The sequence below is a fragment of the Solanum verrucosum genome, unplaced genomic scaffold, assembly GCF_900185275.1.
Source record: "Solanum verrucosum unplaced genomic scaffold, falcon-dt-bn FXZP01000253.1, whole genome shotgun sequence".
Lineage (NCBI taxonomy): Eukaryota > Viridiplantae > Streptophyta > Magnoliopsida > Solanales > Solanaceae > Solanum > Solanum verrucosum.
Genome location: NW_026019984.1, coordinates 4,644,044 through 4,704,584, shown reverse-complemented (window position 1 = coordinate 4,704,584; position 60,541 = coordinate 4,644,044). Strand labels below are relative to the sequence as shown.

Here is a 60,541-nt window from a genome sequence, read left to right as displayed (position 1 = left end):
GCAGAGATATCTCAGAAAGTTATCCCCATACCTAGACCTCCACCACCGTTTCCACAGAGATTAGTGAAGAAGACTGAAGATGGTAAATATCACAGGTTTATTACTATGTTGAAGCAGCTTTCCATCAACGTCCATTGATAGAAACTTTGGAGCAAATTCCTGGGTATGCAAAGTTTATGAAAGATGTGGTGACAAAGAAGAGTCTGTGAGTTTTGAAGATGATAATAGATTGGAGCTTTGTAGCGCTATTACTACAAGGTCTCTTGTGCAAAAGAAGGAGGATCCTGGTGCCTTCACGATTCCATGTACTATCAGGTTGTTACACTTTGCTAAGGCATTGTGTGATCTTGGTACTAGCATCAACCTCATGCCATTATTTATTTACAAAAAGTTAGGTCTAGGGGATCCAAAGCCTACTACAATGCGGTTACTTATGGCCGATCGAACTGTGAAAAGACCGATTGGTGTACTCTAAGATGTGCTAGTGAAAGTGGAGTCTTTTATCTTTCCTGTAGATTTCGTGATTCTTGATTGTGAGGTTGATTTTAAGGTTCCCATCATCCTTGGGAGACCATTCCTTGCCAGAGGGCGTGCGTTGGTTGATATGGAGAAGGGGCAGATGAAGTTCAGACTGAACAATGAAGAAACAACTGTCAATATTTGTAGATCCATGTAGCAGAGTGGTGAGCTCCAAACAGTAGCTGCTATAACTTACAGAGTTTAGAGTGGAACAGAAGTGCAAATTGAAGAGCGACTAGGTGTTGAGGCACTAGCAACAATTATGATGAATTTTGAAAGTGATGGTATTGAAGAGCACGATGAATTGGTAGATGCACTAGATAGATGTGAATATCAGCCAAAACCAAAGAAGTATGAGCTAGACATGAAGAATCATGAGTCCCCACCCGCGAGACCATCTATTGTGGAGGCACCGAAATTGGAGCTTAAGGCTCTACCACCGCATTTGAGGTATGTATTCTTGGGTAGAGATAATACTTTGCCGGTCATCATTGGGGCAGATTTAAATGCGAGACAAGTAGAATGCTTAGTGATTGTGTTAAATAGGTTCAAGCGAGCTATTGGGTGGACTATTACGGATATTTTTGGGATTCGTTTCGATATTTGTTCTCACAAAATCTAATTCATGCCAGATCACAAGCCAGTATCGAGCACCAGAGAATATTAAATCCACCTATGCAAGAGGTAGTTAAAAAGGAGATCATCAAGTGGTTGGATGCCAAAGTTATTTATCACATTGCAGATAATAGTTGGGTGTGTCCTGTTCAGTGTGTGCCCAAGAAAGGTAGGATTAATGTGGTTCCTAATAAAAGAAACAAGCTTGTTTCGATGCGTCTCGTGACTGGATGGAGAGTCTGCATGGACTACCGAAAGTTAAATGCTTGAATAGAAAAGGACCATTTCTCGATGTCATTCATGGATCAGATGTTGGATAGACTTGCTGGTAAGGGTTGAAATTGTTTTCTTAATGGTTAATCAGGCTATAATTATATTTCTATAGCTCTAGAGGACCAAGAGAATACCACCTTCACTTGCCCTTATGGGACTTTCACCTTCAAATGGATGCCATTTGGGTTGTGCAATGCTCCAACGACCTTCTAGCGTTGTATGATGTCGATATTCTCTGATATGGTGGAGGACACTATTGAAGTGTTCATGGATGATTTCTCTGTGGTAGGGTGACTCTTTTGATCGTTGTATGGATCATTTGGCTGAGTTAATGCAAAGGTGTGAAGATTGCAAGCTGATGCTAAATTGGGAGAAGTGTCACTTTATGGTGAAAGAATGAATAGTTTTGGGTCATCGAATTTCTGATAAAGGTATTGAGGTTGATCGAGCAAAAGTAGAGGTAATAGAAAAGTTTCCACCACTTATCTCTGTAAAAGGTGTTAGAAGTTTTCTTGGGCATGCAGGTTTCTATAGGAGGTTCATCAAGAACTTCTCAAAAATTGCACATCCATTGTGTAAACTGCTCGAAAATGAGTCTAAGTTTGATTTTGATGATGCATGACTGAGAGCATTTGGAGAGTTGAAGGAGAAGTTGATTACTGCACCTATCATTATCTCACCAGATTGGGGACAACCGTTTGAGGTGATGTGTGATGCAAGTGGAGTGGCGCTTGGTGTGGTATTGGGACATTGGTGAGAGAAAATACTTCATCCTATTTACTATGCTAGCAAAGCTCTAAATGTGGCCCAGAAGAATTATACTGTAACTAAACAAGAGCTTCTTGCGGTGGTTTTCGCATTCGAAAAATTTCGATCCTACTTGCTTGGTACTAAGGTCATAGTGTATACTGACCATTCTGCATTGAGGTATCTGATGGCGAAGAAGTATGCAAAACCAAGGTTGATTAGATGGGTATTGTTGCTGCAAGAGTTTGATTTTGTGGTAAAAGATAAAAAGGGGACCGAAAATCAAGTTGTCGATCGCTTGTCCAGATTAGAGGAAGAGGCTATGCTAAAGCTTGGTGATGGGGCTGAAATTAATGATAATTTTCCAGATGAGCAGGTATTGGCTGCTTCTCGTGATCTGATTCCTTGGTTTGTAGACTTTGCTAATTACTTGACAAGCGATTTGGTGCCTCCGGACTTGTCTTTTCACCAAAGGAAGAGATTTATGCATGATGTGAAGAAATTATTTTGGAATGAGCCTTACTTGTATTGCAGTTGTGCTGATGAGATTATTCGTCGTTATTAGCCCGAACTTGAGATGTTGAGTGTACTCGAAGCATGCCATTCATCGCCTGTTGGTGGGCATCATAGTGGTATTTGGACTGCGCATAAAATTTTGCAGTGTGGACACTACTAGCCTACCATCCACCAAGATGCTCACGATTTCGCAAAGTCTTGTGATCGTTGCCAAAGAGAATGAAGGATTTCAAAGAGGCAAGAGCTTCCTATGAATCCTATATTGGTTATAAAGTTGTTTGATGTATGGGGCATTGATTTTATGGGTCCATTTGTGAGTTCACAAGGGATGAAGTACATTCTTGTTGCGGTTGATTATGCATCAAAGTTGGTGGAAGCAGTTGTGCTCCCCAACAATGAAGGTAAAAGTGTCACCGCATTTTTAAAAAATAATATCTTCTCCAGATTTGGTACCCCAAGCCGTAAGACTGGGCACCGGACCGGAACGGAATCACCGGACCGGAATGAACCGGTACCAGACCGGAACGGGATGGGTTGACCGGTACCGGGATGAACCGGACCGGAATTACCGGTACGGATACACGGTTCCGTCCCGTCCCACTATAAACCGGGATGGAACTGGAACAGACCGGAATGGAACGGGATGGGATAAACGGAACGACATTTCAAAAAATGATTAAAAAAAATTTAGTTATTTTAATTTTTTGAAGTACAAAAATATTAATGTTTTTTTATTTTTCTAAGTTTAAATTAATAGTTTTGAAATTTATAATGTAGTTTTACTTAAGTTTATTTTAAATTTTTTTTTTTTAATTTTTACTTATTAAGTTTAATAAAGTTTTTTAAAAAAAAAATGTTTTTGAGCTTAGTTTTAAATATTTGAATCTTTTGAAGTATGCAAGTTAAGTTTAATAAAAAAAAAAATTAAAAAAATGTTTTTGAGCTTAAGTTTTCAAGATTTGAATCTTTTGAAGTTTATAAGTTATTACTTATTAATATGTTATAACTTATAAGTTATATTTATAACTTGTAATTTAAATAACTTAAGTTTGTAATTTTAAAAAATTAAATAAAAATAAGGATAAAACAATGACACAAAGTCACAAAGTCACAAATTAAAAAATATCAATCCAATATTCCAATTTATTTAAATTTGTATTACGAATTACAATTACAACTATTAGTAGAGTGCATAGTTTACGCAACCACCTTCTAGGAAGGGTTCTGTTTCAACTAAGCCTCAAATGTAATACTAATAGTTGTATAGTCCCGTAAATCCTTTCTCTAACTCAGCTATAGATTGACCGTAATCAACTACTGGTCTTGGTAAAGCTCGTTGACGATCTTGAAGTTCCATGCCATCGTCACTACCACATCCAATGGCTGAATCTATGAAAAGTTCAAATTGACTATCCAACTTTGGAATTCCTTGATTTCTCCGCTCAACATTTATCCAATCTCTAAACAACACCAATATCTCCAAACTGTCTTCTGCTAACGAATATTGTGGTCTCCAATTTGAAATCTTGCCGCGCTGAAAGCTGCCTCCGAAGCAACTGATGATCCTTGAATTGCAAGCACGTCCTTCACCATCCTACTAAGTTTTGGAAATTGAGTTCCACGAGCCCTCCACCAGTTCAATAATTGTGGTATACCTTCATCGTTTGTAATATTATCTTAACCCTATTCAAGATATTTAATAAATTCACATTTATTAGAAGAGTCAAGACCAAGTTTATGTTTCACTCTACCATGGGCACTTACTTGAGGCATAGACGTTTGAGGATTTTCAACAATATCTAAGGAACAATATTTATCATACATTTCTTTAGCAAGTAATTTTATACTATTTTGACATGTTACCAAATCAGGTGTTTCTTCTGGTTTAATATCTAAATTTTGATAATGCATTCAACTAAAGCTTTTGCACCATATTCTTTATATTCGGGGTTGAAAAGAATTGCAGTTAAATAAATTTGAGGGATAGGAAAAAAATATTTCTTAAATTTTGTAATCATAACGTCAATAGCAATGGTAAATAATTTATTTGTTTTATATTCAGCAAAGATATATGAAATCTCACATATATGTATTAAAATTTCAGAAATAGTAGGATAATACATTCCAGAAAAAATTTTAGTAGCATCTAAAACGATTTCAAAAATATTCTAAGTTCATATACTTCATCCCAATCACTATCATTAAGTTTAAATTCATGATAAACATTATGACTATTAAATTGCATAGTAATAGGCTCTTTATATGTATACGCAACTTCAAGCATTTCATAAAAGGAATTCCATCTAGTTTTTACATGCTTCGAAACTTTTCTAAACGGAAGTTTACATGCATTACAAAGCTCTTTAAATTGATTAATTCTACTACTACTATTCATATAAAAAATATAAAACCAGGCATTATCAACTTTATCACAACTATTTTCAAATAATTTCACACCGTCACTAACAACCAAATTTAATATGTGCGCAGCACATCTAACATGAAAAACATATTAACTAATAGGACAAAGTCTAGGTTCTAGCATATTAATAGCATTTAAATTAGCACAAGCATTATCTAAAGTAATACTAATGACTTTATCACAAAGACCGAAAAAATCTAAAATTTCCAACACAGTAGTAGCAATATACATTCCAGTTTTTTTCTTTTGACAAATTTTATAACCAATAATTCTTTTTTGTAAATTCCAATTATAATCAGTCCAATGTGCAGTAATAGTTAAATAATTAAAACCATTAGGACTACGACCCATATCAGTGGTAATAGCAACTCTACAATCCATTATTTCAAAATAAGCACGCAAATATTGACAATGTTTTTCTTGAAATTCAAAAATATCTCTTTTTACCATACTTCTTGATAAACCTTTAAAACTAGGATTATATGTATCACGAATATATGCAATAAAACTCGGATGTTCTCCAAAACTAAAAGGTAAACCACAAACAACAACCATTTTACCAAAATTTTCACGATCACGATCCTTATTATAGGTTCGATGTGTAAGAGGACCACTTGGGTTCGAAGTATTTAATTCACCTTGAACCATATTTGACCCTCTAACCGATGTTTCAATGTTAGAATTTTCACAAACATCAAGAGAAGATATATATGCAAACCACTCTTTACTAAGCTTATTAATCAAATGTTTTTTTAATCCCCCCGTTGAACCTCCACTCCCACGAGATGTATATTTAAAATGTTGTTTACAAATATTACATATACTAAAAGATTTTTCTTCATTCAAATAACAAAATTTCCACACATGTGATTTTAAAACACGTTGTACCTTGGTCTTACCTCTAGTTGGAACAATAGGGGGACGACTAGTTCCAACCGAAGGATTGTCCTCCTGAGGTGAAACTTCAGTACTATTGAGGTCGGGACTAGTCGGTGTATCATCTAAATCTTCTTCATCAATTTCTACTTCTTCATTTTCTTGATAATTACCATAATGTCTTTCATAAACCTCTTCGGGAATTATAGGAGTATCCGAATTAATTTCTATAGGACGGGGACGAGAAAAACTAGTTTCATTCACATGAGTAAATTCATCAGTATTCATTCTAACAAGAGGAAAATTAGATTTAGAAGAACTAGAACCCTTCTTACTTTTTGTAAGCATATTTTTTACTCCGTGTACAATACCTTTTATACCTCCACTTTTTTTAGAAGACTCCATGATAAAAAATTATAAATTATGAAATACAAAATTTAACAAGAACAAATAAAATATAACAAGAACTTACAAATAATAAATACAAAAAATAAATATAAGATTAGAGAATGGAACGAAGTTACCAAACGCTTGTGTAAAGAACAAATGATTATAATCGAAAATTGAAAAATTGATGTCGAAACTTGAAGTTTGAAGAAGATTCCAACTCCAAATTCACCAAATGATTGTTGAAATCTTCACAATTACAAAATAATATGATTGAAATTTGAAACTTGAAACTTGAATATTGAAAGTATGAAACTTTGAGAAAGATTGAGAGTTGAGAGAAATTGATTCTTAATTGTTAAATACTGTAAATATATAAATTGTAAGTAAAAGTATAAAAATAGGGAGTATATATAGTTTTTAGAATTTGTGATTATGATTTATGTGTTGGAAACTTGGAATTGGAAAATATAGAATTATAGTCGTTGCTTGTTGGAGTTTGGAAATAAATCCGTTGGGAGTGGGGGGCTAGGAATTAGGATAGTGCTTGGCTTAGCTGGCTGCTTGCTATTGGTTAGTGGGGAGTGGGGACCAGGGATGGGACTAATCTGCAGGGGGCAAGGGGCAGGGGCAGGGACAGGGGGCAGCAGGCTTTTCAGCCTTTGTTGACCCCTAAGAGGACTTTCAGAATTCAGCCTTTGCCTATATTATATATATAATATATATAAAAAAAATTAATCGGAACCAGAATAAACCAGGATATACCGATACCGGTACACCGGTATCAAATCGTGATACCGTTCCGTCCCGTGTACCGGTTCACGGTGTCCCGTTCCGTCCTGAATACTTTCAGACCGAAACGAACCGGAATGGTACCGAAACGGTACCGGTACAACCCGGTCCAGCGCCCAGTCTTATCCCAAGGGCTATCATCAGTGATGGCGGCTCCCACTTTTGTAATAAGTTGTTCAAGGCACTACTTGAGAAGTATGGTGTTCGCCACAATGTAGCCACTCCTTACCATCCACAGACTAGCGGGCAAGTCGAAATGTCCAACAGAGAGATCAAACAGATTTTGGCGAAGACTGTGAATGCTAATAGAACGAATTGGTCAAGGAAGCTTGATGATGCTCTATGGGGCTATCTCACTGCATACAAGACCCCCATAAGTATGTCTCCTTACCAACTCGTATATGGGAAGTCTTGTCATTTACCGGTAGAGCTAGAGCATAAGGCGATGTGGGCAATGAAGAAGCTAAATTTGGATTGGGGCACCGCATCTAATCAAAGAATGAATGACTTGAATATGCTTGATGAGTTTCGCCTAAAAGCTTATGAACGTTCAGCCTTATACAAAGAGAAGATGAAGAGGTATCATGATCAAAGAATCGAAAAGCGAGAATTTGTGGTGAGTGATCTTATGCCTCTATTCAACTCTAGGTTGCACTGGTTTCCAGGCAAACTCAAGTCCAAATGGACTGGGCCATTTTCGCTCACAAAAATGCTCCCCCATGGAGCGGTTGAGCTTGAGAATAGGGAAGGAACAAGGTTCATGGTAAACGGGGAAAGGATAAAAATCTATTTGGGAAATGCTGAGAGTGTGCAGGAAGTGGTTGAGGCCTACCATCTTGATGAAGTCTGAGTAATCAAGAGACCTAAGTCGTGCCGTGACATTAAATCAAGCGCTGCTTGGGAGGCAACCCAAGATGTACAATCTATCCAATGATAGTTTTTTGCTTTCCATCTAGTAGTTTTTTGTGTTTGATTATGTCTCTGTATCAATTTAGATAGGTGTTTTAAGTTTCGTACTAGTGTTGGCTAAAAATAGCATAGGGTCCGTGTCTAAATAGTGTCCAAAAAATATAAAAGAATGGCTTAATGGTTGCTACATGTGCAGGGGCTAAATGAAAAATCTGCAGAAAATGGTCTGGTGCAGAGGTCTACTAACCCCATCGACGGTCTGTGGTTCAATCCACGGACCGCAAATGGAGTCCTTAGATCCCAGGTATGTTATAATATTTTCCAAGTTAAAGTGTCATCTACGGTCCCAATCTACGGACCATAGATCGACCCACGGACCATAGACGGGGTCTCGTGGGTCCAAATCCTAATTTTGTCTGACCTGACCCGGACCCCTCTCTTTAAAAACCCCCAAATTTTAAAAACATTTCCACTTCCCTCCATTCATTCCCTAACCGTTTTAAACACCTTAACTCCCTTATATCACTCCATAACTCCCTCATAAAATCATCCCTTCCATTCCTCTTAAATTTCGACGATTCCTTTCCATCCCACACATCACTCATCCCATATTCAAGAAAAAGGTTCGGTGTCAGGGTCAGTAACGAAAATGTGATTCTTTGGTCTTGCAAATCTTAGTGTCGTCACGCAATCACCCCACTCCTGTTGCTTATAAGGTAATCGACTTTCCCCTCACTTTGAATTTTTGTTCATAAATTGAATATAGAAAGTCGGGAGTCGGGTCTTGACCTTGGGTAATTAAGTATATGTAATTGCATGCAAAAGTTTAAGTACTAACACCATTGGGACGATAGATTGTGATTGTGTTGCCTTGTTATTATGAAACCTGTCTAAATGTTAGTCTATATGTAAGTTTCGACTTAGGTTTCCGAATCTTGTATGAAAATTTTATTAAATTGAGTAATTGGAACCCTTAGAATGAAGAACTAGCATGATTCAATGTTTAAATGCATGATGAGACTAGGATATTGTTGAAAACGGTCAAATATATGTGATCGGAAATAAAGAATGTCTGTAATCTGGCTCAAATCATTTCCACGAGACCCCGTCTATGAACCGTAGATGAGGTCCATGGATAGGATGTACGTGAACATTTCACTAAGTGTGAAACCACAAATGTGGACTATGGTCCGTAGTTCAATCTAAGGACCGTTCTGTACATCTGTGGCCAATAGTGTTAGTCCTCTGATCCACGGAAGGGATCCACGGACTGTAGATCTCCACCGTAGATGACCACTGTAGCAACTGACTGAAATATTTTTGGGTCTTTGTTGGTGTTCGTTTTTAGTTCAAAAATTATTTCAAGTGTGTCTTGGTACTAATAACTCTTCCACAGGTACGATGGCACCAAAGAAGTTAGTAACCTATACAAAATAGGGCAAGTCAAAATCTGTTGCCCCTAGCTTCCGATTAATCGACGAAGATTTCGATAAAAAGAAGGGTTCGACATATGTTCTTCCCAACACAAGGACCTTTCCCACTGCACCCCGAGTCACCAGAGGCACGCCCCAGAAAGTGATTCCCGACGTAGTCACTGACTCCCAGTCTGATGAGGAGCACACACTGATCGGGTCACCAGCTGGGGCTACTTCTAGTTCAGAGAATGGGTCTCCGTTTGGCTCCGGGTCTGCCCAGGCTTCGGGCTCTGAGTCTAGCCATGTTTCAGGCTCTGAGTCTGCTCATGCTTCAAGCTCCGAGTCTACCCATGCTTCAGGGTCCAGTGCTAAATCAGCCACAGGGTCTGACCAAAATGATCAAACAGCCTCGTCTGATGAGGCCTCGGAGTCAGCACCAGTACCACAGAATGATAACCCTAATCCAGTGGCCAGCGAGTTGAGGGCCAATGGCAAATTTTTTGGGATGCTAAGATGAAGAATGACAAAGAGAAAATGGCCCGTCTTATTACAGAGGAACGCAACGTCCTCACTGGGAGCTTGCACACTGTCCCCGACATCCTCTAGCTTTTAAACTTCACAAGTGTAACTAGATGGCTCGAGACCATGGTACTTATAGCGAGGAGATTGTGCGGGAGTTATATGCCTCCTATGCTGCCACTCTCCGAGGTTCGATTGACAAGAGGTCCAAGCCCACAGCCTAGGACCCTCTCACTTTTATCGATCGAGTCAAACTACAAGCAGCCTGATTCCCTAAGTTGAGGGATATATAGGCGGGATCAGTATTGAAAACTCGATTGTATTCCAACAATCTCTCTCAAATCTTATTCCCGAGCATTCTGATTTCTTCATAATTTGATATCGGGATAACTTTTGAATTCTTTAAGAATCGTGCGTGAAATCAAGCGTATCAAACTACAAGTTGCCTGAATTCTCATATAGCCTGAGATATGTAGAAACCCGACACCGGGATTCAGCCATAATTCCTAAAGTCCGTATCAAAGTCCAATTTCTGAAAGATGAAGATGTGGTCAGTCAAAATTGGATTAGTCAATTTCATTTTCCTCGAATTTCTTACATCAATCCAAGTAAAATGAGGGACGGTTGTTGACACTCAATTTTGACCCTCCCCGATAAGAATTAATACACGAGCTTCTTAATTCCCAAACGATTTAGAATAATTAGTTTTATAAAATTCAAATACTTTTCAAAGTCATTTTAAGTGATCTTAGTCGATCTTCATAAGTTATAAATAGTAAGTATATTTCATTTGAGTTTGGTTAGCTATTTTAGCTCAATTGGCTATTGCTTGTGTGATGTTAAGCGGCAACTCTCAAGTTTAAATAATTTTGGGTATCTTACAGTAATGTGTTGGCTTGCCGTGTTATTTGTTCATCCTAAAACTCCAGTTTAGCTTGTCATAAATAAAATCTGAAAATTGTTATCTTGTTGTTTAAATTTTTTCCTTGTTATCCTAGAAATCTAACATTGTGTTTGCAGTTTAGCTCGAGACAGTAATATTGGAACTTTTAGTACAATCCTCCTTGTAATTTGTCACTAGTTTATGTGTGTTTCTTCATCTTACTAAATCGTTGTTCCCTCAATCTAGTAGCCGCTCATCTTATTTTAGATTATACGTATTCTAGTCTAGGAAAATTTGGCATTTTGTGATGATTTTCCTTTATTTAATACGGCTTTAGTTTAATTTTGGATAATGTCTTAATTTAATTGGAATTCATTCTCTATGCTGAGTATGGTGTACTGATTAACTATTGTCAATTCATTGTTAAATGTGTTTATTAAAACTTAGCTAATATGTGATATTTCCTAATCCTTCATGTCTCTAATAGTTAATGATGCAATTAGTCATAAATTGTTAAGAATATATATGAATGTGGTTGGAAATTAATTTAATAATGCTTGTATCTACTCCTCTGTTTGTTTGATTAGCTTGTTAAATTTTCCTTGTGAGTGACACCTCCTATGAGTACCAAAGTTAAGATTTTTCTCATCATTATTTTAAGTCCTGCCTAATATATTTTGCTAGAATGACTTATGGTTTGTAGCAGTAGTACATAAATTTTGTTTTGATATTCTAATGCCATTTTTCCTATGTTTCTTGTATCGATTTAATGTATCGGCTCTCATATGTAATTTTATTATTGATGCATGTGACTCCAATTCGAGTCCTTTTGGACTCCCCTCTTAGCATATCTTCGAGTTGAATCTCTTCGAGTCAAGCCTTGACTATCATTGGGAAGTTGGAAGCTGAAATACATGTTAAAGGAAGATGAGACAAGCCTCAGAAAGTTGTATACAACTGATATACAGGTCTAAATGTCGGTATACAGGTCTAAAATGCAACAAAGTATAGGTTGAAGGCAAATATGCAGTTTCAAAGACGAAATACGGGTCAAAAGCTGATATATAGAAAAAGTGCAAAAAATACGACCCGTATACAACGGTATACATAGAATGTATAAACAAAATTCAAGTGTAAAAAGGGGGAAAAAATGGGCTGAAACCCATCAGCAGGCCCACTCTTAGAGTTTAGGACAGGTTTGGGCCAAGCCCAAGAATTTGAATTTGGGCAAAGGGCCCAAATTTGATATTTCCTTCTCTCTTGTATTTATTTATCATTGTGTTGACTAACCTTTACTTGTTTTTTTTATGGTTTAATTTAATTAAGTTTCGCAAGATAGCCTTTCTTATTTTTGAAATATCTATTATTTACTTATTTATATATTTAGTTACATATGATTATTTTTTCCTAATAGGAATTATGCTGATTCTCTCCTTTAAAAGTAGCAACTTAAAATTATCTTTCTTTTTAAACTTAGTTAAATTTTAAAAGTTAGTCAAATGTTTTAGTCAAATCGTTGATCAACCGCAAGTTAGAGGACATTCCGAGGGCCTAACACCTTCTCGGAATGTAAATAGAACCCTAAACCCCTTTATTTTCAATTGACTTTAGTCTGTTTAAATCTTTTTGAAAAATTATTAGTTTTCTTAATTTCTTTCAAAAAAATTAAGTGGCGACTCTATTTTGGAAAATCGATTTCTCTTCAAAACATAAGTTAAGTCGATTTTTCAAAAATTAAAGTCTTTTATTTCTTTTTTCGAGTAAAACACATGGCTTAGGAGGAATTTTGACAATCTATCATACCATGCCCTTGGAGCTTGTTTCAACCCATAAAAAGCCTTTTCAAGTTTGTAGACATGGTCTGATAGTCAATCTTCTCAACGCCAGGGGGTTGTTTAACGAACACTTCTTATTTTTGTAATCCATTGAGGAATGCACTTTATACGTCCATTTGATACGAGATGAATTACATGTGTGTTGCAAATGCTATGAGTAATCTGATTACTCCAACCTTGCCACCGGTGCGAAAGTTTCATCATAATCTATCTCTTCTTCTTGATTGTACCCTTGAACTACCAACCGAGCTTTGTTTCTAGTTATTGTACCATGTTCATCTAACTTGTTCCTGAACACCCACTTTATACTAATTAAAGTTCTGTTTGATGGTTTAGGTACAAGGTTCCAAACTTTACTTATTTCGAATTGGTTCATTTCCTCTTCCATGGCTATTATCCAGTGTGCGTCTTGAAGGGCTTCACTGATCTTCTTTGGTTCTATCATAGACAAGAGTGCATTGAAGGCACAATGATTTTTCATCCCTGATCTGGTGGTTATTCCAGAAGTGAGATCAGTGAGTATGTTGTCCAAAGGATGTGCCCCTTGATATTTGTAATCTTTGAGGACCAAATTTGGTGTTTATGTATCTTGACCATTATTTAGCTTAGTTCATCTTCAGGCACCCTTTCTAAGTTCCCTTCTTGGTCGTTAAAAGTATGGATGCTGATTTCATCATTTTCGTGGGGGAGACCTGGTCTTTTTTCCTGTTCCTTTACATTATCAGTGAGCGCCTCTGAAATTTCATCATCTTCCCGCAGGTTCTGGTTAGACATAGTATTGTACTCATCAAATACAACATAAATAGTCTCGTCCACACACATGGTTCGTTTGTTCAGTACCCTATAGGCCTTGCTATGTGTGGAGTAGCCTAGAAAAATTCCCTCATCGTTTTTTGCATCAAATTTTCCTAACCGGTTTTTTCCATTATTTTGAACGAAACAGTTACATCCAAATATTCTTAGATGTGAGATGTTGGGTTTTCTGCCTTTTAATAGCTCATACGGGGTTTTATCTAGCAAGGGTTGCAACATACATCTATTTATGGTGTAGCATGCAACATTGATAGCTTCAGTCCTGAATTGGTTGGTGATTTTGCTAGCGATCATCATTGTTCTACCCATTTCTTGGAGGGTTCTATTTTTTCTTTCAACTACACCATTCTGTTGTGGGGATCTATGAGCAGAGAAATTATGATCAACTCCATGAAAGTCACAGTACTGAGCAAATTTTGAGTTTTCAAATTCAGTACCATGATCAAACCTAATTGAGATCAATTGTTTTTCAAACTTATTTTGGAGTTTTCTTATAAGGGAGCAAAAAGCTTCAAATGCATCATCTTTAGAAGCTAAAAAGAGTGTCCAAGTATACCTGGAGTAATCATCAACCAGAACAAACACATATATTTTCCCTCCCCTACTTTTGACTCTCATGGGACCACATAAATTCATGTGTATCTGTTTAAGAGATCTGGTTGAACTTATGGCATGTTTGGGTTTAAAGGATGATTTTACTTGCTTTCCTAGAGTACATGCTTCACAAACTTTTGCCTCTTTGAATTTTGTTTTAGGCAGTCCTATAACTAGTTCATTAGAGATGAGTTTATTTAGTTGTACATGTCTAGAGTGACCTAGACGTTTGTGCCATAGCAAAGGATCCTTGTTGATCACACTTAAGTAGACTAAGTTTTCATCAGATATCTTTGAGGTATCTATTGTATATACATGTTTATCTCAATTTCCTGTCAGAACAACCTTCTGTGTTTTGAGATTAATAACTTTAACATCAGTTGATGAGAATATTACCATGTTTCGTTTATCACACAGTTCAGATATACTTAGCAAGTTCTGTTTCAAACCTTCTACATGATATACTTTGTCTATTGAGTATTCATCTAATCTGCCTATCTTTTCGATGCCTTTAATCTGACCCTTTTTCCTCCACTAAAAGCTACCATTCCACATTTTCCTTCTTTAAGTGAGAGAAATTGTGATGTATCTCCATTCATGTGTCTTGAACAAGCACTATCCATGTACCAATGTTGCTTGCTTTCTCTCACTCTTTCCTGAAAAAATTTAAAAGGTTAGTTTTAGGCACCCAGATTAAATTGGGTCATTTACTAAAATCAAAAGGATGAATAAGATATCTATGTATCCATTTAGGTAGATTAGATTTCTTTTGAGTATACATGTTTCATTGAGGTGTCTTATATGTGCCTTTTGTTTTATTGTTAATGGTGACTCTGTATTTCGGGCAATCGATCTTACAGTGACCTGAGTTACCACACATGATGCATAACAAAGGATTATCAATTTTGGGCTGATCAAAGCCTATTCCAGTTTTTTGATTTATGTGATTATTTCCTAGATGTGATACAATCATAGAAGACTTAGTCCATTTATTTGCTTGTTCAAGCTCATATTTAGTCCTAGTTAGTTAAAGTCTCATTTTTGTTGATTTTTCTCTTTCAGAACATAATTCATTTTTGAGCCATTTCATTTCAAGTTCATTTTTTGACTTATCAAATATTTTGTCCTTACATGTTTCTTTAAGTTTTAAGATTTCATTTTTATTGGACATGTTCCAAAACTCTAGTTGCTGAACTTTCTGTGATAAAAGCTTATTTTCCTCTTTTAGGTCAGCATTGAGTTTTTCAAGATCTATATACTCAAATTTTAAACTTGTTAGGGCGGCAAGTATCCAATTCTTGGTTTTAATTAGTTCCTGAATTGTGTCTATATATGTGAGCATTAGAAACTATATATTTTTTCTTAGAGAATTTTATTAGCTTATCCTTGAGATCAAGAAGGTTTACCTCATTTTCTTCAGAGTCTGAGTCAGGTTCAGGTTTCGATTCTTCTATGGCCATCAGAGCAATATCATCAGCATCTTCTTCATACATCTCTGAACCTCTTCCCCAGGCTGCATACATAACTTGCTCCTTCTCTTTGTTTTTCCGTTTGTTTAAAAATTCCTTCTTCTCCTTTTCAGCCCTTTCCTTTTTCCATTCTACTTCCACATAGGACAATCCTTTATTTGATGATCAGTTTTTCCACACTTGAAGCATCCTTCACTTTGTGGTTTCTCTGTACTCTTCTCTTTGGTGGTTGGTGCCTTTTTTCCAGAATTTATGCCCCTTTAGAAGAGTTTTTTGAAGTTTCTGTTGATCAGTGCTAAGATTTCATCATCTATATCTGATTCATCACTTTCAGTTGCTTTGAGTCCAAGATTTTTTTTCCTTGCTTCCCTCACTTATTTTATCAACATTTATCTCATATGTTTTGAGATTACCTACCAGTTCATCCAAAGTCATATTGGTTAAATCCTTGGCTTCTCTGATTGCAGTGACTTTTATTTTCCATGATCTAGGCAAGGTCCTAAGCACTTTGTCTACCTGTTCCTCAGTGGTGTATACTTTTTCCAAGGAAATTAACTTGTTTACTACAGTAGTAAATCTGGTGATCATGTCTTGAAGTGATTCTCTAGATTTCATCTTGAAGGCTTCGTATTCGGAGCATAGCCTAGCAATTCTTAATTTTCGAACTTGAGTTGTACCTTCATGAGCATTTTGTAGAGTATCTCATATTTGTTTCATGGAGGTACAACTTGAGATGCGATTAAACTAATCAGGTCCTAGTCCACATGCAAGAATGCATTTAGCTTTTGCAAACCTATTTCAACTAGAACTCCTACTTGTGCTCTGCTTCCTTTTCCTCTTGAAACTTAGAAGCTCACGTGTAGTATTCCTGCTTCGTGTAGGAACTCCTAACAAATTATAAAGCGCTACTTTATTTCCAAAACCTTTTCCGAGTCAGATTTGGATTAGCTTGGAACATGTTGATACAACCTGTTCTATGCAACTTTGACACTTTGACATTCTTCAAAATATCTAGACCTTTTTCATCTTACATATAGTGATTTCTTAATTCCAACTCCACATAGGATGTTTAAGAATCAAGACCAAAAGATTAAAGGACATTTAGTACATTTGACATAACTTTAATTTAAAACTACAAGATTCAAAAATCTTCTTTAATTTCTTCAACTTCGTGTCTGTAACACCTTGGAAATTTCTAATCTAAGTCCCAGACCATTCTTCATTGCGTATAAGGTCATATCGGGTGCTTCTTAAATTATTTTTAGGTGTTAAGGTCAATTCTTTAGTGTGGGAATGAATTTGGATATGAATTAAGGTCACTAGAATCCCCTGGCACAAGGTTGAGTTGAAACCTTCCTTACCAATTAAGTTTTGATATAAGATTCTACTTAGGTCAACTTCAAACAATGATATCTCTCAAAACATAATGAATTAGGTGGATCATGACCTATCAAATCAAATTTCTATGAGTCCTCTTTCCAACTCCATCAAGTTTGCCTCATTTTGAGTTCGGGGTAAAATGTTATGACTATTTTACTAGAGACTACCATAACAGAGTTTTCTGAGTCAGTGACCTACAAATCACTTCTACGGGCCGTAGAAGTTTCTACGACCCATACTGTTCATATGTGGAAAAATTATCGGGAGTCAAAATTTTGGGTTTAATTCTTACGGATTGGATCTACGGTCCGTAGAAACTTCTACGTGTTGTAGTTTGGACATGTAAAATGAGCTTCTGAGCCTTAAATTTTCAATAGGAATTCCACGGATGGAATATGTGGTCTGTAGATCAAACTACGAGCCGTAGATGGCCTTGTGGAAGGTTTTTGACAGGTTTTTAAGAGAGGTAGTTTAGGTCTTTCCTCGTGAAGTTATAACCATGATTGATTGACACCATAAATATACTTTTTCTTTGAAATATTTATAGATATTTAAATTTGTACAAAGTTTAACAACTGAACACATATGTCTTACGTGTCATAATACATATGACAAAAATTGTCACGCAACACGCATATGTCTATTTGTTCAATTTTATACAAGTTTAAAATTTGTTTGTGCATGTACATCCCAAAGTTAAAAGACATAAATGTCATTTGAAGCTAAGTTAAAAGACATGTTTACGCATTATGTCTTTAATATATATGAAACTTTGTGCAATTCATATATCCTACGGAAAAAAGTATATTGAAAAGAATGTTACATAAAATCAAGTTTAAATGAACATTTAAATATTTATGACTTTAATATTTATGAATCTTTGTGCAATTCATATATCCTACGGAAAAAAAATATTGAAAAGAATGAATAAAAATTTCATCGGAAGGAAAGAGGAAGTGAAAACGTAAAAATGAAAATATTAAGTTTACTTTTTATTTGCATTACTTTTTAAAAAAGGAACAAAATTTAAATAATAGTTTTAAATTAAAACATAATGTGAAATTAAAAGCAGGACAATTAGGTACTTCACGTGTTTAGGTATTTGAAATATGAGTTTATTTTTACCTTTTTTCCTTTTTATACTCCATTTAATCTGAATTCTTCCATTGTGAGAAAAGCTGTTTTAGATTATAGATTTGTGAATGAAAATAATAATTTCTTTATCCATCTTTATTTGTTCACTATATTATTTTGGGAATGTCCAATAATACTTATCATAAATCAATGAATAATATAATGTCGTGTCTATTTAACCCTTGCTATTATTCATTTTTCAATGTTTAGATGACTCATATATAATAAGGGTGATTTGGTAAAATTACTCCTATATTTAATTTCTATGTCAAGTCAATAATTGACAATTATTATTACTCCCTCTGTCCAACACTATTTGTGCACTGTTGACTAATTGTACATTTCTTAAGAAACTATAAATAAAAGAGTAATTTTACTATATCATCATATGAATATAATATATACAATGTCTTAAAAAATGTAACAGAGAAATGACTATAATTAATGATAAACGTAAATTAGGAACTAAATGTAAAATTATCTATTGATTTAATAAAGTGGATAAGTATTGTTGGACAATCCAAAATAGTAATATGGACAACTATTGTTAGACGGAGGGAGCGGAAGAGAAAGTAATTAGTAATTAGTACTTCGAAATGCAGAATTATTGGTACATTAAATTTATGGCGGCACAAGTGGTGATATTAATTTCTTAGTACCTGACTTATTATTGTGTAGGTCACAAGTCAAGTGGATTTAGGAGTTCCCTTCTATTTCTTGGTCTAGATTATTAGATTAATGAAGAGTTTTTTTATTTGTTCGGGCTAGTACTTATGTATCTCGATTAATTTTACGAGATATTTGTCATATTTCACTAATAACAGGTATCAGGTAATTATGTCCACTAAGCTAGGAAAAATGAGAAGAACTATCTAAGTATTTTTGTCTCCATTAAATTTTGAATTTGAGATGTCAGAGTTCTCAACTACTTCATTAACCATTAGGTCATACCTTTAATTTCAAATTAATGAAGAGTTTGATTGTTGAAAATATGATGCATGTGAGAAGATTTGTAAGTTTAAATGTCAAATATCAAGATATCACAGGATGGATCATAGAGTAATTATATTTTTGATAATTACATTACAATTATTAATAGAGATTGATATTTCGACAGGTAGTCAATACCACTATGCAGTGTACATATCTAGATTTTAATAGGTGCTTAAGCCAGCTACTATGATCTCTTCGTGGACTAGACAGATCCCCTTTGTTTGTTATATGGACGGTTCAAGTTAAATTTAAATGAGTTAAAATGGGTTGAGTTAACAAATAGGCAAGTCATTGACCTATTAAAAGTTACTTGAATTGAAATTGATTGGGCTGAAATGGGTCATAATTCTATCAATGGCGTAGTCATAAATTTCATAAAGGATGTCCAAACTTTGGATAATAATTTTAAAAAAAAATAACCCTAAAGGGATTCATCTTACATGCCCTACCTACTGCTACACTCAATTGTCATCAAGCTACTACTCACTTCTGACTTCACACAAAGTTGTGCATTGTTAATATCTTACAAATTTTAAGCAGACTACAATAAAGAAAAAAAAATGCGTTGAGAGAAGGGTTTGATTCTCGGAATCATATGTTTTGTGCAACACATGATTACCATTGTGCTACTGGAATCGCTAGGTTAAAATGATGTCCAAAATAATCTATATATATTAATATAAAGTAAAATTTGATCTATATATATAGTGTAATTTTTCGACGCAGGGTGTCCAGTTGGACATCCTGAAACCACCGTAGCTCCACCCCTGAACCCTATCTATCTTATTCTTACTAAGTTGTAATTGTTAAATTTGTTTTTTAATAGTTTTTTTGGGTACCTAATAAAATTATTATTTTTCTTTATGATTTTGTATAACATATCAAACAAAGTGGTAAGAGTGGGTTGCTTGGATAGTAAGCACCCTCTACCCCTCATTTCTCAATAAGATTGAAGGCCTAAAACCCATCTTTATAAAGAGGATTTAATTTTTTTCATAAATTGGATGACACTATAACAATAATAACACAGGCATTTTAATTCTACAAGTGAGGTATGTGGTGGATAGGATGTACAAACCTTATTAAGTAAGAATATAACAATGCATATTTTAAATGAAAAATATAATATAAAATTAGAATAATAAAATTTGGCTCATGAATTTGATATTTTCAAATTGCGATACCGAAATAATATTGCATTAAATCTGATAAGTTGATATAATGATATTGAAATAGTGTTATGTTGCTTCAATATAATGATAACTTGTTCCAATGCCTGATATATGAAGAAAACATCAAAAAACAGATGTGATCTTTTTTAAAACAAATAACAATAGATTCTACATAATGCAAAAGGTTTGACCATTGGAAGACTAAAGAATATTCAATAATAAGAGAATGCTAGAATGGTAAACACCCCTCACTTCCAATCTTAAAAATTCTATTGAGTCACCAAGGGATCAAAAAGGGTGACCGCTCCCGGGGAGGGTTAAAAAAGAAAAAAAAAACAAAGGGATCGGAAGAATAACAAAGGAAATATAGGGAAAATAATATGGGTTCATGTTAGTAATCAGAATATAAATATTGAGACCGCAAAATAGGTGATTTGGTAAGAAAGAATACTACAATTAACTAAACTATTCAATTTCTCAATATTACAACGATCCCACGTTAAATAAGGTAAAAAAAATTATTAAATTTTTATCCAAAAAGTTCTTTACAAATATAATAGTACATGATACTTTTAATAATAATAATAATAATATTTATATATATAAATTGGGGGTCCCAACAAGCTATTGTTTTGATGGCCTTATAGTCGAGACGACCCTGCTCCATCACCAACCCTAAATTTTTGGATCCATATCACCAAGGGAGAAAAAGATAGGAGCTCTGGGAACTGTAGAAAAAAAATCTTTTTAACATATTTCTCATTTGTCATTTCAGCTACATATCAATCGAATTTTTTATGAGGCTAAAAAGGATTGACTAATAAATAGGCTATCTTCTCTTTCACTCATGCAAATCCTAACCTATAGATTGTCTTTGATTGAAACTTGTTAATGACCACTTCGACCAAAATTCAGTAATTAGCTAGAATGGCTGACCAGACCCTGATACCCACCACATTAAAAACACTTACTCCTTCACAAATTAACAATCAATAATTTTCATAACTAATTGGTCAAGTAATCGTTCAATATGTATCTTTTCTGGCTTATTTCCTATGAGATTCGACCCTAACTTAGTTGAATTACTATATTTGCATATTACTATCGCGTTACATCACTTGTTAGGTGTAATTTTTAGTGCATCACTCTCCCAAGCAATGATTTTGAAATATAATATTAAATTTGCATGTAATTAATTGAATTTGAATTACATTTTAATTCAATGATAATAGTAACTTTGAAGGTATTTCCCTATTAAATATTATTTTATGTTGTACAAAGATGACTGCCTCTTTACGAACGGGATTTGGAAGATAACTTAAAAGATTGAATTCCTAATAAATTAGTTATTGTGAACTTAAAGAGACAAAGTTTGACTTGTAAATTATAAAGATATTGCATGAGTCAAAAAGCACTATATGATACCTTAATATACACATTTAATTTTGAAAAGGAGATGCATGTATACGCTGACCTAATTTGTTAGTCTATTTATCAAAGTTCCAACATATTTATTAATTATATTCGAAGATAAGTCAACAAAAATGAAATATGGAGAAAAAAGATATACTATGCATTATGTATATCGGGAATTACCATAAGCAATTTTTTATTAAAATATATAAATTTTTAAAAATAGATACATCAAATAATGTGAAAAATATTGTTATGTCACACATAATACTACTTTTGAACTCAAGGATATATAATGTCATGAAGTTTCCAGTTTTCGGTATCTGTATTGTAGAGTATAGTGATAATCGGAGCAAAGTATAATGATTGTGTTTGAAGCTATATTTTCTCCATATTAAGTAACAATATTTTTATCCAAACACTAATATTTTATTCAAATTATGATAATAACTAACTTTATATTAACGTTCTAGAAAGTAAATCTTTGCCAATTTATCCCAACTTTACCTTTCGAAAATACAACAAAATTTAACTCAAAGAATTAGTAGAAAGCTAATGAGATAAATTGTGGTGGAGTGGGGGTTGGGAGGGGGGGGGGGTGTAAAACCTTGAAAAGTTAAAATGAGCTAGCATTGGTTCATTTGTTTTCATGTCACTAATTCTCACTACCCAAATATCTCAAACATGTCTAAATTTGAGAACTATTATTTCCTTAGCATTTGCAAAACATTACTAATCTGTGGTCTAGTCCTATACTTGTGCACCATTTTCTTTTTCAATGACTCTAATCATTTTGCATCTTCTCATCTTTTCTCTTCTTTGAAATCCACAATATCATGTCCATCTACTACTCAAACAACAAGTATATCATCCACCAACATTAGTCACATAATTTTTCGACTTTTAGGGTCACAAAAAGCATGGCACCACAGAAAATCATATATTGAATCATGGTGGAGACCAAATATTACAAAAGGATATCTTTTACTAGATGTTCCTCCTCAAGGTGATGATCTTCTCCCATGGTCCTTAAATTCACCTCCTTATAGAATATCCGATAATGTCTCAAAACTTCTTAAGGAAACAAATCATGTTGAGCCAAGAGTTTTAAGAATGGTTCATGGGATTATGGAGGTAGTTAGGGAGGTACATGAAGGGGTAAGATGGATAATTATGGGGGACGATGATTCGATATTTTTTGTGGATAATATGGTTGATATTCTTGCGCAATATGATCATACAAAGTATTATTATTTTGGAGGACATTCAGAATTTATATTGTCAAATTATTGGTACTCATTTAATCAAGCTTTTGGTGGAGCTGGAATTATAATGAGTTATCCTTTAGCTAAAGAATTTGCAAAAAATGTTATGTCTTGCTTAAAGAGATATGCACACTTGAGATCTGCTGATAGAACAACAATGAATTGTATAGCTGATATTGGAGTCAATCTTTCTCCTCTTCAGGGTATTCATCAGGTATTTGACTTATAGACGCTGATAATATCAAAGAAAAAAAAGTCAACCTTTGAGACTATACTATGAATCTACTTTTCTTATTTCCCTTAATACATAATAAATACTTTAATATTGATGACTTGTAGATTGATCTTCGAGGTGACATATCTGGATTTCTATCGTATCATCCAAAGTCTCTATTAACGTCCCTTCATCATTTTGACATGGTTGATCCAATTTTTCCTTCTATGGATCGTGTAAAATCAGTGTTCCACCTCCAAAAAGTTGCAAAATATGATCAATCGCGCATGTTACAACAAACTATATGTCACAAAAAATCTAGCAATTGGACATTTTCAGTTTCTTGGGGATACTCAGCTCATATTTATGAGAAAATTATGCCAAGAAGTTGGATACAAAGGCCAATTGAAACGTTTAAAACATGGCAACCAAGTCCTAATCCACCATATTACATGTTTGATGTTAGAAGTCCTTCTTGGGATCCTTGTGAAGCTCCTCATGTATTTTTCTTCAAGTCCGTTGAGAAAACTCAAAGAGGTGAAATTGTTACTACGTATACAAGAGCATGGCCTCGTGCGATAGGAGCTTGTTTGTCTTCTGGAAATTTTTCTACAGAGTATGTTTCTGAAATTCATGTTTACTCACCAACAACCAAACGTATTCAGGTAATGTTTTCTACATCCAATAATAATTTTCTCTCAAAACCTTGGGTTTGTATTACAAAATTACTTACTATGTATGATATAATTTATTTAAAACCAATAAACAGTCTTTTTTAAAATTCGAAACTTATAAATACAAAACTCAAGCTTTTAGAATTTTAACTTTGCACGAGCAATTTCAAAGAACTTATTCAAGTGTTCATATGTCTAATATCTTCACAATTTTTTAAAACAATTAAAAAATTTCAATATATATATATATATATAACATTTTACTTCTTTCCTTTTAATTTTAATTTATACCTCACGGCTCACATGAATGTTTTAGTGATGTTTTGTTTACTTTTAAAAATAATTATACCAATTAATTAACATGCGATCGAATACACGTACAACGCACGTGAGCACTAAGTAGTATATAATGTAAGTGGTTTGCACATAATTTTGAGGAAAGTATTTCTTTCTTTAACTTGCTCTTTTTTTCTTTGTTTTCTTCACATATACTCAAGTATATAACGTCATGAATGAGCTTAATATTTGAAGCTCCACTAATATATTGAAAGTCAACATATATCTAATCCGATATCTAAATATTTATTAACCTTCTCTTTGTCTGTGTTTTTGTTTTTTCAGATCGATAAATGTGAATGTTGTGATATAATCCATGAGGCAGGATCAAATAAGGCTGATATCAAATATAGAGAGTGTAAGATAAATGAGATAATAGCTTGATTGATTTATCGAGTTGTTGTATAAGCATTTGTATTTTTATTCTTCTTATTTTTAGGAGAAGGGGATATAAAGTAGGGAATCGAACATTCACCAATAAGGTGAAAGTTCAGGTAGCCAACTAACTGAGCTACTAAGATTTTCATAAGCATTTATATCAATCTTATTTCTTGCGATTGAATTTACTTTTCTCAAATGTTAATTGTTATGTATTGTTTATAATTATAATCTATCACCTGGGTAATAAGCCCAAGGTACTAATGTCTCATACCAAATCCAAAATTATCAAATACCAAATAACCAAAAAATTCGATAGTTAGGCTCGACCCTCACACCTTTTTTGGACAATGTGCATTCCAGAGCAGTAGCCTTTAAAGGTTCAGCCCAAATAGAACAATTGATTTTAAAGTCTCCATTATCTCCTAATAGCTGGTGTATCAACAATATCATGTGAACTTCTGATAGCCACACCACCTACCTCATTGGGGAGACAAAGGTTAGACCAACTGTTCCAATGATAATTTTTTTATTATCAGGAGTGGAGAAAGATCTTAGCCATGTGTTTTAGAATCAATTCAACAGAGGTCTTAGGAAGATTAAGGGCTGAAAGAGTGTAAATAGGGAGAGACTAGAGTGTAGGATACTTGTTCTTGATGTTCAATTGTCGATAATCAATGCACATTTCCATAGTCCTGTTCTTCTTTCTCAGAAACTATATCGGAGTATCCCAAGGGGAGATGCTCGGTTTATGACTCAAACTATTGAGTTGTGTGAGCACTTACTCTAACATCTAGAGAGGAGAATTATTGTCACCCAATTTAAAATTGTTAATGCAGAAGTAAACTCAAAACCTGGTACTTCATCTTAATAACACAAGAGAAAACAACCTCAAATTTGATTACATTAGAAAAACTGTTGTGAACTAGTCTAGACAGGTACAAGAACTTCTAAGAGAATAGAAAATCAGAAAACAAGACACAACTCCCATCATAAGGAAAAAAAATAGAAATTATCGAAGATCATCGTCGTCTTTACCGAAGAAACATCATTAATCCTGCAAGACTATACCAAGTGGCATAGCAAGAATAGTATCAGTACAAACATTCCCCCCAGGGGCGGACCCACGTGGCTTCCAGGGGGTTCACCCAAACCCCCTCGGCAAAAAATTACACTATATATGTAAGGTAAATTTTATGTATTTTTTAGATATATATATATATATTTTGAACCCCTCAATTACAAGGAGAAACTGATGGCACAGTGGCAAGTCGCCCTAAAATTAAGCTTCACATCACCGGTTTGAATCTCTGTGACAACGTTATTTTTTTCTTTTTTAGTTTCAGCTTTTTCTTTTTAAAAAAAAAAAATTCAGTTCTGTTTTTTTAGTTTTTTTTTTAAAAAAAAAAACGTGCTAAAAGTGTGGTTTTAAACCCAAAAGAATTCAAGGGTTCCATTTCTAAAGGCTTATTTACACGTTTACACTTCTATTTTTCGAACCCCCTGAACAAAAATATTCCTGGGTCCACCACTGCGCCCCCAACACCCCCAAATTTTGTATGTTTTTCTTAAAAGAAAAATCATGTATTTTTTTTAAAAAATCCTGCCCCCCCCCCCCCCCCCACCCTAGCCCCAGCCACCCTCCAATTTTGTTTGAAAAATAAATTAATATTTTTGAAAATTAATATTAATATTTTTATTTTTTTAACACAAATAAGAATTTTGAGTAGAAGTGAGAAGTGAGTGATCTATTATGGGTCTATATGAATATTCATATTTTATCCATTTTGATCATATTTTTAGGGAGTTAATATCTCAAAAGGTCACTCAACTTTGAGAAATTGTCTAGCAAAGTCATTAAACTTTATTTTGTATCAATAAAATCACTCAACTTAGACTTTTATATCAATGTAATCACTTGACTGAATTTGTCATTATAACAAATTTGACATGGCAAAATATTATATAAATATGAACCCCACAAATAAATAAAATTAGAATTAAAAATTTACTTAATTAGTGAAATAACTATTATAATATTGTTATGTATTTTAATTTTTCAATGTATCATGATATGAGAAATATGAAGTACCGCATACATTTTAAAATTATTTGTTTGAGAGCATTAAAATATACTCGTAACTTAGATAAACAATTAAGTAGCGTCGTTCTTTTACTGGAGTAACACGTTGAAATTGATCAACATAAAAAAGGAAATTATATCATTAAAAAATACATATCTTCTTTGATTTGTAATAATTTAATCAAACTTGGCAGCAACATTATGTGCTTTTATGCAACGCCTACTTAGTTAAAAAAAAATTATGCCTGTTAAAATGTTTTAATGGGTTTTAAATTTTTTATTTATTATGAAATTCATATTTACATGCTATAAAAAGAAAATTATTTTTTCATGTCAAATTTCTTTTTAGATAATAAATTTGTTGAGTGATTTTATTGATATAAAGGTCTAAGTTGAGTGATCTTATTGATATAAAGGCCTAAGTTAAGTGATTTTATTGATACAAAATAAAGTTCAATGACTTTACTAGATAAATTTTCAAAGTTGGGTGATCTTTTGAGATATTAACTCTATTTTTAGGGGCTCTTAAAATAGCTTGAAGCTCATATTTACCCAATTAAAATTAGGGGTGTGCATCGATCGGTTCGGTTCGGTTTATCGGTTTTTAATTTTTAAATAAACTAAACCAATAACAAACCGATAAGATATTCTTTATTGATTTTCGAATTATCGATTTTTAGTCATTAACGGTTCGATTTTCAATTTACCCAATAAGAAAATCTTCATAAAATAAATATATAATTTCTCATTTTTCTAACAATTTGGTACGATACACTGAGACATTCAAATCAGTTGTAAATGCATTGATATAGTGAAACAAGAAATATAATGAGAAATTGCATCAATAAGAGTAGATGCAGTATGAAGGCTACAATAAATGTTGCAACCAAAACATGCATAATATGGAATTTCTGATATGTAGTAGAAGTAGTATGACATGTGAAGTGTGTAGACCGTAGTGTAGAGTACTGATATATTGTCTAGTTATGTTAAATTATTAATATTTAATATTTATTAAGGGTATAGTAGTAACTTACTATCATCTTAATGGGTTATCGGTTTACCCAATAACCCAATACAAAAAACCGATAGCAAACTAATAACCCAATAATTTTTTTATAAAACCATTAAAAATTCATCAACCCAATAGCAATGACCCAACAATATTTTTTCGGTTTGATTTTTACACACATCTAATTAAAATATGAGTGATCCAAATTATTAAATATGAATTAAATGGACTCATTTCATTAATATGAGCTGAAATTATCACCCCTAGCTAGGGCTGATTTGCAATCTATACTTCCTCTATCCTTTACTTTGTTTTATTCATCTTCAGACAATTTACCCATTGATGAGCAATCATATTATTCTACTCGTATTCACTGTTGTACACATGCACTGGAGTCCGACCTCTAAATAGACACTTTTTGAATACTACAGATTAAAAGGGAACTTCTCTAAAATTACAAATCAAAATAGACACTTCACCCATTTGTGGGCATTCGTGATAGACAAATTTAACTTCGTTAGTCACCCCAGAACCCAAATATATCACATAAATTATAAAGTTAAATCGCTCACAAATGGACGAACTACAATTATTATTATTAACTTTTTATGTGAAAGCTATGTTTCTTTCTTCAATAATAAATATGAGTTATTCACTTCACATTTTCTCATTCATGTTTTATTTTTTTTACTTTATATTTTAATTTTTGAAATTTGATAGTCATGTCTCAACAATCCAAAAGGTCTATATATTGAATTGAATCAGCTATTTATAAATGGAAAGAGTATTGTAAAATGAAAACATTGAGGACTCTAAGAAATCACGATCGTAAGTTTTGGAGTTGTGCGCGTTTAAAGGTAAATAATTAAGTTGTTCACTTCAAAATATCTGAATATACACTTGTTTCCTTATTTTTTTAAATTTCATAAGAGGAATCATTGTCTCCTTTGACGTCAGTAGTTTACTATGATTGTAAGCAAATAAATAATAAAATTTATTTTATGAAAAAAAAAGAGAAAGAAATCTCCATTCTTTTATACTTTTATTATTGAAGAAACTCATAATTATATGTATCAAAAAACTTCACAATACATTGAGACATGATATAGCTTCACGTGAGAAGTTAATTAAAAGAATTATAGTTCACCCACTTGTGGGCAAACTACCTTTAAAATGTGTGATATTTTTGTAGGTTCTGGGGTGACTGACCGAATTAAATTTGTTTGTCACGAACGCCACAAATGAGCAAAGTGTCCATTTTGATCAGTATTTTTAGACAGGTTCCCTTTTGGTCTATAGTGTTCAAAAAGTGTCCATTTGAGGCCAAACTCCATGACACTAAGTGTTGGGATTGTATGTTTATTTTCATATACTTAATTTCTATTAAAGATTTTCTATGATTTTAAACTAATTGTTAGTGTCTCACTTCCACATTAATTACTTTATTTTTAAATCTGTTGGATAGTAGCTTGGGCACTTATCTATGAGAGGAGAAGGTAGGTGTCATGATGATTTGACTTGCGACTTTTGGATTGTGATCGAGGAATATTATTTTTGACAGCTTACTTGGGAGTTCTATATTCTCATAAAATGAGAACTTAGATTGTCCCTCATGAGAATATGGGAATCCTATATTCTCATAAAATGGATAATTGTTTTGTTTTTTTATTAAAAAATTAAAAAGTCGAAAAACACAAGAGAGAAGTATTGAAAATGCCTTTAAATTTGATGTGAATTGATATTTTTATCTTCAAATTATTGACAGTATTAAAAACACTCATTTACTTGATTGTCTGAACATAAATACACATTTAATCTTGCAACATGAGTGAAATACACCCCTGAATTCTTGTCAAGCTTGAGGGTGTTTTCAACACTTCTCTCGACTTTTTATTAGGAGTTTCATGCTCCTACAAGTGTTTGAGACTACTTGTTATGTTATGTTGCAAATTAAAAGTGTATCTAAATTTAGTTAATTAAGTAAAAAAATATTTTTAAGGCTTCAAAACTAATAACTTATATCAAATTTAAAGGTATTTTTAATATTTCTCTCAAAAACACAATGATTTTAATACACATTTTGACAAGAAAAAGTATACGCTGACCTAATTTGTTAACTTTAGTCTACTTATCATTGTTAGGCAAAAGTTGAAGTAAAATGTCCTACACATTAATTATTATACTTGATAAAAAGTCAACAAAAATTAAAGATATGGCTAGTAGCAAACTCTCAACTTGATAAAAGGTACGAATGAAAACAAAATAAAACATATTTTTTATGCCAGGAATCACCTCAACTATTTTATTTGTTTTTTGGTTTAATCATCTGGTTTTCGAAGCTTCCTATATACGTAGACTTCTTAGATACATGTCACATAAAATACATTAAAAGAATAAATGTTCCCCACCAGAGATTTCTCTATTATCAAGAATCAAACTGAGATATTTGATTAAAAGTAAGGGATTTCAGTCATTTCACTAAACCTCTTAGAAATAGCACCGCATATAATTTCTAAAATAAAAGGATGTGATAAAAAGAAGGGAAAAAACTCAAATACTTCATTCAACTTTGAGAAAAGACTCATTTATGTCATCCGTTAAAAGTTTGTAGATGTCATATATGTTTGAGAAAAGGCTCATTCATGTCATTATTTGTTAACAAAACAGCATAGATGATCCAAACTTTCAACACATGACATAGATGAGACTTTTCTCAAAGTTCGATGACATATTTGAGTGTTTTTCCTTTAAAACTTGATTCAATTAATGACGTGGCCGAATCATAATTGACCACGTGTAAAAAATAGTTTTGCTAAATCGAATATATTCTTAGTTTACAAATAATAATGGCATGAATAATTTTTTCTCAAACGCAAATAACATAGATGAGCCAAACTTTTAACGAATGGAATAGATAGACCGTTTCTCAAAGTTCGATGACATATTTGAGCCTTTTTCCTCAAAAAATTATTGTATAGCACATTACATTTTTGAAATAACATTTTGGTAATCAGAAAGATGGAGCAAGCGTAGATATACATATTATTTGCGAATTTTGTTTTACAAAATGGTATAACATCAATACCTAGTAAAAGGTACAAAAGTAAATAGCTTTCAAAAGTCAAAATGATCTAGTGAAAGCCAATGAAATAAATAAATATTTATTTATTTCCTTTGTTTTTTTAGGGGGTTTGGGGGGGGGGGGGGGGGTAGTTACTCATTGCCTAATTGAAAAGTTAAAATGAGCATTGGTTCACTTGTTTTCATTCTACAATTCTCACTTCTCTCTACTCAAACATGTCTAAACAAGACAAATCCAATGTCCTTAGCATTTGTAAAAAAATGCTAATTTGTTGTTTATTCTTATACATGTGCACCATTATCTTTCTCAATAACTCTAATCTTTTATCTACTTCTCAAACAAAAACATCATCCAAAATTGTTGCACAAACCAACATTAGTCACCTTGTTTTTGGACTTTTAGGCAATGAAAGAGCATGGCATCATAGAAAACACTATGTTGAAGCATGGTGGAGACCAAATGTTACAAGAGGACATATTTTTCTAGATGTTCCTCCTAGAGGTGATCTCCTTCCCTGGTCCTTAAATTCACCTCCTTATCGAATATCCGATGATGTTCGAAAACTTGTTAGGGAAACAAATCATGTTGATCCAAGAGTTTTAAGAATGGTTCATGGGATTATGGAAGTGGTTAGACAGGCACATGAAGGGGTAAGATGGGTAATTTTGGGGGACGATGATACGATATTTTTTGTTGATAATATGGTTGATATTCTTGCACAATATGATCATACGAAGTATTATTATTTTGGAGGACATTCGGAATTTATATTGTCAAATTATTGGTACTCATTTCATCAAGGTTTTGGTGGAGCTGGAATTATATTGAGTTATCCTTTGGCTAGAGAATTTGCTCACAATGTGATGTCTTGCTTAAAGAGATATGCTCATTTGAAATCGTCTGATCGAACAACAATGGTTTGTGTTGCTGACCTTGGTGTAAATCTTACCCCTCTTCAGGGTATTCATCAGGTATGTTCATAATACATAAACGTTGTGATCTTTAACTTGGCCTTGTCGTCTAATTTTGGGTCTGCACAAGTTGGCACTTAAACTTGTATAGAGTTGAACAAGTAGCTAGACACATACGTCATACTTGACAATTCACATCTTATATGACGTCCTACGTACATTAAGTCATATAGGACGAGTGTGTCTACTTGGCCTGACGACCAATGTATTATATATGCTTTTTTGTGTGTGTGGATTTGACTTATCTACCCTGATAATTGCTTTATTTTTCAGGTAATTATTTCTATTTTTCCTTAGTAACTATGATTTTCTTGTAGTTGAATAAATAGTGTAAAAGTTACTTTTACTTTGTCAATGTACAATATTAAATTCCTTTTATTCTAAAAAGCAAGAGAATTAATACTCCATTAGTAAAGCCACCTACTTACCCTCCCAACACACTGCAGAATCAAAAGGTCAAAGAAATGAACAATATTTAGCCAAGTAATTAAGTGCCGTGGCAAAACAAATAATATTTCAAATAAAGCAAATTTTAAGTCTCCTGTTCTGCTATATTAAAAACTTTCCTTATATTAAATGAATTTAACAAAAACAAATTATATGCATATATAAAGCATTTATTATTGGGTGAGGAAAGTCTTATCAACTATTGTACAAATTACTTTGAGTGTACTTTTCTCTTTTCCCTAAATGCTACATACTACTAATTAATACTTTTATATTTATACCTTTGTAGATTGATCTTCGTGGTGATATATCTGGATTTCTATCGTACCATCCAAAGTCTCTATTAACATCCCTTCACCATTATGATACGGTTGACCCAATATTTCCCTCTATGACTCGTGCCCAAGCAGGTTCCCACCTCCTTAAAGCTGCATTCTACGATCAATCGCGCATGTTACAACAAACTATATGCCACCATAGGTCTAAAAGTTGGACATTTTCAGTTTCTTGGGGATACTCAGCTCATATTTATGAGAAAATTATGCCTAGAAGTTGGATACAACGACCAATTGTAACATTTAGAACATGGCAAAGAAGTCCTACGCAACCACAATATATGTTTGATGTTAGGGGTCCTTCTTGGAATCCTTGTGAAGCTCCTCATGTATTTTTCTTCAAGTCCGTTGAGAAAACTCCAAGGGGTGAAATTGTTACTACGTATACTAGAGGATGGCCTCGAGGGATAGGAGCTTGTTTGTCTTCTGGAAATTTTTCTGCAGAGTATGTTTCTGAAATTCGTGTTTACTCACCAGCAATAAAACGTATCCAGGTAACATTTTCTACATCCATAATCTCTCATAAGTTTCTCTATGAATTAAACTTTTGTACGCTGACACTATAAAAATAATAATTTACTATTAGGTCTCCTAAAAGATAATTATAGGCAAATTCTAATAGTTATGAATGCACTTATTGCAACTCGACTAATACACACTTTGTTATTAGTAAAGACAATTGAAGTGAAACATTTACGTCTTTAAGAAAAACCCAAATTACATTTTCCATCTTCTAAATCAACCAAATATTGAAAGTCAACAACTCGACTTTTGTATTTTTATTAACTTTTTGATCTTTTTTATGTCTTTTTCAGATCGATAAATGTGAATGTTGTGACGTAATCCACGAGGAAGGATCGATTAAGGCTGATATCAAATATAGAGAGTGTAAGATAAATGAGTTAATAGCTTGATTGATTCATTAAGTCGTTGTCTAAGAATTTGTACCATGATCCAAGCCAACTGCATGGAGGAAGAAGAGGCTACAATGTCTATGTTTTAAATGATTCAAATAAGAAAATAGTTGATGTAGTAGAGATATAAAATTTTAAATATATATGACAAGTATCACAAATCTAAATATGCACTAAACGAACATGATATGATGTCCTAAAATTAAGCGCACAAATAAATCTATTCTCTTGAAAAATGAGCCCAAAATCGTAGTCAGTTAATAATTTCAATAAATACTTTTTTAAAAAAATTAAGCACAAAATTATGAGTAGTTAATAATCTCAAATCTGATGCAAAATGTAATAAGAAAATTTATTTCTGATAATAATAAAAATTATCTATATATATATATTGATATAAAATCTTGTTAAGTTATAGGGAGTAAACAATTCAATAATTAATTAAACCTTTGTGGCTAGTTAGTGGTCAATCATAACATTTTTTTTTTCTTATTCAACTCCAACCACCAAGGATACAATCAGAATATTTACTTGTTGGCATCTATAGAGAAATTAGAAAAAATGTGTGAATCAATGAGGTAATGATTGGGGCAATCATTGTTAATTAGTGAAGAAATTGGAAATATGATTTTAAAATGAACTTAATTCATGTTATACCATCTAGTTTTGATATGATCGGACATTTTTTTATATGGAAAATGGTAAAAAAGTGTCTTTAAGTTATAATAAACGAATTGGTCGAGCTTTTCCTTAATGAAATGGATTGCACAGAAAAGTCTTAGAACGAGATGCTAAAGTGTTGACTAGTTTGTTTGTCTCGAATACTTAGGAAAAGTAACTACATTGTGATTATAAAGACGACTGTCATAATCCATGCAAACAGTGTGTCCCTCCTTTTGAATGTGAAATGTGATTATGTGAACATAACACCTTATTACTTCACATTTTTTTCAGTATATTAATTATTAACTATGTGCTCTTTCTACCTTTTAATTTATTATAAATCGCGTTAAGAAAGTCAACGCCAAAATAATTGTGAGAAAAATAGTTTTAAACTTGTGAAGGGAAATATTAGTCAGTAATTCGAAATGCATAATTATTGGTTCATTACTTTCTGGCGGCACAAGTGGTGACACTAATTTCTTTGTATCTATAGCATTCTAAAAATTAGGAGGTATAGTCTAGATTAATAGAGAAATGAAGAGTTTGATAGTTGAAAATATAATGTGAAAATAATTATAAGTTTAAATTCAAATGTCAAGAGATCATAGAATTGGTAATTGGGTAAAAATTATATTATATTTTAAAGAAAATTTTAGTAAGGGAGAGGATTACAAAATAAGAATCGAACCCATAATAATAAAGTAAAATTTTATATAGTCGATCAACCAATTAAACTATTAATATTTCCAAAAATTGGGTACGTAATTTATATTTTGAACTCTAGGATAATTACAAGAGAATGTTGTAGAATATATATATAGAGATAGAGTGTCCATACTATGTGTAGCCCTACATATCTAGATGTGGAACAAGGGTGCTTTAACGGGCTACTATGAAATAAAACGGTTAGGGCGGAGTTGGAGTGGAGTCAAAAACTAAAGTAGAAGATTTCACTAAACTCAGTAATTTTAATGTAAATTATGTATTTATCTTAAGAAATTTATTAAAATTTATAAAAAATTATTTATTTAAAATCCTTCAAATTAGAAGAGTTAGAATTCTAAAATCATAAATTTTAAATACTTGTTTTACCTCTGATTAAGGAAAGCAACCAGAAATGACTGCAAAAATCAATCACTCATTTGTTGATAATATATAATTATACATATTGACCAACTTTTTGTCATTTGTATCAAATTAAAATATTCACAAATTAGTAAAAACAGAAATCGTCTCATTCTAAATTAAAATCACCTTTAAGAATGCGGAATATAATTAAATGGGATTGAAATCCATATCAATTGAGTCTGAAAAGAACAACTTTGTAACTCTAGGATTACCTAACTAGTCCCTCCTCACTTTTAAATGTTCTCTTTGAATTTTGCAACCCATTAAGAAATATTCTATCTATCCAATAATAGTTGTTCACTATTGACTTGACACAGAAATTAAGAAGTAATAAATGATACGTGTAATTTTATCAAATCACCCTTATTAAATATAAGTCATTTAAACATCCAAAAATAAATATAGTTTTAATAGCAAGAATAAACTAGACACAACATGATAAACTATTCATTACTCCCTTTGTCCAACAGTACTTCTCCACTATTGACTTTGCATACTTCTTAAGAAATTATAAATAAAAGGATAATATTACTATATCACCCTTTGAATATAATATATATAATCTCTTGAAAAATATAATAGGAAAATGACTACAATTAGTGATAAGGGTAAATTAGGAACTAAGTGTAAAATTATCCATTGATTTCATAAAGTGGACAAGTATTGTTGGACATTCTAAAATAGTATAGTGGACAACAATTGTTGGATGGAGGGAGTAATTTTATAAGCTAGACAAGTATTGTTAACATCCCAAAATAGTATAGTGAACAAATAAAGATGGACTGAAGGAATTATGATTAATACAAGTATTAGACTATAATATTCATATTACATAATATTTTAGTATTAGATCCTAAAAAATGATTTAGGATATAAGTAACTAATGCGAGAAGTGTAAAATATGGAGGAAAAAGTTGTCTTTTCCTATATGTTAAAAGGAACATGTAAAAATAAAATATATTTTGAAATAGTTAACAGGACAAAGTAATTACTTTGAGTAAATTAGCACACTAATAATCAAAACAACTACTTAATTTATTTCAAGGATTAGTCATTTTGAAGGCTAAAGAACAAGACGAGAATGAATATACTTGAAAGAAAGATCAAAAACATTGAAAGAAGTGTAAATTCCACAATGGGAGTCGCCTAACCAAAAGGGCGAATCGTCCAGATGGCATGACCACGCCCAAAGTGACAATGTCCACAACTGAAGATAATCGAGGCGGGTCGGCGAATCAAAAGTGAAACGGCAACTCACCAAAATTGAAAGGCGAACAAGATGATCATTGACGAAGGTAATAGGACTTGGATGATAAATGAAGGCTTAAAGGCGAACAAAGACGGTAATCGGTGATCTGTCATATGTGAAAGACAGGCTTGTACGAGTTTGCCAGCTGCGATTCAAATACTTAAAGCCCGAAGCAAATGAAAGGCAGGCTAAGGAACTGACGGTGACCCACCGATCAGGCTCGGCAAGCCCGCACTACTAAAAAAACTGTGAATAGCGACCTATAAATACCGACCTCCGGAGGTCGGTATTCCTTGAAATACCGACCTAAAACCGACATCCCAGCTTAGGTCGAAAAAAGCTTGGTCGCTATTCAATACCGACCTCTGGAGGTCGGTATTTACTGACCTCTCGAGGTCGGTTTTTATTTTATGTCGGAATATTCATTTTTTAAAATTCCGACCTCTGGAGGTCGGTATTTTTATTTTTGTAATGTTGAAATTCCGACCTCCGGAGGTCGGTATTTTTATTTTTGTAATGTTGAAATTCCGACCTCCGGAGGTCGGTATTTTTATTTTTGTAATGTTGAAATTCCGACCTCCGGAGGTCGGTATTTTTATTTTTGTAATGTTGAAATTCCGACCTCCGGAGGTTGGTATTTTTATTTTTGGAATGTTGAAATTCCGACCTCCAAAGGTCGGTATTTTTATTTTTGGAATGTTGAAATTCCGACCTCCGGAGGTCGGTATTTTTATTTTTGTATTTTTGAAATTCCGACCTCCGGAGGTCGGTATTTTTATTTTTGTATTTTTGAAATTCCGACCTCCGGAGGTCGGTATTTTTATTTTTGTAATGTTGAAATTCCGACCATTGGAGGTCGGTATTTTTATTTTTGTTATGTTGAAATTCCGACCTCCGGAGGTCGGTATTTTTATTTTTGTAATATTGAAATTCCGACCTCCGGAGGTCGGTTTTTTGTTGCAAAACAGGCAGCAAATTGCTGCAATTTTTAGTTGCACACCTGCATATTTATACCAAAACAACCCAAAGCCAAATAAACTTCATCCAATCAAAACAACACAATATTTTCAACATATACAAACTATTTCAAAATAAACTTCATCCAACTTCAAAATAAACCAAAATACGATCAAATTAAACAATTCTAAAAATATAGAAGTCTAAAATGTCAAATAGATACAACTACTCTTCATCACCCTCACTCTCCTTATCATTCTCATCACCCTCCTGATCAAATCCGTCACTGCTAGCCGGACATGGAGGAAGAATATTTCCTGATTCAAAAAGCATCATTAATCATATCTGACATTCTAGAACCTTGGAAATAATTATGCTCAGTAGATCTACTACTTTCACCGACAACAAAGTTATTAAACATAGTGTCACTTTCAACCTCACCATGGCTAGTCCAAACTGTATACCCTGGTTTGAATCCATTCATCATAAGATGCATAGCAACAGTCTCTGTTGTATGATATCTCACATTTTCACAATTAACACACGGACACCTAATCAATCTTGAATTTAAAAAATCATCAAGTGTCATTGCATGATTTATAAATCTAGTGACACCTTCTGCAAATTTTGGAATCATACTCGCTCGACCAGGATTGTTTCTATTATACATCCAACTACGATCAGAATTCATCTACACAAACAATAATGATAATTTTAATTCCATCAACTAAATAACATTTGAATTTATTTAAACAACTTAACCACTTTCTAAGTCTAACTAGTTTTGACATATTTATTTTAACTTATTTAAACAACTTAACAACTTTAACTAGTTTAGTTTTGACTTAATTCGAACAACTAAATCCACCAACTAAACCACAATATTTATTTTAACTTATTTAAACAAACTTAACTTTTTAACTTTAACTACATTAGTTTTGACTTAATTCCAACAACTAAATTCACTAACTAAACCGACATTATTTATTTTAACTTATTTAAACAACATAACAACTTTTGAACTTTAACTACATTAGTTTTGACTTAATTCCAACAACTAAATTCACTAACTAAACCGACATTATTTATTTTAACTTATATAAACAATATAACAACTTTAACTAGTTTAGTTTTGACTTAATACAACAACTAAATCCACCAACTAAATCACATTATTTATTTTAATTTATCTAAACAACTTAACAACTTTTTAACTTTAACTACATTAGTTTTGACTTAATTCCAACAACTAAATCCATCAACAAAACCACATTATTTAATTTAACTTATTTAAACAACTTAACAACTTTATAACTTTAACAACTTTTTAAAGCTAAGTGTCAACACTAGATGGACACAAATCGATCTTCCAAGAAAATCAATTTTGTCATCTATAGGATCAACTAGTGTTGATACTTATGCTTAACAAACACATTATTCCTAAATTAAAGCTTAATAGCAACACTAGATGGACACAAATCGATCTTGCAAGAAAATCAATTTTGTCATCAATAGGATCAACTAGTGTTGATACTTATGCTTAACAAACACATTATTCCTAAATTAAAGCTTAATAGCAACACTAGATGGACACAAATCGATCTTGCAAGAAAATCAATTTTGTCATCAATAGGATCAACTAGTGTTGATATTTATGCTTAACAAATATATTATTTCTAAATTTAAAGCTAAGTGTCAACACTAGATGGACACAAATCGATCTTGCAAGAAAATCAATTTTGTCATCAATAGGATCAACTAGTGTTGGTACTTATGCTTACCAAATATATTATTTCTAAATTTAAAGCTAAGTATCAATACTACATGGACACAAACACATTATTGAAAACAATTGTACTTGAACTTCAGAAATTTAGAAGCACCAACCTTATCTCCTACTTTGATGAAAGAAGCAATATAGTCTTATATCAACTTTTTTAGATGTTGAGCTTCCTCAGTTGCCTAGCACGAAAAGTTCTAAAATTAGTTATATATAAACTTCAAATCCAAGAATATTAGTTATATATATATATATATTCAAGTTTTAATAAGTTCAAGTTTTCAATTCAAGTTCATATCTAATTTCTAAAATTAATTAGTTATATATTCAAGCTAATTAGTTCCAAGTTCAAGTTCTAATTTCAAGTTCAAGTCTAAGTTCAACTTCAAATTTTAAGTTCATGTTCAAAGTTCAAGTTCAAGTTCAAGTTCTAATTTCAAGTTCAAGTTCAAGTTCTAAGTTCAAGTTCAAATTCTAATTTCAAGTTCAAGTTTTAAGTTCAAGTTCAAGTTCAAGTTCTAATTTCAAGTTCAAATTCTAAGTTCAAGTTCTAATTTCAAGTTCAAGTTCAAGTTCAAGTTCTAAGTTCAAGTTCAAGTTCTAAGTTCAAGTTTAAGTTCAAGTTCAAATTCTAAGTTCAAGTTCAAGTTCTAATTTCAAGTTCAAGTTCTAAGTTCAAGTTCAAATTCTAAGTTCAAGTTCAAGTTCAAGTTCAAGTTCAAGTTCAAGTTCAAGTTCTAATTTCAAGTTCAAGTTCTAAGTTCAAGTTCAAGTTCTAAGTTCTAAGTTCTAAGTTCTAGTTCTAGTTCAAGTTCAAGATCAAGTTCTAAGTTCAAGTTCACGTTCACGTTCACGTTCAAGTTCAAGTTCAAGTTCAAGTTCAAGTTCAAGTTCAAGTTCAAGTTCAAGTTCTAGTTCTAAGTGCAAGTGCAAGTTCTAAGTTCAAGTTCAAGTTCTAAGTTCCAAGTTCCAAGTTCCAAGTTCTAAGTTCTAAGTTCTAAGTTCTAGTTCAAGTTCAAGTTCAAGATCAAGTTCTAAGTTCAAGTTCAAGTTCTAAATTCATGTTCAAGTTCTAATTTCAAGTTCAAGTTCAAGTTCTAAGTTCAAGTTCAAGTTCAAGTTCTAAGTTCAAGTTCAAATTCTAAGTTCAAATTCTAAGTTCAAGTTCAAGTTCAAGTTCAAGTTCAAAGTTCAAGTTCAAGTTCTAAGTTCTAAGTTCAAGTTCAAGTTCTAAATTCATGTTCAAGTTCTAAATTCATGTTCAAGTTCTAATTTCAAGTTCAAGTTCTAAGTTCTAAGTTCAAGTTCAAGTTCTAAGTTCTAAGTTCAAGTTCAAGATCAAGTTCTAAGTTCAAGTTCAAGTTCTAAGTTCAAATTCTAAGTTTAACTTCAAATTCTAAGTTCAAGTTCAAGTTCAAGTTCTAAGTTCAAGTTTTAATTTCAAGTTCCAAGTTCAAGTTCAAGTTCCAAGTTTAACTTCAAATTCTAAGTTCAAGTTCAAGTTCTAAGTTCACGTTCAAATTCTAAGTTCAACTTCAAATTCTAATTAAGTTCATGACATTCAAACATTCATCTTCTACTCATAACACTTCAATTACTAATTTCTAACTTCAAATTAACACTTTACTTTTTGGTGTAAAGAACAGGATATAGAAGAGGAGTTCCAATTAGTGGACTTCATAGGATCTCTGTAAGTATTTCTTTTTAGTCTTTTCCTTTTGTTGTAACAGTCTTTTTTTGGAGGTGGCCAGCATAGCCCTTAATGCTGAGGAATATAAAAAGTTACCAATTTCAAAAAAAATTAACACTTTACTAACTAGTCCTAAAATCAAATCCAAAAAAATCTCAATTTAACCTCAAATTACATATTCTCAAGTTTAAACTAGTTCTAAAATATAAAAATGCTAATTCTTCACTAACTAACAATGCCCAATTTAAAAATGTCTAATTTCTTTTTAAAAAAACCTTAAAATACAAAATCTTCAATTATCTATACCTAACTAACAATAATCAAATCAAATTAACAATTGAATAACACAACCAACAAATAAAAACAATAATATACTAACAAACAATCAATTATAATTACTAGCATTAAAGCCAAGTATTAATACTAGATGGACACAAACACATTATTCAAAACAATTGTACTTGAACTTGAGAAATTTAGAAGCACCAACCTTATCTCCAACTTTGATGAAAGAAGCAAAATAGTCATGTATCAACTTTTTTACATGTTGAGCTTCCTCAGTTGCCTAGCACGAAAAGTTCTTAAATTAGTTAAATATAAACTTCATATCCAAAAATATTAGTTTATATATATATATACTAGAAAGGCATGGCCCGTGCTTAGCACGGGCCCAACATAGTATGCCTGTGGTAAACAAAGTATTGTTCGAACTTATTTCAACCATAAAAGCCACAATTTTCAATGAAGCAACTTATTCAAGTTATGAATGATTTGGTTAAAGGGATGATCTAGTAAGTTATAAACAAAAGAAATTCAAATGAAAAGAAGTATTCTAGCAATTGCAATCTGTCCTGGAAACATCAACTCTTCAACTCCTTCCTTGCACATTTCTCCTTTTCAATGCCTGGACATTACTGTTTGTCGTTCCTGTAAATTATTGAAAAGGAACATATCAAAAATAGTTGGGGCAAGCTCCTATTAAGATATCAACTTCACTATTTACACAAATTGCATATTTATATCAAGATGACAAAATCAAAAGATTTTAGATACAAATTAAGCAGTTCTCTTATGTTTAAAGGTTGAAGTTAAAATGTAAGTAGGCAAATTTAGATAAGTCGGGTATTATACATGTGTTAGAGAAAATAGATTAGCAATGTCAAATTAGTAATAATGGAAAATTTACAATATTGGGACGATCAATATGCCATACGGAACACGTAATGGAAAGAACAGGCTTACTTGTTAGAGAAATGGTCAGAGGATTGTATACTTTTTCCTTTGTTTAAATTGTCTTGGGGTTGAGTTGGTCGAACATGGTGATTGACAACTGGCAAACAAAATACAAAAGATGTTTAAAGGCAGACTTGGTCTGTACCATTTGCAGAGGGAACACATTGGCAACATTAAGTTAATAAAAGAGGAAACCTTTCTCAGGAAGCACATGAGGTTCTTGGATGATAAGTGCAACATGTTATTGAAAAATCATCTCTGTACCAAGATGATGTTGGCTACCAATAATTAAACTCCAGCTTGTGCAATTGATGCTATTGCATCTATTATTTTATCTGATGAACCTTATAAGACAACATTTTTTCTTATAAAGTAATAAATTTTGTATTGATAATTGAGGCAGAAAACAACCATATACACATGTTAATAACACAAACTGAATTCACCTTAATTATAACATCCCTAGAGGGTAATAGATCATATTTTACTCCCTTCATTTCAATTTATTTGTATCACTTTTCTTTTTAGTACGTTTAAAAGAATGTCTCTTTACTTTTTTAGCAACTCTTTATTTCTAACTTTTCACATGACATGTTAAAGATCACAAGTTCAAAAGGGCATTTTGGCACATCCTATATATTTTTAGTTTAAGACCATAAAACTCAAGAGCCTTTATTACTTGTAAAAAAATACATAAAACATGAATTTCTCCTTTAACATATAACATGCATATAAGAGATTATTCTCATAAAACATCAGCTTCCAAAATATACCTACTAAATAATAAAGAACTTTTAAATTCAAAAGTAATTATCAAGATTAGCATATTAAACAAAAACCATAACAAAATTCTGAAAATTGGAAGCAGAGAAGAGCAAGTATTATCATACCAAAGATTTTGGAAGTTGCTCCTAGTCTAAGTAAATAGCAAAGAATGATGAACGGAGATTGTCATATGTGTATCTCCTCTAAGTAGCAAATAGAACATGTTGAAAGAAGCCTTAAGAATATTTGCAATTAGCAAGTAGTACTTGTTTAATGAGTGCCCAAATAAAATACAACTTACATTACTTTTGGTACAAGTATTTACCTTTAATTTTAATTTCTCAATATAGAAAAGAATGGACATAAATTCAATTTTTTTTACAGCCATGAACTCTTTCAGTGCTTTAATCCCATAATCCTTTTTAGTGTTGTTTGAGTAAACCTAAAACCTTCCTCAACCTAGATACCCAGTTCTCTTCAAAGTTTGATCCAAAGATCAAAGAAAAATAGCAATGGACGTAAAACCTAAACAATATACTACAACATAAAAATATATATTGTAAGAGATTGATATATACCTGTAAGTGCTTTTACTAAATTATCTTCTGCCTCTAATTAAGCTCAGTTTTCAATTTTCCAAAATCTGCAGCCATACCTAAAAGCATCAAAGCAAAAAGATACTTAATTAGTAAGATTTAACATGAACATGGGCACCAGGAAAAATTGATGCTTTTTTAAAAAAAAAAATAAGAGTTCAATTCAATCCCAAATAGAAAATACCCTTCAAAGGCGGATACTTTTTAGAATGTAGTATTTTAAATTTTACCCTGGAATTGAAGGGTTTCTTCAGCTTGGAGGTTGGTTGAATCCAAAGATTTTCGAAAAGAGATGGCGCCTGCATCTATACTCTGTTGTTGAATTTGTAAATCCCTATTACATGTAAACCTAAGTTGCTCCATTTTGTTTAGTCTAACATTTAGAGTTTACAAATGAAAATTTTGGTACTTGTCAAAATGGTATAGATATATGAAAAAAGAAAAAGAAAAGGAAAGATGGGTGGGGATCGGCGCCGTCCTCTGCTGCTGCGACGTCCTCTGCTGCTGCGAAGGTGGGTGGCTGCGGTCGGGGATGGCGGCGTGGCGCCGGTCGGGGATGGGTGGGGATCGGCGCCGATGGGGGTGGGTCGGGGGTGGATCTGGAGTGAGGGAGTGAAAGTGGACTTAGGTTTGAGAGTTAGTGTTTAGGATTAATATTAATACTTATATTGTCATTCTTTTTTAAAGAGAATTCTTTAATTTACCGATCTCGGAAGGTCAATATTTTTTAAAATAATTATCTATATTTAAAAATATTTAATAAATACTGGCATCATGAAGTCGATATTATTTAAATAAATAATAATTTAAATATACCGACCTCTTTAGGTTGGTATTTATTAATTAATTTTAATATAAATTCACCTCTAGAGGTTGATTTTATACATACATATATATATATATATATATATATATATATATATATATATATATATATATATAAATTTAACTACACATCAACAAAAGTTTAATTTAATAAATTTACATATATATATAGTTAGTGTTTAGGATTAATACTTATATTGTCATTCTTTTTTAAAGAGAATTCTTTAATTTACCGACCTCGGAATGTCGATATTTTTTAAAATAATTATCTATATTTAAAAATATTTAATAAATACTGGCATCATGAAGTCGATATTATTTAAATAAATAATAATTTAAATATACCGACCTCTTTAGGTTGGTATTTATTAATTAATTTTAATATAGATTCACCTCTAGAGGTTGATTTTATACATATATATATATATATATATATATATATATATATATATATATAAATATATAAATTTAACTACACATCAACAGAAGTTTAATTTAATAAATTTACATATATATATAGTTAGTGTTTAGGATTAATAATTATATTGTCATTCTTTTTTAAAGAGAATTCTTTAATTTACCGACCTCGGAATGTCGATATTTTTTAAAATAATTATCTATATTTAAAAATATTTAATAAATACTGGCATCATGAAGTCGATATTATTTAAATAAAATAATAATTTAAATATACCGACCTCTTTAGGTTGGTATTTATTAATTAATTTTAATATAAATTCACCTCTAAAGGTTGATTATATATATATATATATATATATATATATATATATAATTTAATTACATATCAACAGAAGTTTAATTTAATAAATTTAAATATATATGTATATATGTATACATATATATATACATATATGTATATATATAACTACATATCAACAGAAGTTTAATTTAATAAATTTAAATATATATGTATATATATGTATATATGTATACATATATATATACATATATATATATATATAAACTCACCTCTTGAGGTTGATTTTATTAATTAAACATATAAATTATATATATATATAAAATTTAACTGCACATCAACAGAAGTTTAATTTATTAAATTACATACGTATATATATATATATATATATATATATATATATATATATATAATTTAACTACACATCAACAGAAGTTTAATTTAATAAATTTTATATATATATATATATATGTAATTTAATAAATTAAACTTTTGTTGAAGTGTAGTTAAATTGTATATATATATATATATACACACACACACACACACATATATATATATATATACATAATTATTTTATTATATATATATATATATATATATATATATATATGTAATTTAATAAATTTACATATATATATAGATGTATATATATAGATGTATACATATACATATATATGTATACATCTATATATATAATTATTTTAATATAAACTCACCTCTTGAGGTTGATTTTATTAATTAAACATATATAATTTAACTACACATGAACATATAATATATGTATATGTATACATACATATATATGCATATATATATATATATATGTAAATTTATTAAATTAAACTTCTGTTGATGTGTCGTGAAATTATATATATATATACACACACACACATACATATATATATACATAATTATTTTAATATAAACTCACCTCTTGAGGTTGATTTTATTAATTAAACATATATATATATATATATATATATATATAATCACATTAAATTTTAAGAACACAAAATAGTCCTCCGGAAAACGATTTAAAAAAAAATAAATCAAAAGAGAAAATAATACCGACATCAAGAGGTCGGTTTTTATTGTAATTCATTTTCTGGGAAAAATTCCGACTTCTTGAGGTCGGAATTTGGTTTACCCGGAAACCGCAAACCGACCTCCGGATGTCGCTTTTAAAGTAATTAAATGAAATAAAAATACCGACCTCCGGATGTCGCTTTAATTAATAGTCGAAATAAAAATACCGACCTCATGAGGTCGGTTTTTTAATTACATACTATTTAATTTTTACCGACATTCGGAAGTCGGTATTATGAAATATTTAATTGAGAAAAAATTCCGACCTCAGGAGGTCGGAATTTTTAATGAATTACAATAAAAACCAATCTCTTGATGTCGGAATTATTTTCTCAATTAAATATAAAAAAATACCGACCTCATGATGTCGGTATTTTATATTAATTTATTTTTACTATTTAATTTTACCGACATACGGAAGTCGGTATTATAATTTTTTTAAAATTTATTTTACACAAAACCTATTGAGAAAAAATAAAATATTGTTATTTATTTTATTTTTTAATACCGACATCAAGAGGTCGGTTTTTATTGTAATTCATTTTTTCCGAGAAAATTTCTGACCTCCAGAGGTCGGAATTTGGTTTTCCCACTTTCCGCAAACCGACCTCCGAATGTCGCTTTTAAAAGTATTTAGATGAAATAAAAATACCGACCTCCGGATGTCGCTTTAATTAATAGTATGTCGCTTTTAAAAGTAATTAGATGAAATAAAAATACCGACCTCCGGATGTCGCTTTAATTAATAGTCGAAATAAAAATACCGACCTCATGAGGTCGGTATTTTAATTACATACTATTTAATTTTTACCGACATTCGGAAGTCGGTATTATGAAATATTTAATTGAGAAAAAATTCTGACCTCAGTAGGTCGGAATTTTTAATGAATTACAATAAAAACCGACCTCTTGATGTCGGTATTATTTTCTCAAATAAATATAAAAATACCGACCTCATGAGGTCGGTATTTTATATTAATTTATTTTTACTATTTAATTTTCCCAACATACGGAAGTCGGTATTATAATTTTTTTTGTTTTTTATTTTACACAAAACCTATTGAGAAAAAATAAAATATTGTTATTTGTATATATATATATATATAATTATTTTAATATAAACTCACCTCTTGAGGTTAATTTTATTAATTAAACATATATAATTTAACTACACATCAACATATAATATATGTATATGTATACATACATATATATACATCTATGTATATATATATATATATATATATATATATATGTAAATTTATTAAATTAAACTTCTGTTGATGTGTAGTTAAATTTTATATATATATATATATATTACTATATAAGAAGAGTGAATAAAGATCCTCTTTTCCGTCGACACGTGGCAAAAAAAAGAAAAAAAAAAGGGTTGAACTGGACCCCAGCAAAAAGCTACAAATGAATAAATTGGCTGAATTAAATGGGGGTATTTTTGATATTTACTAGCTTTTGCTCCTTAAAACTTTTGTATGTCAATGCTTTATAATTGTACCTTTTCTTCTTTAGACAAAAAAACCATCCAACATCTCCATAATGACACATATATCCATCAAATCTACTACTCTTTAATTAATTAAAGTGGGCCCCACCACCTTTCTCATGGCGGCTGACCAATAGTTGTGTTTTTCTTTATTTTAATTATCATGTGTCACCATTTTTCTTTGATTACATATTTTAAAAATAAAAAATAAAGTAGTATATATAAATAATTAACAATTTAGTATGCTTAAAAATAGTAAAAACTACATAAAAAGTACTACATATTATATTACAATAATTAACAATTAATTGACACTTTAAATTCTATCAATGCTATATAAATAACGATAAAAAAGGCAACATATAATAGTTAAATATATTTAAAAATAATATAAGTAATACTATACTTAATATGCTTAAAAATAGTAAAAACTACATAAAAAGTCCTACATATTATATTACAATAATTAACAATTATTTGACACTTAAATTCTATCAATGCCATATAAATTAGGATAAAAAAGGTAACATATAATATTTAAATATATTTAAAAATAATATAAGTAATACTATACATTACAATAATTAACGGCTTAAATATTTCAAAGTTATATAAAAAATTTAATTGACTCTCTAAATTCTATTGGTACCACATAAAATGGATTATCTGATAAACATATATCGTTTGAAATTGACGAAAAAGATACAATAAATTACAATAATTAAAAAAAAAAAATAGTCGACTCCAAAAAATCTATCAATTAACAACATATATTGTTTGAAATTGATAAAAAAGAAACTATAAATTACAATAATTAACAAAAAAAATTCGCTCGACTCCAACAAATCTATCAATTAATGCCACATAAATTGGGACATGGGAAATAACATATATTATTTAAAAATTAAGTTCAAAATGTACTATAAAATACAATAATTAACAACTTAATATATTAAAGAGACATATAAAAAAGGGTTAATATTTAAAATTCTGCATGTGCCACATAAATTAGAACAAAGAGAGTAATAACTATTATTTTCAAAATTATGTTAAAAAAAAGTACTACAAATCACAATAGCTAACAATTTAAAATATTATTAAAATCATATATATACATCTATGTATATATATATATATGTATCACATTAAATTTTAAGAACACAAAATGGTCCTCCGGAAAACGATTTAAATAAAATTAAATCAAAATAGAAAATAATACCGACATCAAGAGGTCGGTTTTTATTGTAATTCATTTTCTGGGAAAAATTCCGACTTCTTGAGGTCGGAATTTGGTTTACCCGCAAATCGCAAACCGACCTCCGGATGTCGCTTTTAAAAGTAATTAGATGAAATAAAAATACCGACCTCCGGATGTCGCTTTAATTAATAGTCGAAATAAAAATACCGACCTCATGAGGTCGGTATTTTAATTACATACTATTTAATTTTTACCGACATTCGGAAGTCGGTATTATGAAATATTTAATTGAGAAAAAATTCCGACCTCAGGAGGTCGGAATTTTTAATGAATTACAATAAAAACCGACCTCTTGATGTCGGTATTATTTTCTCAAATAAATATAAAAAATACCGACCTCATGAGGTCGGTATTTTATATTAATTTATTTTTACTATTTAAGTTTCCCAACATACGGAAGTCGGTATTATAATTTTTTTTGTTTTTTATTTTACACAAAACCTATTGAGAAAAAATAAAATATTGTTATTTATTTATTTTTTTAATACCGACATCAAGAGGTCGCTTTTTATTGTAATTCATTTTTTCCGAGAAAATTTCCGACCTCCAGAGGTCGGAATTTGGTTTTCCCGCTTTCCGCAAATCGACCTCCGGATGTCGCTTTTAAAAGTAATTAGATGAAATAAAAATACCGACCTCCGGATGTCGCTTTAATTAATAGTAATTAGATGAAATAAAAATACCGACCTCATGAGGTCGGTATTTTAATTACATACTACCGACATTCGGAAGTCGAAATTATAAAATATTTAATTGAGAAAAAATTCCGACCTCCTGAGGTCGGAATTTTTAATGAATTACAATAAAAACCGACCTCTTGATGTCGGTATTATTTTCTCAATTAAATATAAAATATACCGACCTCATGAGGTCGGTATTTTTATTGTAATTCATTTTTTCCGGGAAAAATTCCGACCTCCGGAGGTCGGAATTTGGTTTTCCCTCTTTATTTTGAATAAAAACCGACTACTTGTAAATACCGACCTCCATTTGAGGTCGGAAATTTTTAGGTCGGTATTCACTGTTTTTTTAGTAGTGCCGACTAATATCGTCGAGTTGTTCACTTACTGAATTGGGGCCAAATTTTAAAAAAATATAAATATCCCAAAGTAGAGAGAATATCGGAGTTCTTCGAGAGAGTTTTTGGACAGAGTTGGAATAGAGTATTTTTGAGAGATTTATGTATGACATATTTCACCTTGTGAAGAACATCTTTAGTTTTGGAGGTTTTTTCAATTTTAATTTTGTAATTGACAATTGGAAGTTGAAATCAAAGTGGGTGTTGATTATAATTGCTTAATTTCATCACATTCATGGTTGCTATCATGATAGATATAATTTCTTTACTTTTTGTGATATGTGGCTTAAACTCCAAGTTTAGGGGTGCAATTATGGGGTTGACTATTGATTTAATGTAGTGGTATTGTGTTTTACTCTGTTTTATTGTTGTGCCATGGATTTAAGCTAATTAGCATGGGGTTAACTTATGGATTAAGGTTGCAAACTTAATTCTAATTTCGATCTCCGATTGATGCTCGAAAGAGATCGATTGGAGTGGGTAATTAGTTTGATACATGCAATTTAGGTTTGATTTCTATAGTTTGCTTGATAGAGGGATTATGATTCAGATCTATTTTCCCTAAATCTGCTCGAAAGAGAGATATCGTAAGGTAATGGGTTGTTTTGGTATTCACATAGATGAGAACGAAAGGAGATTCTATGAACTGATGCTATGAGATCGAAAGGAGATTCGTGTCATTGAAGAAAACTTAGTATATCCATGATTGTTTAGCACAATTGAGCAACATAATTACCCCTATGTGACATCGATTCCAATTCTCGCACCCCTAGATTATTTGTTAATTACTTGAAGTTTAGTTTAATTGTTGCATTTGATACTATAAACTCTTTTAGTAAATTTAGTGGAATCATCCACCCATTTGTCTTAGCCTATACTAAAATGAACAAGTCCATATTCTTGATTTCTTAGTTGCATTCTTATCATTATATCATTCCTTGTGGGATTTGATCCGACTCTTAATTTCATATTTTTATTGACAACAATCGTTACTCTTCAAATTTGTTTTTGAGAGTAGTTTGAGCGTTATCAATAACAAATGATACAGTTTTTGATAGGGGGTAATGTTGAGATGGTAGAGGTAGTTTGTGGGAAGACGATTATGGATCGTACACACAGCCATAAGAAAATCTAATTTTACTAAGGATATGAATTTCCCATATCCATTTATAGTCCTTGAGGAGATTGGGAGGGGAGATAATCTTATTAAGTGAGGACATGGTAAGAGAATTAATTCTTGATTTCATGTTATCGAAATTGGAAGCTATTTTCTTTCTTTGAGTATTATTATTAAATACTAGATGATAACTCTTGTTGAGTTGATCAAGCAATCAGGTTTTGTAACACACCTTCATGCAGCTCGAGGCCTTATATTGAGTCGGACGAGAGTTGAAACGATGTATTTTCGTAATTTATGTGAAGCATGAATGTAATGATGAACTCATTCCACATTAGGAATAGTTAGAATGACTCTTGAGTGTGAAAGCAATATTTCATTAAGAAGTGAATGATCTGGAGTGCACGGATCTATGTTACGATACATTAATTTGCAAAAACTTCTCATTTTATTTGGACATGTCTAAGTTAACATACTAGCTTCTTTACTAATACTAATGAATGAATGGATCGAGCTAGCTCTTCTTTAATGAAAAGAATTGCATAGGGAAGTCCTAGAATGCGAAGCTAAAGTGTCGATTAGTTTATCTTGACTTATATACTTAGGAAAAGTAACTGTATTATAATAAAGACGATGTCACACCAAGATAAAAAGATATTTTTGCTTAGAAAAATAATAAAGATAAGAGGCAGTAGTCCTTCTATGATCAATCTCGTTCCTTTTTGGAATGTGAATGTGAATGTGAACATAACACCTTATTACTCCACATTTTTTCACTATATATTAATTAATTAATAACTATGAGTTCCTCCACCATTTAACTTATTATAAATCACACGTTAATTAAGAAAGTCAACGCCAGAATAACCTCAATCCTTCCATTGTGAGAAAAGTAGTTTTAGACTTGTGAAGGAAGATATTAATCAGTAATTCGAAATGCATAATTATCGGTTCATTACTTTGTGGTGACACTAATTTCTTTGTATCTAAAGCATTCTAGGAATTAGAAGGTCTATTGTATAGATCACAACACAATTGTTTTATCCTTGGTCTAGATTAATAGAGAAATGAAGAGTTTGATAGTTGAAAATATGATGTGAAAATAATTAAAGGTTTAAATTCAAATGTCAAGAGATCATAGAAATTGGTAATTGGATAAAAAAATATTGGGGGTGGGGGAGAGGATTACCACATGGAGAATCAGACTCAAATAATAAAGTCAAATTTTAGATAATTGATCAATCAACTAAACTACTAATATTTTTTGTAATTGGGTAACTATATTTTAAAGTACTCTAGGATAATTACAAGAGAATGTTGTAGAATATATAGAGAGTGTGTCCATACTATGTGTAGCCCTACATATCTAGTAGGGAATAGGGGTGCTTTAATGGGCTACTATGAAATAAAACTGTAAGGGCGGAGTCGGAGTCGGAGACTAAAGTAGATGGATTCAAATGAACTTAGTAATTTTAATTTAAATTAAGTATTTATCTTAAGAAATTTCTTTAAAATGTATAAAATTTATTAATTTAAAATCCTTCAAATTAAAAGAATTAGAATTCTAAAATCATAAACAATTTTGAATACTTGGTCTACCTCTCATCAAGGAAAGCAACCATAAATGACTACAAAACTAATCATTCATTTGTTGATAATATATGCTATAAATATTGACCAACTTTTTGTTATTTGTATCGATTTAAAATATTCACAAATTAGTGAAACAGAAATCATCTCATTCTAAATTAAAATCACCTTTAAGAATACGGAATATAATTAAACGGGATTGAAATTCATAACAATTGAGTCAGAAAAGAACAACTTTGTAGCTCTAGGATTAACTAACTAGTCCCTCACTTTTAAATGTTCTCTTTGAATTTTGCAACCACCCGTTAAAAAATACTTCATTTGTCTAATAATACTTGTCCACTATTAATTTAGCATAGAAATTAAGAAGCAGTAAATGATATGTGTAATTTTACCAAATCACCCTTATTAATTATAAGTCAACTAAATATTGAAAAATAAATATCTATCTATATATAAAAGGAGAGGAAAAAACAACACGTGTCACCACCACAATTATTCTTGAATTTTATTATTTTTAGTTATTTTAAATAATAAATTCAAATTCAATAACTTAATTGTCTTTAGTTAATTTAAATAATAAATTCCATTTTAAAACAAAATAGCAATTTAAAACAGTTTTAAAAAAACAGTTTTTTGTAAAGATATAATTCCAATTAAAAAAATAAAAATAAAAATCTATCTATATATAAAAGGAGAGGAAAAAACAACACGTGTCACCACCACAATTATTCTTGAATTTTATTATTTTTAGTTATTTTAAATAATAAATTCAAATTCAATAACTTAATAATTGTCTTTAGTTAATTTAAATAATAAATTCCATTTTAAAACAAAATAGCAATTTAAAACAGTTTTAAAAAAACAGTTTTTTGTAAAGATATAATTCCAATTAAAAAATAAAAATAAATAATGAAATAATAATTAAATTAAATTTCAAAACAGGAATGTAAACCAAAAAATTTGAACTTCAAAAATTTTAAATCACATATTTTTTAACTCTATTTTATAGTAAATTAGCAACTACTTCTTTATTACAATTACAAGGTCAGTTATTTCATACATGGGTTAAATTGATCTATTTATCTTTAAATTGAAATATATTTCTTAGTGCTTTTTTCCTAATATGACCAAAAATAATAATTCAACCACTAACCGTGCGCACACACAAATACACAAATTACTCTTTAAAAACAAATCAAATTTTAATGTGTTCCAAATTAACTCTTTCTACTTTATTTTTTGAATTTGAATTACTTATAATTCATATCTTATTGAGATTTTTGAATTTGAAGTTGATTGCAACTTTTCAAACTGCTTATAACTTTTATGTTTTACTCATGGTTTCATCAAAATTATGATTTTTGATAACTTTTCAAATCTGGATAAATTATATATAAATTATGAATATAATGAAAGTCATTTTAAATTTATTGTTTTAAAAGGGAGGGAACTTTGAAATATTCACTGCTTCACTTCATGCTCCCTTTTTCGATTGTTGATTTTATATGTCAACAATTCTTCCACATATTCTAATAATTGTTCATTTATAATGTGATGATTTTTTTTTCTTACTCTGTACCAACTCCCGGCATATATTTTATTATTATTCATTACAATTTTAATATATTAGTTGAATCTTTTAGTTTGAATATTTAAGATGTATTTATGATCTTTATTATTAATGCATTTTGATATTTTATACATTTTTTGATCATAACATCATAAAAATGCTTACATTAATAAGAAATTAATAATAAAAATTGTCTCTATGATAGAATATTTCCCTCTCCCTATTTTTCTTCTAATTAATTGATGGTTTGCATTACTTTCACACTTTATTTATTAGAATGTGGACGAAGAGCTTTGAGCTATTCAACATAATTATACTTTGACATTCGTCTTTAGATTGCAACTTAAATGAAAATCACTATTTCTTATTTTCTAGAATTGGAAGTAGTTAACGTAATTTATATAAATATATTAAATTTTAAATTAAAAGTGGTTAGGACTAATTAGATCTATCATATTAATATTGTCTACCATTGATCATGGACCATTGATTAAGACTGTATTCTTTATATTCAATATGCATCTTTTATTAAAAATAATTGACTTATTTTATAGAATGTCAAAATATACGTGCAATAATAACTTCAGTTAATCTTCTAAGATGCATTCGAGATATCTTGCGGCACAAAATTATTTTCGCAAATGCTCACAAAGCTTTCAAATCAATATACTTATCAGCAAAGAGACGATTGATAAGAAGATTGTAAGAATAATATTATTTTACTTTCATCGACATTCAAAGAATCTATTGTCTAATTAAATTCAAAGTACAATCATTACGTTATTTTAGCTTGAAATTTTATATTTTTGCTTGAAACATATAATGAGTGTTGATAATGTATTTTTTTTTAGTAAGAAGATTATAAATTATAATATAACAAAAGCAAGATTTTTTATGCTCTTTTGTGACTATTGAATTTTCTAAGTAATATATTCTTATTATGAATAAATACTTAGTATTTTTCGTGCAACGTGCGGGCACGAATACTAGTAGTATTTAATAGCAAGGGTAAAATAGAGACAACATGATAAACTATTCATTAATTTTTATATCGGACAAGTATTGTTGAACATTCCAAAATAGTATAGTGGACAAATAAAGATGGACAGAGAAAATAATGATTAATACAAGTATTAGACTATAATAATCCATATTATATAATGTTTTAATATTAGATCTTGAAAAATGATTTAGGATATAAATAACTAATGCGAGAAGTGTAAAATATGGAGGAAAAAGTTGTTTTCTCCTAATATATGTTAAAAGGAACAAGTAAATATAAAAAATATATTTTTGAAATAATTAACAAGCAAAAGTGAACGGACAAAGTAATTGCTTTGAGTAAATTAGCACACTAATAATCAAAACAACTACTTAATTTATTTCAAGGATTAGTCATTTTGAAGCTATTCTCTATATATAAAACATTATTCTATGAATTGGAGTTGCTCGATAACTTAGAGATGCAATTCCTAAAAATTCCTTGTGGTAAACTTAACAATAGTTATCTTTTCCTAAAAGATATTTTTCCTTACAAAAATACTCATACTGTTCAATAATAGTTGTCTTTTTCTAAACAAATAGTATAATGGATAACTATTATTGGACGGAGAGAGTAATTTTATAAGGTGGACAAGTATTGTTGAACATCCCAAAATAGCATAGTGCACAAATAAAGATGAACAGAAGGAATAATGATTAATACGAGTATTAGACTATAATATACATATTACATAATGTTTTACACTATGTTTGGATCATTGTTACCTATTGTTTCATAATGTATTGTATTGTACTGTACTCTATTGCACGGTACTATATGGTAGATACAATGTTTGGCTAGACTGTATTGTTTGCTGTTGTTTAATAACATTTTTATTGTTTGGTTTGACTGTATCGTACTGTATTATAATTTATAAATTTACTAAAATATCCTTAATTCTTCTAGGGTAGGAGGTTTAACTAGAATTAAATAATCTAGGGTAAAGGGTAAAATAGTATTATGAAATATTATGTAAGGATATAATTGGAAAAAGGAATTAAGTAACAATGGGAACACACCAAATCAGTTGTTCCATAAATGGGGGTTTTCATTGTTTCGTAACAATGAAATATAACAATACAATACAATACACTTTAAGTAACAATCAAAACAAACATTGTAGGTATGGTAACAATCGATACAATACAATACAATGGATAACAATGATCCAAACAGAGTGTTAGTATTAGATCTTGAAAAATAATTTAGGATATAAATAACTAATGCGAGAAGTGTAAAATATGGAGGAAAAAGTTGTTTTCTCCTAATATATGTTAAAAGGAACAAGTAAATATAAAAAATATATTTTTGAAATAATTAACAAGCAAAAGTGAACGGACAAAGTAATTGCTTTGAGTAAATTAGCACACTAATAATCAAAACAACTACTTAATTTATTTCAAGGATTAGTCATTTTGAAGCTATTCTCTATATATAAAACATTATTCTATGAATTGGAGTTGCTCGATAACTTAGAGATGCAATTCCTAAAAATTCCTTGTGGTAAACTTAAAGAGATAGTAGACTTTGTTTAATTTAAGGATTATAGCACATGAGTTGAGACTCCATGAAGCAACCTTTACATAGAATATCTTGATAAGAAAAAGTATAAGCTGACTTCATTTGTCACTCTTAAATTATTTTAAAGTTAGACAAATTTTTGAAGTTAAATGTTCCACTAAATATTATTTTCAAATATATAAATTAATAAGATTAAATAGAAATAGATATTACTACTTGTAGCAAACTCTTGACATTTAAGACATGGAATAAAAAACATACCATACTAGTCCTTTTCGCCCCAAATAATTTATTAAAATGGTACATCACCACGCAAAATATTAACATTATCAGGTCACATAAAAGATAAGTATTTGTAAGTGAAACTAATTAATCATCATAATAAAATAGCAGTAACTTGTTATAACAAGTTAATTAATATTTGATGATGTGCAAAAAAATGATCATTACATTATCAATAATTAAGTTAAACCATGTCACAAATACTAAGAAAATTGGGATTAAATATACAAAAGTACTTAGGCTTTAGAAAGTCAAACCATGTTTAGGAAAAATTAACAACAACAATATTTTAATAAGTCAAAGAATTTGTAGAAAGCAAAAGTGGCAAATATTGTTAGCACATACAAATCATTGTTAACTTCCAAATGAAAAAGAGTTTTTCTATTGTGTGTGTGTGGGGGGGGGGGGGGGGGGGAGGGGGGTAAAGGGTGGGGGTGGAGATGGACTCATCCCTTAAAACCTTGTAAAGGGAAAATAACTCATATTATAAGAATCAAATGATCATTGATTCATTTGTTTCAATTCTATAGTTCTCTCTACTCAATATTCTCTCAAACAATATGTCTAAATTTGACAACTCCAATGTCCTTAGCATTTGCAAAACAGTCCTAATTTGTGGTCTAGTCTTATATGTGACAACCATCATTGTTTTCAATGACTCTAGTTGTCCATCATCTGATCTTTTGTCTTCATTAAAATTCACAACATTACCTTCTTATGATTCTCAAACAAGTACATCATCAAATGTTGCACAATCCAAAAGTTCCACTAACATTAGTCACCTTCTTTTTGGTCTTTTAGGGTCACAAAAAGCATGGCACCATAGAAAATCATATATTGAATCATGGTGGAGACCAAATGTTACAAAAGGATATCTTTTACTAGATGTTCCTCCTCAAGGTGATCTTCTTCCATGGTCTTTAAATTCACCTCCTTATAAAATATCAGATGATGTTCCAAAACTTGTTGATGAGACCAAACATGTCGATGCAACGGTTCTAAGGTTGGTTCATGGGATAATGGAGGTGTTTAGAGAGGAATATGAAGGTGTAAGATGGCTAGTTATGGGAGATGATGATTCAATATTTTTCTTGGATAATATGATTGATATTCTTGCACAATATGATCATACGAAATATTATTATTTTGGAGGACAGTCGGAATTTATATTATCAAATTATTGGTACTCATTTAAGCAAGGTTTTGGTGGTGCTGGATTTATATTGAGTTATCCTTTGGCTAAAGCATTGGCAAGAGATATGATGTCTTGTTTAAAGAGATATGCTCATTTGAATGCTGCTGATAAAACAACAATGACTTGCATTGCTGATATTGGTGTCAATCTTTCTCCTCTTTTAGGTGTTCATCAGGTAAAAATATTGTTTTTGTTTTGCTAAATGTGAAAATAAATATAAAAAAGGCGCTTTTAAGCCAGTCAAACTAGCTTAGAAGTTTGTGAAAATGTCATACTTTTTAACAAGTATTAATTCTTGGAAATTTGATTTGCAGATTGATTTACGTGGTGATCTATCAGGATTTCTATCATCTCATCCAAAGTCTCTATTAATGTCACTTCATCATTTTGACATGGTTGACCCAATTTTTCCCTCTATGGATCGTGCACAATCAGGATATCATCTCCTAAATGCTGCAAATTATGATCAATCACGAATGTTACAACAAACAATTTGTCACAAAAGGTCTACTAGTTGGACATTTTCAATTTCATGGGGATACTCGGCACATATTTATGAGAAAATTATGCCTAGAAGTTGGTTACAAAATCCAATTGAAACATTCAAGACATGGGGAAAAAGTCCTAAGCCACCACATTACATGTTTGATACTAGGAGACCTTCGTGGGATCCTTGTGAAGCTCCTCATGTTTTTTTCTTTAAGTCTGTTGAGAGAACTCCAAGAAATGAAATTCTTACTACCTATGTTAGAGCATGGCCTCGAGGAATTGGAAATTGTTCGTTTACTGGAAATCATTCTGCAGAGTATGTATCAGAAATTCATGTTTACTCACCAGCAATAAAACGTATTGAGGTAATGATTTTTTTAACTTTTTCTCACTAATTTCTATATAAGTTTAACTAGAAAGATTAATTGAGAGTTACTCAAAATACATATATTTAAAAATGCAATCATATAATGAAGGAATAAGTAAACAATTTTTTAGAGAATTTTACATATAGATAGAATATATTCTAAAATTGACAAACTCTGATCCCATATGGCATCATCTAAGTTTTATAAATTTTTTATAAGTTCTCTTCTGCAATAATGTCATGAGTTTTTTTAATTAAGTCAATGGCATATAAATTAATCTTTTGAACAATTCCTAAGTGAATAGCTAAAAGTTGAAGAAAACTAATAACTTGCAACTTATGTCCTGATTAAACTTATTACACATTAATCATTATTTTTTTGTGATTTTTTTTTTTTGAAGTTGTAGATTTTTCTCATATAAAAAAATTAGCTAAGATGCATCTCCTTTCGTATGTGCTTCTATTTTTTCTGTATAATTTTGTTTTGTAAATTCTAAAATTAATTACATTTAAAAGGTGGAATTAGGTATACCCTATATATATTTAATTCATAAAATAAGGCGTTTGTACATCATATTAAGGACTAAACTTTCTTTTGTTTGGTTTTAGTGCTTCTTTCGTGCATAAACAACATGCATGTAGCATTAATTAAAAGTCAACCAATCACAATTTTTTTCATATATTTTTTTTTCAGATCGATAGATGTGAATGTTGTGACGTAATTCATGAGGCTGGATCGAATAAGGCTGATATCAAGTATAGGGAATGTAAGGAAGATGAGATAATAGCTTGATAAATTCATCAAGTTATTATATGTGCATTTATGCCGATATTTTTTCTTCTTAATTATCTATAGCGATAATAGTTGTGTATTTAATTCAAAATTGCTGAAAAAATGTGTAACACACATAAATTTGTAGCATATATACATGATTTATAAGGAATTTCAAGAAATTCTATTTTGATTTACAATGAAAGGAACACACATTATTGAATAAATAAAGTACTTGTCAAACTTAAAATATTAACGAAAAAAACTGAGTCTTTATTTTCCATAAACAAATATATAGAAAAAATATTGATAAAAGAATGTATCAAAGTAAAATATCAGTAAAATATCTGCCATCCCATTTTTCTAAGGAGACGATAACCATATAGCTTGTGTTGTGGTACACTCATCAAAATTCAAAACTAGGGCATTAAATAGATGGATCGGATTGAATTTCTGATGTGTTAAAATGAATGGAGTTAATAAATGAATGGATTATTGATTACATATTAAAGATACTTGGATTGAAATAGGTCAGGTCATAACTCAACACGTCCAATTCTTACTAAGTTTTTTAAATATTTATTTATTTTCTTATAATTTATTTGAGTACCTAACTTAAAAAATCAATTGACATAAAGTTTCGCATATGTCAATTTGAACTGCATATTCGTCCAGT

At 30.9% G+C, this 60,541-nt stretch overlaps 3 protein-coding genes across 3 annotated transcripts; all 3 read left to right on the top strand.

Annotated features, from left to right (window-relative positions):
- The first annotated feature begins 22,360 nt into the window (after nt 1–22,360).
- On the top strand, nt 22,361–24,549 carry LOC125818011 (uncharacterized). The gene is made up of 3 exons (XM_049497513.1): nt 22,361–23,155; nt 23,281–23,820; nt 24,451–24,549. The coding sequence occupies exons 1-3, from the start codon at nt 22,361–22,363 to the stop codon at nt 24,547–24,549; spliced, it is 1,434 nt and encodes a 477-aa protein (XP_049353470.1).
- Nucleotides 24,550–30,890: 6,341 nt separating this feature from the next.
- On the top strand, nt 30,891–33,420 carry LOC125818013 (uncharacterized). Its single transcript, XM_049497515.1, has 3 exons — nt 30,891–31,691; nt 32,428–32,967; nt 33,289–33,420. The coding sequence occupies exons 1-3, from the start codon at nt 30,936–30,938 to the stop codon at nt 33,385–33,387; spliced, it is 1,395 nt and encodes a 464-aa protein (XP_049353472.1). The 5' UTR covers nt 30,891–30,935; the 3' UTR covers nt 33,388–33,420.
- Nucleotides 33,421–57,546: 24,126 nt separating this feature from the next.
- Nucleotides 57,547–59,886, top strand: LOC125818010 (uncharacterized). The gene is made up of 3 exons (XM_049497512.1): nt 57,547–58,412; nt 58,552–59,091; nt 59,788–59,886. Exons 1-3 carry the CDS (start codon nt 57,603–57,605, stop codon nt 59,884–59,886), a joined length of 1,449 nt encoding a protein of 482 aa, XP_049353469.1. The 5' UTR covers nt 57,547–57,602.
- The last annotated feature ends 655 nt before the right edge of the window (nt 59,887–60,541 follow it).

Coding starts and splice junctions, on each gene's coding strand:
- LOC125818011 (XM_049497513.1), top strand. CDS start 22,361: ATGTCTAAATTTGAGAACTATTATTTCCTTAGCATTTGCAAAACATTA. Junction 23,156..23,280: donor CTCTTCAGGGTATTCATCAG/GTATTTGACTTA, acceptor GATGACTTGTAG/ATTGATCTTCGAGGTGACAT. Junction 23,821..24,450: donor CAACAACCAAACGTATTCAG/GTAATGTTTTCT, acceptor TTGTTTTTTCAG/ATCGATAAATGTGAATGTTG.
- LOC125818013 (XM_049497515.1), top strand. CDS start 30,936: ATGTCTAAACAAGACAAATCCAATGTCCTTAGCATTTGTAAAAAAATG. Junction 31,692..32,427: donor CTCTTCAGGGTATTCATCAG/GTATGTTCATAA, acceptor ATACCTTTGTAG/ATTGATCTTCGTGGTGATAT. Junction 32,968..33,288: donor CAGCAATAAAACGTATCCAG/GTAACATTTTCT, acceptor TGTCTTTTTCAG/ATCGATAAATGTGAATGTTG.
- LOC125818010 (XM_049497512.1), top strand. CDS start 57,603: ATGTCTAAATTTGACAACTCCAATGTCCTTAGCATTTGCAAAACAGTC. Junction 58,413..58,551: donor CTCTTTTAGGTGTTCATCAG/GTAAAAATATTG, acceptor TTTGATTTGCAG/ATTGATTTACGTGGTGATCT. Junction 59,092..59,787: donor CAGCAATAAAACGTATTGAG/GTAATGATTTTT, acceptor TTTTTTTTTCAG/ATCGATAGATGTGAATGTTG.